Raw genomic sequence first — 66,872 nt, 5'->3', positions numbered from 1 at the left:
AAACTTTGTTTGATTTCGTCAAAAATTGAATAATTGGGTTTTTTAATATGCCGAATCTTAACTGTGAATGTAGATTCTTCATTTTTTGGTCCCGTTTTCAAATTGGTCTACATTAAGGTCCAAAGGGTCCAAAATTAAACTTAGTTTGATTTTAACAAAAACTGAATTCTTGGGGGTTCTTTGATATGCTGAATCTAATCATGTATTTAGATTTTGGATATTGGACCATAATAGGTAAATGTCCAATTTTTAAGTTTTTGAGTTCTAGTTCTCATACCACATTTATTCTGGGTCAGAAAACTATGTTTTGTCAACTATTTAATCGCAATCCAAATTCAGAGCTGTATCAAGCTTGAATGTTGTGTCCATACTTGCCCCAACTGTTCAGGGTTTGAACTCTGCGGTCGTATAAAGCTGTGCCCTGTGGAGCATTTGGTTTAAGGTTGACAGATGATGAACTTCATGGGATTGCAATAGCTGGGTCAACCTGGCTTATGGAAAGACGAGAGATATATGGCCCTAACAAATGTAAAAAAAATCTTAATTTCTTATGGCAGATGAGATGTTATTCCACCAGCATAAATCACAAAATTGATCCGTAACATAATATTAACAAACCATTAATAGAATCATTTGGTCAAAACATTTCTAAACTGAAACTGAAGTGTGATGGACGGGTGGATATAGACGGACAGGCAAATTGAACACATTTTACGTTAGTGGTGATTTTAAAAATAATAATACGCAATGGGTGATAGCTAATATCGGAAGTCCAGTATAATGGAATCCTCTCAATATATACATGTAGCTATTCACATTTCATCAATAACTGCTTTCCTGAAATTGAAATTCAGGATCTCTGAGATAGACAAATAGAATACATCTGCTAAGTTGGAATTGTGTTAATCCCGGTAGAATAATTATGCTATTACCGGCAAAAGTACCAAATCAGAATTATAAAGCAATATAATTGTATCAATAAGGAATCATTCCTTACTATGGGTCGTTCTACATATATCTCACAAGTTCTAGATTCCGATAACATTATATCTTGTTGTGTGTGTGTGTTTTAGGGAGGGGGTTCAGCTGAAGCACACTTCTTATCCTTCTGAAATCCCCATCCTCTCTTTTAAGATAGTAAACCAGTAAATAGAGGTATCATTTTTTTAGGATGAATCTTCAAAAAAAATGCTTTGCTACTCTCAACGTTTTTTTTTAACCTTTACATGAATTACGCCCTTATTTTCTGTATCTGTCTCTTTAACCTTTACAAAAGACTGCATTAATCCCGAGATTTGGAATGAAACCACTAAGCTGAGAATGTCTGCATAAATACAAGATTAATAACAGTAATAATTTGAATACACATTCCATACATTCAATTAACTGCAACACCAGAAACAGCGCAGTACATACCAATCTTATTTTTGGCTCACCTGGCCCAAAGGGCCAAGTGAGCTTTTCTCATCACTTTGCGTCCGTCGTCGTCCGGCGTTAGCTTTTACAAAAATCTTCTCCTCTGAAACTACTGGGACAAATCAAACCAAACTTGGCCACAATCATCATTTATTTCAGTTTAAAAAATGTGTGGCGTGACCCAGTCAACCAACCAAGATGGCCGCCACGGCTAAAATAGAACATAGGGGTAAAATGCAGTTTTTGGCTTATAACTCAAAAACCAAAGCATTTAGAGCAAATCTGACATGGGGGTGAAAATGTTAATCAGGTCAAGATCCATCTGCCCTGAAATTTTCAGATGAATCAGTCAATCGGTTGTTGGGTTGCTGCCCCTGAATTGGTAATTTTGAGGAAATTTTGCTGTTTTTGGTTGTTATCTTGAATATTATTATAGATAGAGATAAAATGTAAACAGCAATAATGTTCAACAAAGTAAGATCTACAAATAAATCAACGTGACGAAAATGGTCAGTTGATCCGTTTAGGAGTTATTGCCCTTTATAGTCAATTTTTAACCATTTTTCGTAAATTAAAATTATCTTTTACAAAAATCTACTCCTCTGAAACTACTGGGCCAAATTAATCCAAACTTGGCCACAATCATCTTTGTTGTATCTAGTTTAAAAAATGTGTGGCGTGACCTGGTCAACCAACCAAGATGGCCGCCACGGCTAAAAATAGAACATAGAGGTAAAATGCAGTTTTTGGCTTATAACTAAAAAACCAAAGCATTTTGAAGAAATATGACAATGGATACAAATGTTAATCAGCTCAAGATCTATCTGCCCTGAAATTTTCAAATGAATCAGTCAATCGGTTGTTGGGTCTACAAAATCTACACGAAAGTCGAAAAATATAGTAGTGTATGTATGACGAAAAGAGGGCTCCAGAAAGGTTCTCCTAAGATCAAATGGTAACTTTTAGAAATTTCTTTAGTTAACTGGCCCATATAGGTTACATGCTATTATTCCGACAGCCCATTGGTCCGACAGTCCATTAGCCCAATAGCCATTTAGTCCGTCAGCCCTTTGGTCGGACAACCCATTAGTCCGAAAACCTATAGGTCCGACAGCCCAATACTCCGACAATCCACAATTTCAACACTTATGAAGTCAAGCATAAGGGTAACAGGATAAAACAAAAATGTCTGTCTGTATTATTACGTTTAGATATAAAAACATGTTTTTAAAGAAATAGTTCTGTATATATAACATCAGGCTTAGGTAGTTTGAATACTTTCTATATACTCAATTCGAAATTTGTATATAAATTAAAACAGAACAGAAATTTCATTTTTCCAAATTAAAGGGTCTATAAAGAGCATATAAACAACCAGTGATGGTGCAAACTACTTTTTTTTAACTTGGCTGTCATGTGAAAAATGTTCGGTAAACAGGAAGTGGTTTAGTGATGAATCTGAAAGCTTATCACACGATATAGCCGACTTCAATAAACCTTTGAGGAATCCTTGAAAAGCAGTTCAAAAAATTCAACGAAAATATCCATGGGACGGAGGGATGAACTGGACGGTTGGAAGGACGGACAGACAGACAGAGGCAAAACAGTATACCCCACTTTTTTGAAGCGGCGGTATAATGATTGGAACAACATAAAGACTTTATAACAATAATAATATGATGCAATTATCTTTACAACACCATAAGCCTCAGTCACAATCGGAGCCAAAACAAAATAGAAGAAAAAAAAATATATTTCTCAAATAACAGTCAGTATCAAGACATGTACTACATAATTCAAAAAAACTATTTTTTAACAGTACAATCGTCAGTATTCCCCATAAAAGTCAATTTTTCTTGTGTTAACATCGAGATGTGCTAGAAATGTGCTGAAAGAGTTCCTCCCTCAAATTGTTATGAAGTGAGCATTCGATTGAAAAATGACACTCATCCTCAACTCTATCAGCTGTACATTTAGATTTTTCAATTCTTAATGTAATGGGTGAGCACTGATTCTTAACTAACATATGCACTACCTTTCTTAAAATCTACGGAAGCGTATTAGTGCCACATATTTTTTTCAAATTTTTCTTCCAATGTTTGAGTTACAACGCAAACCTTTACGAAATACTGCAAACCTTTGTTTTATCTTATTTTTTATTTAAGATTCAAAGGAAACAGTTGTTATTAATAGAAGAGGCTGTATATATTAAAATGTATCACTATTGTAGTCATTGTAAAGTAAAATCCTTGAATAATTAGATCATATCATTGACTTCAATAATGAGCAGAATAATATAAGAAAATGTGGAATGAATGCCAATAAGAAAACTCTTAATCTAAGTCACTATTCCGAAAAGTAAACCATCATTGGCCAAAATACGGTTTTCAACACGGAGCGTTAGCTTACACTGCATGAACAGCAAACTACAAAGGCCCCACAGAAACGATATCCTTGTTACTACTAGTATATATATATTATGGCGTTCATTATCACTGAACTAGTATATGTTGTTTAGGGGCCAGCTGAAGGACGCCTTTGACTGCGGGAATTTCTCGCTACATTGAAGACCTGTTGGTGACCTTCTGCTGTTGTTTTTATTTGGTCGGGTTGTTGTCTCTTTGACACATTCCCCATTTCCATTCTCAATTTTACAAAGAAAATTGAGTAAATTGCGGTTATACGGGAAAACAAAATTCAACCCTGCTAATATAGCTATAACCGAATATAAATATACTACCAAAGTAAGCTCTCGTTTGTGTAAAGTAGGTTGGCAAGAAATCTATATAGAATGAAGATGTGTTATTAATAAAATTATGTTCTCTCTATTTAAATTGCTATCCAAGTTTCTTAAAAAATACTTCATTATATCGAAATGAAAATTCAATGACTTTCTATCAAAGAATCTTGATCATATTCTGACATTTAAAAAAAAATGTTTGCTTATTAAAAATTCATTTTAAAGCAGAAAGATAAATTTGTCCATTTGACTTGGAGTTTCACAATTGTATGACATTATTTTCAATCTTTCAATTTAAATATTAGTGGATATCGATAGGGGATTAATAAAGGAATCAAAAGAGTAAAAAAATATACAGATCAATGTGCTTGATTTCGAGATATTAGCCATTGAAATATTGGCGGGAAAATAGTCTCTCTTGACTTTTCTTAGCTATTTCATTGACAAGTTTACATTCTCAAAACTATCAAAAAATAATTTGAATTTTATAAAACTTTAACAGATTGCTTATCATTATACATGTAAAAGATTTATAAAAAGATAAATGGGGGTCAATACCATTTTATTAAGGCATTCAAATGAATAAAACCTGAGGTTTCCGAAAACCTGACAAAAAAATCAATAACATGGCTAAAGAACTGCAATGTACCTTAACTAACCTCTGAAGCTAAACCCAAGCTATAAATTATCGATCTTATATATATAAAATTTCTGAAAAAAAATGATTCTATTTATAATCAGGCTCTCGGACCAAACATAATCTTTTCAAGAATCTACATGTATGATATATTTAAAAAATAAACGTACCCCCCCCCCCCCCCTTCCCCCCTTTTCTAACCTTCCAACCATAATATTACATTATATATTACATTTGTTGAAACTTATGAAATAAACAGAATAGACCGTAAGTGAAGCAAAGCAGTAATATTCCAATTTGAAAATAAACACCCTATATTTATGTATTTTTTACATAAGTTTCTATTTATGCAATTTCAGAGTGGATGTTGCTAAGGATAATATGTGTTTCCGTGGTAAAAATTGAAGTCAACAACACTTGACGATTGCAATTCAAAGTTTGCGTTAGCTTTTATGTATTTTTCTAATCGGCTATGGAAAATCCAGGACATTTTAGCTCTTAAACTGCAATATTCTGCAAAAAAAAATCCGTTTCCAAGGAAAAAATCGGTTGCTATGGTGATAAAACTAAAAAAAATCCCACACATTTTTCTATTAAATTTGGTAAAGTAGTATCCAAACTTCATAACTACAGTGCTAACTATTCTGTACACATTTGCACTTTTCTGAAAAACACCAGAGAAAATGGAGTAATTCAACAAAAATCCCATTTTCAGAAAAGTTGAAAAAATGCATTTTTTCACAAAATGTTACAAAAAAATTACAAATTTGATTCACATGCAATCTTCACTAAAATGAAGCTTAAACCAAGTTCTATCAATGTTACATATGAAAATTAAAGAAAAATTCACGATTTGATTCATAATCAGGCTCTGAATTGAGGTGATTTAGCTGATTTTTGAAAGATTTTACCATGCTTAACGACCACAAAATAGAGTGTCCGTTACCATGGCAACCACTCATATTTTCCTACTCAAAATTATTTTTTGAGCATTTTTCATATATTGCTTCTACTAGACCAATTATAGAAAAAATCTGAAACCTTCATGTATCACACTCTGTCTGGTTCTTACAAAGAGCTGTAAGCCTTATGAGGTTTGAAAACAACCTATAAAGGTACTTGCAGCTGCTCAAATGTAGTTCAAAGTCGAATTTAATCAAATAAACGAATTGATTCAACGGATAATAAATTCTTAATAAACATACTTACGACATATCGTGTTCAACGTCAAAATTTATGTTGCACCAGAAAGTTGGATACTTTAGAAAATACCTTAATGCAAATATTTAGCTATTTACGAAAATGTAACATTCAAAATTTTCTTCCATTGACATTAAAAGTTAACAATGGACGTCTTTGTTCATTAACTTATGTTCAACGTATATATAACCAGAAAAACTATGATTCGCCAATGGGATGTTGTTACTCTTTTTTTTACTGTGACCTTATTGTATCTTTTTAATACCAATCACATTTCAGTTACATCTCTCTCTCTCTCTCTCTCTCTCTCTCTCTCTCTCTCTCTCTTGTGCAGCACTATTTTTGGAGGTCATGCAATTCCCTCTCGATTTGTTTGTATATTCTTAATCAATTGATTAGATTTTATCATCGGCTGACTATTGTTGCTTTTATTTAGGAAAGTGTTTGTATTTATTCCTAATTTCCAGAAATCAATCTTGCATAATTGTCTTTGTTTGGTTTATGAAAATTATTTTTCGCAATACAATTCAAGTTTATACCATTTACATTTAGGTCAATATGTGTCACGATAATTAATGTTTTATCATACACCTGTTGACTATTGTGAAAAACAATTAGATATAACAGTTTTCTCAAATAAAAGACAGATGAATTACGTCAATTTCTGAATGAAACTAGAAAAGGAAATATTTTATCTTTTTTAAAATCTGTTAGAATTGTGATATTTTATACCCTTATGTTGATAATATTATATGTTATTCAGGTCTCAGACAGTGTATATACTGTGACATTCCCGGCTTAGAGCTTATATCCCCTTCGGTTATATACTGTGACATTCCCGGCTTAGAGTTTATATCCCCTTGGCCGACGGCTAAGGGGATATAAGCCCTAAACCGGGAATGTCACAGTATATACCCTTTCTGAGACCTGAATTGCACATATATTACGGATTACCCCTGATTTAAAGTTATTTTCCAGTGCAAGTACTTGTTGACACTGACATATATATAAGTTGAAAACCCAACCGGATATGTTTGGCATACGTGAAGGATTTTCTCATTTGCTGTGAATATAATTTTATCGTGTATGTTATAGTTCATAATAACCCTTTCAACATTAAATTTAAGTATATAAAGTGTTAATTGCGTGATTTTGTATCAAAAATGTATTATTGACTGAAGCACGTCATAATTTTTCCTCTGTGAGCCTCTGACAGTCTGATAGCTTTTGACTACGTCACTTAGTAACCAGTGTAATGATGACGTTTTTGAGGTTCCAATTGGGGATAAAAACGTCGTATATACCCCGGCAGTTTCCTATATATATACTGACATACACTGTGTTGTTATCCAATCAAAAACCTCGACACAAGTGTAATCCGTAATATAATATGTTATTGTTACCTTTGAAAAACCTTTGTTAAAACTATGTCCAATGTCCCACATCAACACTTATTGTTTACATAAACATTATTATTTTTTTCATAAAACATGTGTTAACTAAACCATCGTAATATTGTTTGCTCAAAACAAATATCTAATATAAGTTTTTGAATACTAAATAAACTCATCATAGATTAGGACTAAATTTTGTATATACGCCAGACGCGCGTTTCGTCTACAAAAGACTTATCAGTAACGCTTGAATCCTAAAATGCTAAAAAAGCCAAATAAAGTACGATGTTGAAGAGCATTGACGACTAAAATTCCTAAAAGTTTTGCCAAATTCAGCAAAGGTAATCTATGACTGAGGTAGAAAAACCTTAGTATTTCAAAAGTTCTTAATTTTGTAAACATATAATTTATGAATATAACCATATCAATGATAATTCATGTCAGCACAAAAAGTGCTGACTACTGGGCTGGTGATACATGATTTAGCAAGCCACTTGGAAATACATAAAAGAAGAGACGAACACATGCATACTTTTCCAAATCATATGGCTAGGAGTTAGTTTATACACATCAGAATACGAAAACATATGAGAATTTAAACATACTTTATTCAAAGACAAAGTGATGTTCAATGCTCTTCAAATTTGTACTTGTTTGGCTCTATAACTATTTTGATATTAGCGTCACTGATAAGTCCTATGTAGACGAAACGCGCGTCTGGCGTACTAAATTATAATCCTCGTACTTTTGATAACTATTAATATTTTCCCTATCATGACCTATTTATTTAGAACGAATAATGATTCGCAACATTGTTCCTATGAAAACAAATACTCTCACATTTTCAAGAAGAATCCACCAAAACGTTATCGTAAATTTTTGTATATAGTATTTTTTTTTTTAATTAATGGATAACTGATAAAGTTACTAGTATAATACTTTAGTTAAAAACAAAATAAACAAACCTTCCGCAGACGCTTAATATAACTCTATATACATTTAGCAACAATTAGAAGTAAGGTATATGCTGCTGTCGTATTGCATTTACGGATATACGATGTTTATATCAACGAGAAAGCAAATCTGTACTGTTAGTCTTGTATTATTTTAATTTTAGTTTCTTGTGTACAATTTGGAAATTAGTATTGCGTTCATTATCACTGAACTAGTATATATTTAGGGGCCAGCTGAAGGATGCCTCCGGGTGAGGGAATTTCTCGCTACATTGAAGACCTGTTGGTGACCTTCTGCTGTTTTTTTTTTATTTAGTCGGGTTGTTGTCTCTTTGACACATTCCCCATTTCCATTCTCAATTTTATTATCTAAAGATCAACATATAAACTTTCTACATACAATCTGTCAAACGCACCTCGTTAAGAAAAGACTAGCTGGAACATCACAGTTCTGGAATCGACACAAATGCTTGTTCAATTACTTCACTTTTTTCATCCACGAGAAGCAATCATTTCCAAGATTTATCCAGATGCTGATTTCGTCAATATCGGCAATGTCGACACGATATGGAATCGATATCGATGTTGGCTTTAAACCTCAAGGACACACCAAGGCATACACAGATGTCGATATCGTCGATATAAAAAATGTCGACATGATTTCGAATCGATATCGACTTTTGCTTAAAACATTAAAACCCAGACATAATATGTTTTAAACATAATTTCATGGTTCAAATTGTTATACATTTGTTATTTCTAGGTTTGAAAGTCCACTATGCGTTATGAGTTAGTTTAAACATATTTATTTATAGTGGATTGGGAAACAAGTTTTGCAACTTATATTAATCCCTTTCCACTTTGCGGGTGCGAGTGCTGCCTTGTAGCGGCATTAGCTTACTCTTTTTCTAAATCTACAAGGGTGTCTTTAACGTACAAGAGATGTGGCTCTCTCTTAACACGGGCCAACCATTTATCGTCCCCGTCCGACGGACTATCATCGTTTCCTCAAGACCATACTCGCAAATGGTGTCAAAGGGAGAGCCGAAAATGGTGTTCTTGAAATTTTAATCCCAAACGGGAATCGAACCAGGAACCTTTGTGTTAGTAGTCCGATGCACTAACCACTGCACCACGGCTCTCTACTTAACTACGTTATGAGTTCTTCTCAGTGTTAAATCATTACGATGACCTATATAAATTATAAACTTCTACGTCATTTGGTAGAATCGTGTTGACCGATTTTATTCAAATTCTCATATTTGAATTATAACAGTGTGAAACCTTTATCCTAACTATTAAAAGTCTAAAACAATCAATTAACACGCCACGGGCAGGAAAATAGGTAGCTTAGTTTCGTGTTTATTTTAGTCTAGAGGCTATCTAATTAACTATCGAGTTGACATCTAAAGTCATCCGATGATTATATAAGCGATGTAAACATAAATATAGATATAAATAGATAACTGGTGTTGTTGGATTTATCTAGGGTTATTTAATTCCATAGTTTAGATGAAAAGTAAACGTTAATCATCGTTTGTACCTGTATAAGAAAGATTTTTTGTGGATCGAATAAGTCTATCATATGATTTAACTTTGTTTCTCTTTCAGTGTTGACATTCTTTTCACATACAATTCACGTGTTGTCAATCGTAAGCTAAGGGGTAAAATTGAAGTTCACATGAATACGGATTCAATAAGGTCGAATTATTTACTTGCAAGTGAATAATTAATAATCAATACTTTTTAGCTTATTTTAACAAAATTAAACCATACTGGCTGCTAAAAGCGAATATTAATTTCATTATTTCTATTTCATTAATGATTGAACAAAAAAAAATAATGTATCTGAATTTTTATATATCTCGTAGCTAGTGCCTCTTTGATATATAAAAATAACTGAAAACGACGAATATACCAAAATTTGTAAAAAGGTAAACTGGTAAAACATTTGTCAAATCTTTAACTGATGATTTGTGCATCTGAAACAAATACGTGGATATTGAATGTAAAAGGAAAGTTTGGCCTTAATATGAAGAATATCTTCATGAGTATTCTGTTAATTTTCGTCGTCAACTTCTTAAGCGTAATATAATAATAACTTTAAACCATCGCTATCACAATGAATAAGATGTTTCAGCTTTAAAGTTTGATATTGACAGAAACAAATTCAATTTAAGGTGGTTGCATTTTTGTTTTTAAACTTACATATAGGTTCGCGAGCCAAGAACTACTTTTATTCTTCTTATGTTTTTATTGAAAAGGCTCTTGCAAAGTAAGCATATTAAGAGGAAAATATATTGAACAAAGCGAAACAAACATAATGTTTTTGAATTAATATTTGAACAAATTGAAACTTGTTTGAAAAGAATACAAAGTTTTGAATCGAAACAACATATTACAAAGGAAATATAGACTCTAGTTTAAGGCAAAATCGATACAAAGTAAAAAAATGAATTCTACACGTTACGCATGCGACAAGGGAAATTTAAATGTTGATATCGAATCGACACCGTTGATATCGTTGATATCGATACCTACATATAAAGCGGGACAACTTACTGTTATTCATGAAGTAGATAAATGGGGATTTGTAGTAGTTACCTGAAAATCGAATCGATACGATATCGTCGATACCCACTCAAACAGATGAACCAGGGCAATTGATAAAGTATATGAATGGGTATAGTGAAAAAGCTAATATCGATATCAATACGATATAGTTACTTCTTCGTGTCTTGGACAAATTAAAACATTTTCGTTTTATTTAATAACAGCTACTAGCTCGTGAAAGACATTGCATAACATTGGATGCTATGCATCGTATATATAAGTTTTATACTTACTTTACAGTATGGAACTTCGTAATCTTTCTGAGTTTTTAAATCATTGGCAAATTATATGTTTGTATACTAACTTTAAAACGCACAGAACCAAGAATAGAATATATGGGTCATTGGAAACTTCAGAATAAAGAATAGGCCATAATGCGAATTTACAGACAAATTGACTTAACTGGTATCTCGTGTATTCGAGAAAAAAAGAAGAACTAATAAACCTACTCCGAGAAAATTTTCAACGAAAATTCTCTACGCAAAATGGCAAAAAGCTCCAACAAATCAAACTAATTGTAATAATCTATAAGTATACAGAAAAGTATTCATTTGCTTCGCAATACGATTCATCAAATCATAACCTAAAAACATGTTGCGTTTGAAATTCGTACATGTTGGTGCAAATCATACTTAATAAAATATCATAATTGACAATGCTAATACATACACTTGTTGACTGGTATGACACATATTGGTTTAACAAACTATCTTTCTTCAATAAAAGACTAGTTAGCGAGATATCATAACTGTTAGCACCTTTAAGACCTCTACGATATTAGTTTTCTATTAAGAGCAGGTGATATTATTTTTTAAGTGCAGCAAATATAACCAGTTATTGCAACAATAAGACAACTTTGGTCCATGAACATGTTCAGCGATTTAATGCAGCTGACCTTGATATCACTGATGCCTTAATTATTTGCTATTGTTTTTCGAGACACGTGCTCGCTAAACGTTCGACGCGTCAATGACTTTACACATGAATTACACATCGTACTTCTAAATACCAAAGAAAGCACTTGTTGAATAAAAATGTCGTATTAAGTCTGTTTCTAGTAGAGTAAAGGATGATTAATATTTATTTACACAATAAAGCGGTATTGTAACCGACAAACACACAAGTGATAAAAAAAGCTCCTAATACTCAGTCTGACAAATTTCTCCACGTCACTTTATCAAAATCAATCCACAATTTTCTACATTTAAAAAGGCATGTACCAAGTCAGGAATATGACAGCTGTTGTCCGTTCGTTTTATGTATTTTGTCATTTGATTTTGCCCTCTGATTAAGGACGGTCAGTTTTGAATTTCCCTCGGAGTTTTGTGAATTTACTATTGACGTGGAATTTATATTTGAGTGTGAATTCACATTACTATAAGACGTGTCACGGTACTTTTCTATACCAAATATATTTATTTTGTTTTGATGTTATATTTGTTATTCTCGTCGGATTTTGTCTAATGCTTAGTCCGTTTCTGTGTGTGTTACATTTTAATGTTGTGTCGTTGTTCTCCTCTTATATTTAATGCGTTTCCTCTTAGTTTAAGTTTGTTACCCCTATTTTGTTTTTTTGCCATTGATGTTCGTTTTTTGAACAGCGGTTTACTACTGTTGCCTTTATTCGTCAGTGTGTTATTGTTCTATGATAATTTTTTCCATGTTTTCATAACTGTTAGTACCTTCAAGATCCTTAAGATATTAGTTTTCTTTAAGAGCAGTGATGATATTTGTTTTTAGGTGCAGCAAATATAACAAGTTATTGCTTCAATAAGACAACTTTGGTTTATGAACATGTTCAGCGATGAAAAGCAGTTGACCTTGGTATCACTATTGCCCTAAGTATTTGATATTGTTTCCATAGACACGTGTTCGCTAAACATTCGACACATCAAAGGCACGACACAAGAAAGCACTCGTTAAATAGAAAAGTCGTATTTAGTCGGGTTCTAGTAGTGTAAAGGATGATAACGCTTTATATTGAATATATATGTACATAATAAAGCGGTGTCGTAACCGACAAACACACTATAGCTAGTGATAAAAATTAAAGCTCCAAATATTCGGTCTGATAAATTTCTCCACGTCACTTTTCATTCATTTTTGGATGAATACAAATAAGAACGGTTTGATAACTATCTACTATAATATAAAGTGGATGCCATTAATTGCTAAGACATATGTAAAATATTTGGTCACCAGAATGGTCGGTTTAGCAGACTAGAGCGATTCTGTTCTATTTTGCCCTTGTGTTTCTGAATATATGCGTATTTGCATACTAGATGATGTATGTTATCATCGTTTTTTTTATATTTAGCTAGAAATATGCATATTCTATGGATATTTAAATGCAACAGTAGTATACCGCTGTTCGAAAGTCATAAATCGTTTGAGAAAAACAAATCCGGGTTAAAAACTAAAACTGAGGGAAATGCATCAAATACAAGAGGAGAACAAAATCACAACAAAAACACAACATTAAAATAGAACACACACAGAAACGAACTATAATATAACAATGGCCATTTTCCTGACTTGGTACAAGACATTTTAAGAATAAAATGGTTGATTGAAGCTGGTTTTGTAGCATGCCAAACCGTTCCCACTCCATTGAAGATCTTGCATCTCACCCTAGGTGTGTTTGTAACCTTCATTTGTCTTATTAATCTATTTATGAGATTTCAAATTTTGTAATTTAAAACGTCATGTTGGATAATTATGTCCAAAGTTGTTGTTTGGGTGGACACACTTTCCCTGTGTTTTGGTTTGTGACCCGGATTTTTTTTTTCAATCGATTCATGAGTTTTTAACATCGGTATCCTAATGTTGCCTTTATTTATGCGTGATTTTTGTTGGATTTATTTTCATTTTCATTTTAATTATGGAATAAATTATGCATACCTGGCCTTGAATGCACAATAAATAAATAAATAAACCAGGTGGACCTTAGATTTTAATAAATGAATTTGTGTGATATATTGAATTAGTAAATTTATCCGTGAACTGGACCATCATCGTTACATAGCATCCAGATGTTGATCATTGTGTTTTATATTGAAAGTTGAAAACTTGCAAAAAATGCACAAAAGTTTGTTCAGTGCTCTTAGCACAAAAATCATGCTCGAAACATGAAATCCAGCAATTTGATTGGTTGATTTTCAAGTCTGAGTACACAAATCATGCTCGAAAGTTTTATGACTGTGACGCCAGGTTCCAAAATGCAAAGGTCAATCTAACTGTGCATTACATTTTCAATCGAAACGTGAATAGATGTTTAAAAAAAATATAAATTTAATAAAGGATTAATTAATTACATTTTGATTTGTAGGAGACCATCACCGAAAAGACATTTTTATTTTTATCAAATCCGCACCTAGTGCAGTCAACTTGGAGCAAAGCCAATGGCTACATATAACAATGTGTTAATTCGAATTCTTGTGAATTAAAGTTTTATATAAGGTAAATTTGTAAATGTATGGCCAACCTCAACACCTATTTGAAAATAAGAACATGTTTTTCGACGCCCATTTTCTCACAGTTTTTTTTGTAGTAATTAAAAGTGGGTGTCTGTCAACTATAAACATTGCTTATTGTTTCATTAAACATTCAGTATATTGAGTCCTTTGAAACACAGTGCCAGTCCAAAGAAACTCGTTCACTCACGAAAAGAATATAGAAGGTATGTTATTCAATAAAGAACTTTTGAAAGAAATTTCAAAAATGTTGTTTTGATATTTATCAGCAGTTACACTTTCTATGGTATTCTTAGTGTTGTTTGTAGCATGTTACCATTAGATTCAAATCGAAATAATGACTTTAATTGACCAATAGTTTTCTTATTGAGATTCGATCCTCAATTCTTACGTTATGTCTGTTGATTTAAATTAAATGTCTCTTTCAAAACTAAACCAAAACAGAAAACAATTTAAATTAACCAAAAAAAAAAACCGAATTCTTATAGTGCATGTATAACGACCAACGCATGTTCAACATCTTATCGCTCTTAATTTTTATATTTTTCTCTTTCTATTACAGAATATTTTGATTTTGAAAAAGTCAACAACAACAGCAATACCATTCGTTCTTGCTTAAAAATGCAACAACCAGAGGAAGCAGCCAACAATACCCTTGAAGGTAATGTTCTATACATTTATCCTAAATGCAATTTTAAGATCTTAAAAAATATAAGAAGTAATTCTGACTTGATTTTTACTGAAAGAGATATTAAAACGATGTATTCGTCTAACATAAGATTGCACACTGATACAGTCGTACGCATGGTTATATGAAACGATTTTATAATTTCAGTAATTGCTAAAAGGTGTTTTGAGCTAGAGACTATTTTTTCATGAAATTAATTCAATTCATAGGGTTAAATAAAAACAAGATAGTCGCACAAAATTTCTTGGAAAACTTATTCTATCTATATTTACTCGAACATCTGACAAATAAATACGACAATAGCAAGTCTTTCATGTTGATACTGAAAATTACAATCAAAACTAGTCAGCATTTTTTTCAGCCATAATATTTCAGTGGTGGCATTTTTAAGCGCGTCGCACATACATTTTCTTTAATATATTTTCATTTAAAGCCATTTAACAATACATTTAAAAACATTATTATAGTATATGCTAAGGCAAACGTCACCAAATTATATTCAAACTCATAAGCCGAAAACAAACTGACTATGCCAAGAAAACAAACAAAAACAGAAACAAAGAAACTACAAACAACAAAAGTATGTATAACATTAAAACTGCAGTGTTTGTATCCATTGATTGATTGAACGCTTATTATTATATAATTTAATTTTGAATGTAACGCGTCTTCTGATTGGCCCACGTCATTTTGTTATGAGCCCATAGACATTATTTAGTCATGTGACCGTGACGTCATCAACGTTTTTTCATAGTTTTATGCGGTTTAAAATGGAATTTAGAATTTAATTATTAGAAATGACTGTAATATTTTTTCTGTCCATTCGAAATAACATAAAAAAATTGGTGCACACTGAATAACGTGCGTAGCGGGTTATTTAACAGTGTGCACCAATTTTTTTATGTTATTTCTTCATAAACAGAAAAAATATTACAGTCATTCCTTAAATAAATTGAATGGCCCTGGTGAGGTTCGAATTATTCGTTATAGTTGTCTGCTTAGTTTTAAAAATGTAAATCTTAATGGATTCCTAATTCTGAAACTTTCTAAACATTCTAATTTATCATTGTAGTGAAATGTTTTGATACTAGTAGTCGATTATGCTACGGTTAAACAAGAGAAAATAATAAGTAATTGTGAATATAAATAACACTGAATGTATTTTTGTTTTAAATCTTGTTTTTATTTCAGTTACATTTTATACAGACGATGTTAGAACCTTTAATTCAACACAGAATGAAGATTTATTTGACATTATAACTTTTGAAAACAACCCGATATTTGTTGGTATCTTTTGTGGGTGTGTGTTTTTGATTGGTTTCAGCATATTCCTATGGTTTTTCTTTCGAACGAATCCATCAGAAAGATTTGACCTTAGCTTCTCATTATCGGTAAGTACAACCATTCAACTTAGAGGTATTGACGTTGTTAATAGGGACCGAAGAAAGGTGGTTTGGTACGCTTTCATAATATATCTGTATTGAAGGTTTATCTATAAAGGCGCTAATGAATAGAACTTACTGCCAACAACAGATTAACACCACACATTTACGTACCCACGGACACAAATTTGGGATCTAGAAATGTTCACCTGTTTCTATCATCAATTTCACAGAGTACTCTAGACGACATAATTTGAAAAAAAATTAATAAAATAAAAAAAAATGCTCAGGTTGAAAAAAAAGACTTTGACAGATGTTTGGGCCGTTAAATGAGTTTATTTATCTAGACTGGGGTAATTATCCTTACCGCTCAAAATTTGAACTGTTAACAAATTAAGCACATGTTTAATTTGTTATGTTTTATTTTACAGGTTTCACACAATAACTCAACTGCAAAACAAACCAACTATAAGGATGGACAACATGGTAGAGAGAGTGCTTTTAAACTTTTAAATGAAACAATCATAGAAGTGTCTGAAAGAGAATGAAACAATCATAGAAGTGTCTGAAAGAGAATGAAACAATCATAGAAGTGTCTGAAAGAGAATGAAACAATCATAGAAGTGTCTGAAAGAGAATGAAACAATCATAGAAGTGTCTGAAAGAGAATGAAACAATCATAGAAGTGTCTGAAAGAGCTGAAACAATCATAGAAGTGTCTGAAAGAGAATGAAACAATCATAGAAGTGTCTGAAAGAGAATGAAACAATCATAGAAGTTTCTGAAAGAGAATGAAGCAATAAAATTATCAGATTTCGATCTTCTGAAATGAAAGCATGGAAATCCACAGCGTTTTAAAATACATGTTCGAATGTTTATCATTCAAATACATGTTGACGCATGCAGGTATTTGCGCAGGCGTACAAAAAGACGGGTCTCAACTGTCCCCTTATTATAAAATGCCCTCATGCGCCAATATGTGTGGATAGAGACATGTAAACGAATTATCTTATTACCAAAAACTGTAAATAAATCAAAATAACCATGTATGCAGCTTAGTGTTACAATTGTTTTGTATTTGTATGTCGTCATTTAATTGATTTTGAATAAAGTACAAGAACTTCAATTCGTTAACAATTTTATTAAAAATCCTTAAGGCCTACAATCCTAACTGAAATGATTTTACAATATCAAAGCACTTAAGTACCAATCTGAGTGAGACAGTTGACAAAAATATACCTGTGTTGCGAAACCCATTCCCCTAAAAAATCGCTCAAACACCATCAAATAAAATAATCAATCAGTTAAACCTCATGCACAAATATTAACAAATTAAACCTCTTAACCATCGAAAATTAAAAAAATCCGAATAAATCGGGGGTGGAACTGGAAGAAAGCAGAACATTAAAACAAAAAATCTATTGCATCATATCACTCTTATGACTATTAAAGAGTCATTGGAAGGTTTCTTGAATGGTCAAATCGTGAGGCACACATGTCATCATATTTCAAGTCTGCATTCCGACCAGGCAAGGTTTCGTACCCAAAATATCAACATAGTCAAACGACGCTCTTTATTAAACCAGTTATACATTCGAGTCTGTTTTCAACTGATAAATGTACAATTTAAGCTGTACAGGTTGTACATGTATTATCACATCTACTTATATTTACATTATTTACGTTTAACTAGTTTCATTAAAATGAATGATGATTGACGTATATACACATGCATCTGGCTTATTTGTCTCCCCATGATGCATCTGGCTTATTTGTCTCCCCATGATGCATCTGGCTTATTTGTCTCCCCATGATAGTAATGCCAGAGATACCGATTTTAATTCCGTTAGTCCATTCCTATCATGGATTGCGTTTCTTCACAAATGTTATGAAAACAAGGAAGCTATTGGTGAATTGAAGATAATACTTCCAACAAATTTTGTAGGCCATCATGATTTGGTTGATCGTAATTTAATATCTATGCCACATATTACCCCGAATATATTTCAAATGTCGTGACCACAATTACGTCGTATATTTATAGATTGTAACATAACAGATATCAATGAAATTGTTCTAAATTGTTCTTGTATGCAAAACGAATGGTGTCACTTGTGGAGCAGGAACTATATATTCTTTTTGAATCACACATGGTTTGTGGATGTGTAAGTGTTGTTTAAACTTTAGTTTTCTAAGTAAGAAATATGACAGTTGTTGTCAATTCGTGTGATGTGTTTGAGCTTTTGATTTTTCCATTTTTAGTTTTCCTTGGAGTTCAGTATTTTTGGGATTTTACTTTTTTTTCTATATTCAATGTCTTGCGGACTTGTTTTCTGTTAGTTGTGGGTTTTTGTATTTGCCATATCTCTGTAAGTATTATTTTGCTTGATAAAGGAACTATGTCCCTTTGGTAAACTTTGCTTCATTTTAACATATACATGTAGTTGCATATAAATTGTGTATTCGTCCATTCCACAAACCTTTGAATATTTAAAAATTATTTGAGATAACTTAAATTCGTACTAGAGACGTTACGACTATGTTTTGCCGTTGTGTTATTCTTCAAGTTTTATCTTCCCAGATCATTTTGAGTCCTGGAAACAAATAATAGCTGTAAAAGCATTCATATAGAATTCCAAATAGCTGTCATATATAAAAAAGAAGATGTGGTATGATTGCCAATGAGACAACTATCCACAAAAGACCAAAATGACACAAACATAAACAACTATAGGTCATCGTACGGCCTTCAACAATGAGCAAAGCCCACACCGCATAGTCAGCTATAAAAGGCCCCGATAAGACAATGTAAAACAATTCAAACGAGAAAACTAACGGCCTTATGTATGTAAAAAACTGAACGAAAAACAAATATGTAACACATAAACAAACGACAACCACTGAATTACAGGCTCCTGCCTTGGGACAGGCACATACATACGTAATGTGGCGGGGTTAAATATGTTAGCGGGATCCCAACCCTCCCCCTAACCTGGGACAGTGGTATACCAGTACAATATAAGAACGAACTATAAAAATCAGTTGAAAAAGGCTTAACTCATCAGATAGACAAAATACAAGTAGACGTGGCCGGGTACTTATAAATCCCGACACAAAAAGACAAAATGAACAGATCTGTGAGTACTCGCAGTTATCTGACAGCCAGTTCAAAGCCACTAACAACTAATAAAAAGATCATGCCTCTAAGTCTAAACAACTAATCCGTACATATCCAACATACAATGGATTTAGTGTAAAGACGTCATAAACAGCCAGAGAAAAACATGACCTTGTGCAATGCCAGGTTACAGGTATCGACAGATTGTAGATCCATGAAAATGTATATGTATATAACATACTAGTAATATTTAGTTAGCTTTTAATCTACTGATAACAAAATCAATATTTATACAAATAAAAACAATATATAATGATCTTATTACAGTGTTGAATAGGTAACCTTTTAGAATAAGTTTATTTAAAGGAGTAACAAGCTTACATGGATCAATTCTAAATTTCCGGACACGGTTAACAACATTTCCGTAAAATTGAAGATGTGCTAACCCGTTTGAAATAAGTTTTCTATAGGTACAACCAAACTGCAAAACCAAATCTTATATCCATGGAAAAATTTAGTAAAGGTTTTAAGTAATTTATGGTAACGATATCCCTGGTTTAATAATTTACCAGTAAAACATAGGTTGCGTTCGTTAAAATCAAAAACGTCACAACAGACACGGCATAGCGAACAAGTTGTGAAATATAAATACCTTAAGATGGTGCAAAAGGAACATCATGGTCATTTAATGTGATAGATATTTTCTTTCACACTAAAATAAAAAAGTTGTTTTAAGCACATGCTTTAAATAATCGTTGTTTTCATTTTTAGAGTTCAGATGTTTCATGAGTGTTAAAATTATCAGTTTTGTTTGTTATTTTGTTTTCGATTGCATTCAATTTTGTATTCATCACACACTATCTTTTTCACTGCATTTTATTTTGTATCCAGGTCAAATATTTCAACTGATTTAAAACGTTTTACAGGTTGAAAAACATTGCACAACAATGATACACATATAACAGCAAAACGTCTATATAACATAGAGGAGACTACTATAGTTTGAGGTCCATGATCACTGAAATAGTATACATATTTGGTTTGATGCCAGCTGAAGGACGCTTCCGGTTGCGTGAATATATCGCTTCATTGAAGAGCCTTTGGTGGCCCTCGGCTGTTGTCTGCTCTATGATTGGGTTGATGTCGTTTTTTTTGACACATTCCACATTTCCACATCTCAATTTTATAGATTGAATAGCGTAACTTGAGTTCAGTTTTTTACGGTAAAACATAGTCATCTACTTTGATAAAAAGCAAACTATTCTTTATCAATAACATACAGTGACAAGATTGTTTTTATTGAACTATATGCCTACTTTTAATATTTTCCTAACTTTCAATGGAAGCAATATGTTTTCTTTGTTCATTTCTTTTCGGGATATTTTTTTTAACAAATTGGAATCAAATAATATATATATTTCCCCTTCCTCTTAATACATGAGATAAATAAATCGTCAGTGCCTAAAACAACGTCCCGTCCTCTTATTTAAACATCTGTACCAAGCCAGGAATATAGCATTTGATACCCTTTAGTTCGTTTCTATGGATTCCAAGCCAGGAATAGAGCATATGATACCCTATAGTTCGTTTCTATGGATGCCAAGCCAGGAATATAGCATTTGATATCCTATAGTTCGTTTCTATGGATGCCAAGCCAGGAATATAGCATTTGATACCCTTTAGTTCGTTTCTATGGATGCCAAGCCAGGAATATAGCATTTGATACCCTATAGTTCGTTTCTATGGATGCCAAGCCAGGAATAGAGCATATGATACCCTATAGTTCGTTTCTATGGATGCCAAGCCAGGAATATAGCATTTGATATCCTATAGTTCGTTTCTATGGATGCCAAGCCAGGAATATAGCATTTGATACCCTATAGTTCGTTTCTATGGATGCCAAGTCAGGAATATAGCATTTGATACCCTATAGTTCGTTTCTATGGATGCCAAGCAAGGAATATAGCATTTGATATTCTATAGTTCGTTTCTATGAATGCCAAGCCAGGAATGTAGCATTTGATACCCTATAGTTCGTTTCTATGGATGCCAAACCAGGAATATAGTTCGTTTCTATGGATGTTGCGTTGACGTTTGTTTTTTTTTTCATTTCAGTGTTTTTGTTTTTCCTTTGTTTTTCCCTTAACACATATAAACGTTTTATTCCAAAACATTTCCTGTATATAATTACCTAAGTTGTCCAGGTAACAGACTAAAGGTTAATGAAGTGTACATATGTTATGTTTATAATTTGCAGTTGGCAGGCTTCTATAGTATACAGGTCGTACATTGTACTTTTCGGTATTCATATGCAAGATTAGTCTTTACGATTTTATGTTGTCGTAAATGATATCAAATATTATATATAGAGTTCAACTCTCCTCAGAATATATAAAATTAATGTGCGTAAAGCGGGATTACTCTGATACATTATTTAGATTTAATTGTTTGGAGTTTAAATAAATTGTGTAAAATTGTTGTGATTTAGTTTGGCGGCCAGTAAAATGATTATTTTTAAGAGGACTATGAAGTAACAACACCCTATTCGACTTGATTCACTCATATGGCCTTAAAAAACTTTCTTGAATGCAAAAACGTTTGTGAAAAAAATCAAAACTGATGTCGAAATGTCCAAGTGTTTAAGTTTCAAAAGACATTTCACCAAAGACGCGATTAATGATATATTTACTGACATGATAAATGTAGGCGAATATTCAAAAGACTGTTTTGGGGAAAAATTTTGGGAAATTTATATTTGTTTTCATGACAAACGTGATAGCAGGAAATGCACCTCTTTTAAAACAAGGTTCAACCCAAATTGTTTTTAAATGTCCTCTGACAAGTTAGAATTAGGGTATTTATGTTTCTAAATATGTTGTCGTTTGTTTTTTTAAGCAGTTTAATGTTCTGTTATTCCGTCGTTTTCCACTAATAGTTGCTGTGTTTTCCTCGATTTTGCTTTATAACTTGCATTTTTTTTTATCGTTTCGCCATTCTAACCGTTAATGTTGACCTTTTTGTTATATAAAAGTTGTTTTGAATTTATTATTTCCTGACATTCATTTATAGTAATCAAAATACCTTTACTGTTGATTAGATAATTTCTTTTTGGATTAACTCTGTTTTTAAAAGCATCAACATAAAATTTTAGGAGTCATTCCTAAATTGGATAACCACTAATCTATTACCATACAAAGTGACAAACGATACGGCAGGTACAGTTTTACTTGATTTATTTCACTTGACTGGACGGGATTTTACCGGTTTGATTATTTAAAAGCAGTCCATCTATAGACAGGTATTCCAGGATGAACTCATCAATGAAGTGTTCAGTTATTCGTCCCATTTAATACACTCAATGCTCTTCAACTTCGTAATTTATTTGACCTTTTTAGTTTTGGGATTCCAGCGTCACTGATGCATCTTTTGTAGACGAAACGCGCGTCTGACGTATATACAAAATTAGTCCTGGTATCTATGATGAGTTTATATTCAATGGTATATCCTTTTGGTGACACTGCTAGGTAATTGAAAATTAATGATAATCATAACGGATAACATCCTTAACATCTTCGAATAGACTATCCTTATGCAAATTAAAACGTAAGCTCCGCCCGATCAGTAGTGTCATCAGTATTAATATTCAAATATCAAATTATTCAAAACTTCAGATCACAATGACATCAATAAAAAAAGTCTGCTACATCGTGGGTGCTTTTACTTTTAAAGGTGTTAATATTATCAAGTTTTGTCAGAAATCAAGTTATATAAAACTTCAACACACAAACATATTAATTATTTTTTTTGTACATCTGTTTTACCAATTCAATTCAATTCAAAGCTTTATTTATAGTCGGCATGTCACATAACAAATAAACATAAGCTCTCTGAGATTTTATAATCGACAAATGCATACATTTACATAACAATCATACACAATACAAATATTAAAACATAAAAGACATAGAACATACATTTCATGCACATTTAGGCTGCACTATTTAAATACTATATTATACACATGCATAAACACTAAAAGCAAACATGAAAACTAAAGCACAGCATTCACAAATTATAAAAAGCTAAGCAAACATTTACAAGAAGCAGCACTATTATATTTCAAGCTGTAATATAAAATAAATAAAACTAAGCACATGCATTGCAATGGCATGAGTTGCCATTCCATGAGTTTATTAGACTCTTGAATTGGATAAAACATGTTTCAGTTTTAAAGTGGTTTGGCAACTCATTCCATAGTTTGGCAGCAGAATACCTGAAAGATTTCAAGCCATACCTTGTTGTTCTTACGTCAGGTATTTCAGCTAAATTTTGGTATCTGAAAGAATATTTTTTTTTTTAAATATTTATAAGGTCATGGAGGTACACTGGATTTTCATGATTAACTGTTCTAAAGACCTCTATTGCCATGGTTCTTAGGCGTCTTAATTTAAGTGATGGCATTTTTGATTTTAAAAGTAAGTCTTCATATGTGCTATTGTGATCCTGGTAAATGAAGCGAAGTGCTCTTTCTTGTACTTTTTCAATTTTTGTAGTGTTGGCCTTGCTGCAGAAATGCCAGGACAATGAGCAGAAATTAAAGTTTGACATGATAAAGGAGTGATATATTGTTCATTTTCCAAGTTTGTTTAAGTATTTGGCAAGTCTTTTTAATATCACCAGCCCAGTAGTCAACACTTCGGTGTTGACATGAATATCAATAATGTGGTCATTTTTATAAATTTCCTGTATACAAAACTTTGAACTTTTTGAAAAACTAAGGATTTTCTTATCCCAGGCATAGATTACCTTAGCCGTATTTGGCACAACTTTTTTGGAATTTTGGATCCTCAATGCTCTTCAACTTTGTATTTGTTTGGCTTTATAACAATTTTGATATGAGCGTCACTGATGAGTCTTATGTAGACGAAACGCGCGTCTGGCGTACTAAATTATAATCCTGGTACCTTTTGATAACTATTTACACCACTGGGTCGATGCCACTGCTGGTGGACGTTTCGTCCCCGAGGGTATCACCAGCCCAGTAGTCAACACTTCGGTGTTGACATGAATATCAATAATGTGGTCATTTTTATAAATTTCCTGTATACAAAACTTTGAACTTTTTGAAAAACTAAGGATTTTCTTATCTCAGGCATAGATTACCATAGCCGTATTTGGCACAACTTTTTTGGAATTTTGGATCCTCAATGCTCTTCAACTTTGTATTTGTTTGGCTTTATAACTATTTTGATATGAGCGTCACTGATGAGTCTTATGTAGACGAAACGCGCGTCTGGCGTACTAAATTATAATCCTGGTACCTTTTGATAACTATTTAATACATTTAGTTGTCTGGATGCTTTTTTGCAGATGTTTGATATATGCGTGTTGAAATTTAGTTCAAAGTCAATGGTGATGCCTAATAGTTTGACCTCTTTTTCACATTTTATTTTGTTACCTGCTAGATCAAATGTAATGTTTTTGTCCATTGTTTTTTTGACAATTGCCAAAGCTTGAAATTCTTCAGGGTTTGCCTTCATTTGATTGAAAGAAAACCATTCTATCAGAGCCAAACTGTCTTTTTCGAGTGTGGAGATAACGGTGTCTATATCTCTATTTGCATAAGATAATGTGTTGTCATCAGCATACATTGTAATTGTAGAGTGAACTGTTTGTGGTGAAGTGAAATATGTCATTAATGAAAATGTTAAACAGTATAGGACCTAGAATAGAACCTTGTGGTACTCCTTTGTATATGTTTTGCCAATTGCTCAGACTAGAGCCAACTCGAACACATTGTTTCCTGTTAGATAAGTTATTTTTAATGAGTATTAATGAGGAAGTTGAAAGACCATATGCTTCAAGCTTAAGCAGTAGAAGATCGTGAGGGAAACAATCGAAAGCCTTAGATAGATCCATTAGAATTGAACCAATAAACTTATTTTGATCAAGTGCCATTTTTCAGTCCTCTATAATCCCGAGTAGAGCAGTTTGACATCCATATTTTGGTCGAAAAGCAGACAAGTATGGATGAAAACGTGTATTGAAGTATTCAACTAGCTGTTTGTAAATTGCTCGTTCAAACATTTTTGAAATTGCTTGAACTATACTTACTGGTCTATAGTCGCCCACATCAAGTACATTGTTCTTTTTATGCAATGGTACAACTTGTGCCTCTTTGAATTTGTCTGGAAAAGTGGCTGATTTTATAGTCTTGTTTATCAATTCAAATATTGGTTTTGTGATAACTGGTTGTGCTAGTTTTAGAACTTTAACTGATATGCCATCTATTCCTGTTGCCTTTTTTATGTCTAAATTTTTAAGTTTTTTATCTACAAATTCATTTGAGATGGCACTAAATTCTAGTTGTTGTTGGGCAGTTTTGTTTTCATGCATTTTTTTAACACTTGGATGGTTATTTATTAGCAGGTGTGTTGTTGCCAATATCTTTAGCCACATTTATAAAAAAGTCATTGAAGTTTTCTGCTTATTTCTTTTAGTCACTTATTATGTTTTCTTAATCACATAGAATGGTATTTTTTGTGAAGTTGCTACCTTTGTTTGTAATAAAAGGTTTAATAGTAGGCCAGAAATCAGATGTTTTTGTTCCGCATATGCAAAAGTATGTTTTAATGGATTTTTTCTTTATTTTATTGACTAGATTTCTCTGTTGTCTATAGAGTTCCCAGTTATTACCTGATTTTTGTTTGTTATACCTATTGTACAGTTTATTTTACACTGCTTTTCGTAGCTCCTGGTTCATAAATGGTGCTGGTTGTTTACATTGTTTTCTTTTTTTCAAAGGAGCATGTTGGTCTAAAACATTTACCACAGCCTTTTCAAAATCTGAATATGCTTGATTTATATCATCTTGATCTATTATTTTAGAAAATTCTATTTTTTCTAAGTCTGAAATAAAATTATCTTGATCTAATTTTTTAAAGCTTCTATATAACGGTTCATAGTTACTGTATATTTCTGGAAGTAATGCCGCTGTGTGTGGTAGATATAAAAATTGTTTTTAATCATACCAAACATAACATCATTCGTGTCATGTGTTTTATCTTTTCATTTTGCTATTTGATTAGGGACTTTCCGATTTGAATTTTCCTCGGAGTTCACTATTTTGGCGATTTTACTGACGGTAAATTGCAAATTGTTGAAAATAGTTACTGTTTACCTAATAATCGAACTATCTTTATTAAATACTTATAGATAAATTACTTTCGTTAAATTTAGAAAAATCTAAAACAGTGTAATCATTCCCATTTATTAGTAAAGTCATCAAAAAAAGGAAATAGAAATAACAAACCATCGTCGTTTTTAAAATTATTCAGCAGTGACTAGTTTGATCAACAAATTAAGAAAAATAAAATCACAAAAATACTGAGTTCCGGAGAAAATTCAAAGGAAAAGTCCCTAAGCAAATGGCAAAACGAAAGCTCAAACTCATCAACAAAATGAACAACAACAGTTATTGTCATATTTTTATATTTGGTAAAGGCATTTACGTAGAAAATGATGAGTTTAATCTGATTTTATACCTAGCTAGACCTCTCAATTGTATGCGTTACCCTTTCTTACATTGTTTTTTTTAAGTTTGGACTTCTATGTAAGGAAATTTGTTGTTAAGTTTCAAATTGTCAATGAAAACAGTGTTTTGTCGGTTCTGTTTCGTGTATTTTGCATAGTGATGTTTTCGCTGTCAAATCCACAATGGCAAAAAGAACGGTTCATTTAAACATTCGGTGCTGCACAAAATATTATTAGGACAATTGGAGATGATACTTTATCATGATAACAAGGTCTTTGTAAATCATTAGATCAAGCAAAAAACCAAAAACCATGGATATTAAAAAACGATTGGTTTCGATATAAAATAAGTTGAACCTATCACATGTTTACATGTACGATAGAAATCAGATACCACGCAGAGTGCTGTCTTAATTTATCTCTCTATGTTTTGTTTCTTTTCATGGCATATGTGTTCTCGTAAGATCATGAAAGTCAACAAAATTGAAACGTGTTTTCTTTTTGCAGTTCGTATGTTAACCTATTTATTTCTATAGTTCTTTTAATTGTTGTTGTTTGGTCGCTGTATCCATGACGTAAATGTTCACCTTTAACCTTCGTATTCTTACTTACCGGAACAGTGTTCACTAATACAATGTCTTCGTAAAATCTCCGTTTCATTATCTACACATTGAACATTCTGTGGACATATACTGGTTCTGATCCCTTCCTGTACACCAATACCACATGTCTTGGAACACGATCCCCATTGCCAGTTTCCAAATCTTATTTTTATGCCATCAATATCTTTGAATGAATCAGCTAAAAAAAGTGTGATTGCTTGAAAGATATTTTTTTCTATATTCTCAATTAAACATTTAGTTAATATTATTGTGTGTCCCTAAAAAAAATACATATCAGTTTCCTGAAACATACACATCTTTGTTTGTTTGTGTTTGATGAATAGTTAGATCCTGCGTTTTGCATTTTCGACTGTCAGCTTTCTTTTAATCTATCTGTCCTATATATATTTACCTATTCTTATCATTATTGGTTTTTTTTGTGTTTGCCAAAATATGGTTCTGCATAATACATGTTCGAATGGAACAAAATAGTAGATTAAAAAAGTTCCTGAGAACTTCAATGACATGATATGTATTCTTTCTCCATAAATTAATTTACAGGAACACAAGACACCATACAATGTGTTTCTATAATGACTGGAAAGTACACATAGAGTAATTATCAACGGTCATGTATATCATGCTATTGTTTACACCTAAGAGCATTTTAAAAAGTAAGCACGTGTAGTTTCTACAAAATTTAACATACATTCTGTGGAATGTATGAAGATAGAAAACAGGTTGTTAATCTTTCGCATATAACTATTGACGAGTATTTGGTTTTATCCAGAGGTTTGTAATTCGTTCCTTCACCGTCAGTCAAAAGGGCAAAGCAGAACTTATTACATGATTTTGATGAATTAGCCATAAAAAAGAGATTTCGTTACTTATGTCATGGTAACTTGGATGAAATTCCTCCCTTCCGAGTTAAATCTGGACATACGCCACCTTTAACCTGCAACACCCTTGCAAATTACCTATTTAATACAAAGCACTAACTATCTTCAATGCAAATTCGAAAATTTCGAAACAATCTCAGTCTTTCACAGAGGTTCGGCTTATATTCTTTGGTGAATGATGAATCATTAGTCATTAAGAAAGCCGATAAAAGTAACAATGTTGTTGTTTTTGATAAGGTCAATTACCTTCTTGAAGGCGATCGCCAATTAAATACTCAACATTACACCAAATTTGAAAACTTTGACCTAAAAGCACTTAGATGTAATATCAATACATATGTCAAAGGCATGTACACCAAAAGTGTTATAGATTACTCCATATTTAATTACCTTAATAATGGTAATCAAATTGATTATGGGCCTGGGTATATGCCTATCTTTGCTAAAATACACCGATTAAATGAATCAGAATTAGTAACAATCAATAAATATGGGTTTAACATTGACAACATAATGCCGCCACGTCGGCCAATCATATCTCAGATTGGTACTGTCACAGAATTTATTGGACGCTACATCGATTATTTTTTAGTACCTACAATGTATGGTACAAAAACAACACACATATATAAAGTATACGTCTGATCTAATATACAAGTTTGAAAGAATTAAGCCTATTGCAGATTGCTGGCTGTGTAGTTTTGATGTAGTATCAATGTACACTAATTGTCCGATTGATGAATTATTATCGGCAATTAGAATTTCGTATGATCAGTTTGATAAATCAGATTACAAAATCAAATGCCCACCGACGAATGATTTAATCTATCTCCTCAGATCAATTTTAAAGATCAACAGTTTTGATTTTAATGGACAGCTATATAAGCAAACTATAGGAGCCGCGATAGGAGCAGTGCCAAGCCCGGAAATCTGTGATATACTCAAGTATAAAATTATGAAAGAAATTCATTATAAGTTTGAACAAAGAAAAAATATATTGTTCTATGGAAGGAATCGTGATGATATTATATTAATATATCACGGCGATTCGAAGGAAAGAAAGGATTTGCTAGAGTTATCAAATAATCATCATCCGTTCCTGAAATTCACACAAGAACTCTATGTTTCCTATGTTTTATTAAAACATTCAGGTTTTTTTTCTTTTTTGGAAAGAGGTAAAAAAAACAATAATACGAAAATCCGAGGAAAATTCAAAACGCTAAAATTAAAACAAATCAATCGACAGGACAACAACTGTCATATTCCTGACTTCGGATTTTGTCTTATGCTTAATCCGTTTCTGTGTGTGTTACATTTAAGTCGTTGTTCTCCTCTTATATTTAATGCGTTTCCCTCAGTTTTAGTTTGTTACCCCGATTTGTTTTTTGTCCATGTATTTATGAGTTTTGAACAGCGGCATACTACTGTTGCCTTTATTTATAGCACTTCTTATTCAAGCACGTTTTAATGGAAAGACGTTCTTAAAAACATGAATTGATCTTATAAAGGAAACAAAACAAACATGTAGGTTTACTTCCAACATAAGTTTGGTTTTTGTTAAGAAAGTTTGACACTCCCTAGCCATTTAATTTTAGATTTGGGCGTCTTTTAATAATTCAAAATAATATTGGCTTATCATCATTTTGCATTTAAGAATCTTCCATATTGTGCATTCAAGTTAAAGGGATGATTGGAAATTCGTTTTGAGATCACTTCCAGTTTTTGGTGGGGTTCTTGTAGCTTCCTCTTTAGTTTTCTATATGTATGTAGTGTCTTGTGTACTTTAATCTGTGTCTCTCTATTTGTCTTTTTCTTGATAGCCATGACTTTGTCAGTTTATTTTCTACCTATGAGATTGATTTTCCCTCTGATATCTTTTAAACCTCTTTTTCGACATGACACTAATAATACAGCAATTCAAACGTTATTGGACCTAGTTATTTACAAATTTTATGTCGATTGACAGGTATTTGAATTGACATCCGTAGACCATCAATCCATTGTTGATTACTATATTGGCATGAATTAACAAACTTTTCTAAAATTTTCTGTTTATAAATTTATAAATTATTTAGAAACTAAGGTTACAACTCTCTCAGGCAAAGTTGAATTTAGATGAACTTGGCTATTTTTTTTAGGTATTTTGGACATATAGCTCTTGAACGGTTTCTTCGGATTTCAAATGTTTGACTTTGAGCATTCCTGATGAATGTAAACCCAGAAAAGTGCTTCGAACACATAGAAATATTAAACGTGTTGTTTTCAATCTTTGTGACAAGGTCACATTAACTAATGTTAAATATCGTCGTTGTTACATATATTTTATTTACTAAATTATGGTGAAAGGTTGTTATTTTGATATCCATTTTTACTTAACAAAATTTAGGTTCATCTCATACCTTGCTACAAAAAACAAAACAAAACACATTTTTCCCTGACACCTGTCATATAAAAGAGGCACATAATGGGTTGGTTACCATTTCTCTAGTATAGCGTTATCACTGAACTTGTTTAGGGACCAGCTGAAGGACGCATTTGGGTGCGGGAATTTCTCGCTGCATTAAAGACCTGATGATGACCTTCTGCTGTTGTCTGTTCTATGGTCGTGTTGTTGTCTCTTTGACACATTCCCCATTTCCATTCTCAATTTTATTTATTGTTTTTTGTCATTTACTGTATTCTTTATTTATCTTGTCTCTTATTCTCTATATTTATATTTTATTGCCCCATTATTCTCTTTTGTTTTCTTTATTTGGTGGATCTATTTTTTTCCATGTTTTTTTTCTTTCTCTTTATTTTGCACTTTTTGCCCATCATGCTCTATTTTGTCAATCCATTATACCCCCTCAGGAAATCGTACAGATAAATAATTATATTCAAGTTTAAAGTGCAGTTAACCCAACATATTAAAGTGTATATTTTAATTAATTATGTTTATCTACATGTGTATTGTAAATACAGGTAAATACATTTGTATCCCATTTTCAAAAGCCTATTTTTCTATGATTTAAAAAAAAGGAAATCGTACAAGATATATCATTATAATCAAGTTTTAAATGCAGTTAAACCATAACAGTAACGTGCATATCTTAACTAATTATGGTTATACACATGTGTTTTGTAAATACAGGTAAATAAAATATATACCATTTTCAACAGCTTATTTTTGTATCATTAAAAAGCAGTGTAAAATTCCCAAATATGCAATTAAATGTTTACCAAAGATGGGAATCACTTACCTAATGGACTTTCCGCTTCTGGTTTGTCGTTCAAGTATGGTGCAATGATCAAAAATAAAGATAAACTTAGCAGTACAGATAACGAACTGCCAACAATTATACCAGACACAAACGATCTCCAGTTAACTTGTAGCAAAAACTGATATAGTCTTTGTCTCTTGACTGAAGCAGAATTAGAGCTGTTAAAAAGAATATCATTGTCCATTTCAATTTGATATCAAAGATAACAATGTTGTGCACATACATGTAGGCGTAAGAGACGCCTTTCATTTGACGTAAACAACATGAAAAGTGGTGCACTTGTAACTATTTAAATAATAAATCGGTACTCTCGTCTGATGTAATTAATACTTACAAATAAGATCCTACATCCTTTTTTACTTATATTTCACACTTACTAGCTTGTTTTTTTTTATTAGGTCTTTCCACTATTCTGTATAAAGACCCATGATATTTTTTCTAATTTTTTTTTTTAATTTTCTTCTTCCGCAAAATTTGTAACATATAAAAAAGAAGATGTGGTATGATTGCCAATGAGACAACTATCACAAATGCCCTGTTTTGTGGTTTTGCAAGATGTCGCTTAGATTATTTTCTTATGTTATCGAACAATTATTGCGCTTTTGAGACTGATCCTGTTTAGTCTAAGACTATTTATTGTAAGAGTTATCTCCCGAAACACTGTTTCTTTGTGGTAAGCTCTTCTTCCTAAAATAAGTAAAATTTATTTTACCAAACTGTTCGCTATAACCATTTGTTTTTCTTCTATTTAGACGGAAGCGATACGAAGACTTCATAGGATAATTTTTTGCCCTAATGCATTTGAAATTAGTGATATGCAATTCTAACTGGTAAACAGTTAGTGATAGAGACCTAGGGTCTGATGATTTTAGGTCCATTGGGTCAAAGAATAGAAAACGTTGTCAATGTCAAAAGTCAAGGTCAAATTCTAATTTCTGACTTTCCCTTGTTTTTGACTTACTCTATCACTTTTAAAGATATATATAAAAAGAACTTGTGAAAAGTGTTCGCCTTATTGTGATGCAGATATGATACATTTGGTCTGAAACAATTCAATGAATTTCTATAAGAGTTATTGGATCTGATACGATTCAATTTAGGGTTAATTGATTATTACTCCAACGTGGTACATGATAATGCCATAGGGTCTTTTGCAAACTATTGTTTATCCGTGAACTCGGCAAATACCAACCGGAAGTGACCTTGAGTAAACCGAAAGTAATTATTTTCGAACTTCTCTCATAGAAAAAGAGGGACGAAAGATACCAAAGGGACAGTCAAACGCATAAATCTAAAACAAACTGACAACGCCATGGCTAAAAATGAAAAAGACATACAGAAAAACAATAGTACACATGACACAACATAGAAAACTAAAGAATAAACAACACGAACCCCACCAAAAACTAGGGTGATCTCAGGTGCTCCGAAAGGGTAAGCAGATCCTGCTCCACATGCGGCACCCGTCGTGTTGCTTATGTGATTACAAATCCGGTAAATAGTCTAATTCGGTAGGTCAAATTCATGAAAGGGAAGGGGATTGTAGTTACGACGTAAGGAACATATCCGATATCATATGTGAAATGGTTATTCCATAACGGTCAACCAACTCGTGATGGCGTCCGTAAAATTTACGAAGGGATGACTTCAACTTCACCATTTGGAACTCTTGATTTAATAGCTTCCTTGTGAGCAGTAACCCTCTATCAAGAAAATCATGATAGGAAATGCAAGCACGGGAATATCGTATCAATTGAGAGATATATACCCCGTATGCAGGTGCTGCTGGAATGTTGCTACTAAGAAATGGAAAGTTCACAATTGGAAAATTAGAAATTAGAAAAGTACATAAAAACTTAATATTTTTTTATATATCTCCTATATTTCGGCAGAAGTATATAGTAACCCTATTTATTTGGAATCAGTTGAAAAAAGCTATCATGTGAGACCAGAAGTTGACAATTACCTCCATTATATCAGGCACAAATGCATTGAATCATTAATTTATTAAATCAGTTAAAGAACTGGATGCTCTAGAGAGCCTGTGTCGCTCACCTTTGTATATGTGAATTAAACAAAGGAGGCAGACAGTTCATGACAAAATTGTGTTGATGTGATTGTGATGTGTTTGTACATCTTACTTTACTGAACATTCTTGCTGCTTACAATTATCTCTATCTATAATTAACTTGTCCGTGTAGTTTCAGTGGAAAATGTTAGTAAAAATTTACAAATTTTATGAAAATTGTTAAAGATTGATTATAAAGGACAATAACTTCTTAGGGGGTCAATTGACCATTTTGGTCATTTAACTTATTTTTGAGTCTTAAATTGCTGTAAACTATTGCGGTTTACAGTTTATCTCTATCTATAATAATATTCAAGATAATAACCCAAAACAGCAAAATTTCCTTAAAATTACCAATTTAGGGACAGCAACCCAACAATGGGTTGTCCGATTCATCTGAAAATTTCAGGGCAGGTAGATCTTGACGTGATAAACAATTTAACCCCATGTCAGATTTGCTCTAAATGCTTTGGTTTTTGAGTTATAAGCCAAAAACTGCATTTTACCCCTATGTTCTATTTTTAGCCATGGCGGCCATCTTGGTTGGTTTGCCTGGTCACAAAACACAATTTTTAAAAAAGATACCCTAATGGTGATTGTGGCCAAGTTTGGTTAAATTTGGCCCAGTAGTTTCAGAGAAGATTTTTGTAAAAGTTAACGACGACAGACGACAGACGATGGACGATGGACGACGAGGTGAAATAAAAACGTTGCTTGGATACCAAAAGTAAAACCGAATAAACTGAAAGTAGCTTCTCAGCAATAACTTATAAAATTGATGTAGAAAGACTTTCAGAGAACAATAGGCTTTTAATTATTATCAAAGTTTTTTATCGATTTTGACAATTGTATTTGAAAATTATTTAACAAGATGATAGGAATTATTCCATGAAACTTCATTTTAGTTCAACAAATCTTCGAAAATTTAAAATTTACATTAGGAAATGTGCCTGTATGACTTAATTGTGTTATTGTGATACGACTTTGACGATTTTTTTCTTCAAGTTTGTATCACATCTAAAAAAAGTTAAACTCCGTACTATCACAAGCCTGTATTTATCGAAGACGTGAGTTTTAAAATTACAACGACTACAATAAATTGATAAAAGACTTATATCAGTTACTGACATGCTGGCTTCATACAGTTTTATCGAAATATTATGTCTCCATCATATGAAATGTTAAAGCACAATCTCTCCTATTATGTATAAAGTATCTTGTGATCATAAATTATACCAGAAGAATAAAACTAGCATTTGTTTTAGTTCTTTTACCAAATGTGTCCGAATCCTGATTATGCCTACACATTTACCACTGCTTGTTTTATAGGCTGTTCGATTTCTCGGTTTATTAATGTTATCTGTTTTTCATGTCGGGACCGACCGTTGCACTGTTTTTTTAAAGACGTTAGATGACCTATATTTGCTTATATAATACGGCATTTGGGCTCTGGTGAATAGTTAGTTCAAATGATCGAAGTTTTCGGGGTAAACGGTACACAATTTATCTTCTGTTTTCTTTTCTCCATGAAGACTTTGGAAATAGATAGATACTGAAGGATGCCTCCGGGTGCGGGAATTTCTCGCTACATTGAAGACCTGTTGGTGACCTTCTGCTGTTGTTTTTTTATTTGGTCGGGTTGTTGTCTCTTTGACACATTCCCCATTTCCATTCTCAATTTTACTTATACAATTGATAGGACAACCGAAACCTAATGGCATGTTAGTTGGTAGACCTTCTGTTTATGATGATCTGATAATATGATAGTCGTTCTGGGATAAACAGAATACAAAATAATTGGCAAAAACCCAAATCTAGACCCTTTGTTATATATACCTGACGATTGAGATTTGAAATAAATTTATTGTATCATTCATTTTCATACATTTTGTCAATTGTTTCATTTAAAAAATTAACCGCACTTTCTCTTCCATGATGTCCGTCTTTGTGACTGGTTTGTTGTGATGTAGAAATATTGTTTGAAACCTGTAAAATAAGAAAAACATAAGGGCACTTAATTTCTATTGCAAATATATTTTTTCTAAATATTAAGAAGTGTTATTCTGATTTTTCATGAATTATTTATTCAACGTTACGGGTCATACATTTAGAAATCGACACTTTACTTCAGATTCATTTTCTAGATTTCGCCGATTATAATTTAAAAAATCATTGATCAAACAACAAATGTTCTTTCACACAATTTTTAAATAATTTGAACTGACATCTTCTTTATCCAGGTAAACTTTTTCAAATTTTCAAATTCTACATTGTTTGTCTGTGTTCGCTGGAAAATAAGCTTGGGAATTAATAATCGATGTTAAATTCTATGACTGTTGAAGAGTGTACTTCAGTGGTATTTCAAAACAAAATATGCTTTAAGGTGGTAGACCTAGGTTAAGGGAAACAACTCTTAAAATCATCAGTACGTTTGTGTCAGCCATTTTCATAAATACCATCTAAGCTTCTAGGATACATAGATTTTTTTCAATCTGTTTCAGGTAAATGCTTAAAATACATTAATAAAACTCGACTATTACAAACGCATCACTGAATTAAAGAGTTATCTCCTTGGACCAAGGTCTACCCCCTTAAGTCGAAATAGCATGAGTTAAGAAATAAAATAAGCTTAAAATAATGATAGATTATAGAGCTCCTTTTCGAGATGTTTGGGTTGTTTAAATGGTGGGAAAAGGCTGACTCGGACTTTTACATTATGTTTGAATTAGTATTAATCAATTAGAGGAAAATCAATTCGGAAAGTTCATAATCACATGGCAGAATCAAATAACAAAACACATAAAAAACGAATGGACAAGAATCCTCATATTTAATGAACTTTTGGTAAAAAAAACCTTTCATGAGCCATTGAAGACTAATATGTTAAGATAATGTATTATGGTGCATCATATTTTACCCTTTATCGTTTGAAATAAACCTAACAGAATGATTCAATAAACGGTTATTACTTCAAACTTTAAACAACGACCTTTCTCTTAGTTACGACTGTAATACTTACTGACGTGGTTAAGGTTAAATTAAATCTTTCTGATGGATTTGTTCGTAAATAACACCACAAGAATGCACAGATAGTCACCAAGAACACACACCCACAGAAGATACCGATAAAAATAGGGTTGTTTCTAACAATTATAATATCTATGAAATCATCAGTCTGTGTTGAATTTGATATTATGTTAACAGCGTCAAGTGTAACTACAATAAAAATAATACAATGTTAAAAACGGTCATGCTTCGTTTACTATAGTTTACAGCTTTTACATTAATGCTAGAAAGACAAATTTTTGTTTGGCTTGTTTGCTATGTTTGTATAATTTTTTTCTCAACCATTGTTATTAAGATTGTTATTAATATATGCATATATGCACCTTATATCTTATTCAAAACAAAGTGCTTTTAAACCTAAATCTGTTGAACAATTACGAACAATAAAGATTCGTTAAATAATATTGTGTTTATGACTGTCTAGCCATTTATTTACATAAATAAGGCCGTTATCTTTCTCGTTTGAATTGTTTTACATTGTCCTATCGGGGCCTTTTTATAGCTGACTATGCGGTATGAGATTTACTCATTGTTGAAGGCCGTACGGTGACCTGTAGTTGTTAATGTCTGTGCCATTTTGGTCTTTTTTGGATAGTTGTCTCATTGACAATCATACCACATCTTCTTTTTTATAAGAGCGATATTATAACCTCTAAACTGGTTTCGGTTCCGTTCGATTTTTCATACCTTTCATTTGATCATTAAATCCAGTGCCTAACTTGTTCGTTTATTAAACTGGGTTTTCAGTGTTTTTAACATTCCCATAAACGCGGAAATTGGTTTTATAGAAACAAGTGTACATTTGAAATGTACATGTAAAATAAGAGCAACATTAGTTTACCGCTTTTCAGTATTCATGAATCGATAGATAAAGCAAAAGAAAAATCTGGATTACAAACAAAAACCGGGGGAGACACATCAACTATGAGTTGAAAACAACAGAAACACAGAAATACAACCACAAGAAAACCGCAAACATACATAGAATGTTATTTTTTCATAACGTCTACCATATTTGACTAGGTACAGGATATTTCAATAAAGGAATGGTAGGTTGAACCTGGATGTATTGCTAGCACAACCTTCCGCTTATTTGGAAAAAAATGTCTTATTAAATAAAATTATAAAAAAAATAAGTCAGTCTTTATTAAATTCCTTAAACATATAAAGAAACTTACCTGGCACAGTTCCATTGACAACTACATCTCTCTGTTGCATTTTGCTGCAAATATCAATAAGGTTATATATATATATAAATATCTTAAGATAGCAAATTAGAAATGAAAAGAAATTTAAACAAGTACATGCTGTTAAAAGTAAAATTACAAAAATATTGAACTCCGAGGAAAATTTAAAATTGAAAGTCCCTTATCAAATAACAAAATCAAAGGATACAACACATCAAACGAACGGACAACAACTGTCATATTCCTTACATGGTAGAAGCATTTTCAAAAGGTAGTAACAATTTATTAACCTACAACATATTTATTAAATTTATATATGTAATTTGTTTGGTTTTTGTTTTCGCTATATTTCATGTTTTGAAACTCGTTTGGTGTTATCACTTTTTAGAAAAAGAGGGAGTCGAGTTTTCTGTTTGTCTGTTTTGATCACATCTACAAACAATCTCCTGCGCAAAGTTCATACCCATTCCATATATGCTCCGCAATACTGCACTTCATATTGAACGGAATGGATATAATCTCTGCGCCGGAGATTGATCTACGAATGTAAAATGTGCTTTTTTATGAAAACGAGGCTTTGTCTAGCAATTCTATCCCGTTTCGACCCGGGTACACGTGAAATCTATGTTTTCTACTACTGTGACTCTTTAAACGGTTATTTATGTGATATTATAAGACTTTAATAAGAAGAATAAAATCAAAATTGTGGACGTAAAATAAATTCCACGATTACGAACTCTTCAATCACCCCAGTAACCATATGAAGCCAATGTAAAGCTCAACGTATAGTCAAGTTGCAATTTACTGTATAATCTTCACTCATTGTCAAAACAAAGACTCAATGCTTTCCCTATTTTCCAGTAGCGAGACAATTTGAAACGCAACAATTGACAATAGAAACATCTGAAAAGGAACAATTTGCTGTCATTGCAACAACACACATAGATTTGTATCCCAAAATAATTTTGATGAAATACTGTAAATGAATATTGCATAAGAAATACAGGATAGGACAAAACCTGTTGAAAAGTTGCTAAAAGTTTGTTATTTATTCCATAACTACATCTATAATAATCAACATACCTTTGTTATATATTTTAAATCTTGAATGAAGAATTTCGTCTTGGATTGGCACTATTTTGAAAAGCCTTAAATTGCTGATACTTTATATAAAATTTTACCATTTTTATTTATCGGTTAACCGCCTTTATTTAACACCGTCACTTCACACAAGAGAAGGCAGATGCGGTCTACATATTCTAACCTTTCGAAAGTGTTGATTATTAAAATATCAAGTATATATGTCTTCCGGTCCCGATGACATCAATGGAAATAGTTTGGTTCAATTTTGGTGTTTTTATCGTAAACCTTACATTTAGTATCCATCTACTATTACACAATACCGAAAGTTAATCAACAAAAAAAGAGAAAATGCATTACGTCCTTTTCGAATGAATATGTTTTTGGATGTAGACATGTTGCTTAATGTAGTGGTTCATTGCATCTGAAACTATTTTTTGTTAATGATTATTCATAACGTGTTTCTTGATTTCATTTAAATATTTTTGGCTGCAAGTGTAAATATTTGAGAATAAGAAATGATCTGATAAACCCTTTGTATATGGCAATGTTATTGGTTTCCTTGTAAATAACAGTAACTATAATATATTAAAAGAAAAATAGTAGATACTAAAAAATATAGAAAAGTAGAACATATTACACCAGTCAGAAACACACAACTCCCCTAAAATAGGTGGGTTAAAAAGTCAAAGAAAAAAACCCACATCTAGACAAATGTTGAATAGTAATGCACGCAATAACAAAAAGCCTGTCTTGTTCTGCATGATGACCGCACAATTGAACAAGGAAAGTCGTATCGTTTACACCAACCACAAACACACCTCCACAAATTGTGGTTGACTGGCACGCACTATGTTGGTGTTAAACTCTTTGTATGTGCCTATCTACACAAAATATCGTCAGAGCAAGACCCACAGTGAAAAAAGCATGCACACTCCTGCATAATGACACCAAACCTTAACATGAAAAGTAAAACAGTCATACCAAACAAGAACAGCCAACTCCACCAGATATAGGCTGGTTAAAAAAACTGAAAAAGAACAAAGAGGCAGTCTGGCACAAAATATGGTAGGGTTAAACCAATTACACGAGTACAAAAACAACTTACCCTATGCCAATCTAGACCACATGTCTTAAGTACCGCATAAAAAAGACAAGCATAGTCCTGCATGATGACTGCAAAGCTAAACAAGAACATTAAAGATGCTTCAGATGGAAAAACCGGTCAAAACGATTGATTGATTAATTGTTGGTTGCTTTACGTCGCATTAGCACAAAAAGGCTATATCGCGGCGATCTGTCAAAATGAGCTTGCTTCCACAAACAGTAACCATGGTAAATTATTAACATATGTGAGTCAATACAGTTTGGTTGTATTTTTCCATATGAACCGACAAAGAACCTTTCTGACTAGTGTAAGTCCTACACAAGTATAAGTATTCTTTTGTTTTTGAATCAGCAAATTTAGAAAGAGTATAGACAATAACTGGTGAGTGTCTTTAAATATCAGCTGTGAAACAGGAGAAATAGTTCACTCACTACTGGGTTAATCCTCGTATAAATACAGATCTTAATAACAATGGTTGAGAAAAAAATTATACAAACATAGCAAACAAGCCAAACAAAAATTTGTCTTTCTAGCATAGATGTAAAAGCTGTAAACTATAGTTGACGAAGCATGACCGTTTTTAACATTGTATTTATTTTTATTGTTAAAAAATAGATAACAACTTAAATATTCCTGAATAGGTACAGGCATTATCTTTTGTATGAAATGGTGGATGAACCTGGTGTTATAGTTAGCTAAATATATCACTTATATGACAGTCGCATTCAATTACATAATATTAACATTGATGCGTGAACAAAACAAACAGACATAAAAGGTCAAAATGTCAAAAATACAGCACTCAATATTTTGCTACAATCCTAATCACAGTAAAATCTGACTAAACCGAACCCTTCGGGACAAGATTTTGTTCGGTTTTGGCAGGTATTCGGTTTAATCAGGTTCACAACGCATATATTGTACAATGTGATATGATTGGTCTGCAGAACAAGTTTTGATTAGACAGGTTTCAGGTTTATTCAGGGTTGGGTTTAATCAGGTTTCACTGTATTACTAGAAAAGTATACAAAGTATGTCCGAACTTGACCACTGGCTATAAAACTTGCGAAAGTCATGACATCCAACCATTACTATAAACTGGAAAAAACACTTTATAAATTTGGTCCGAAACGTTAAACGTCTATCAGATATTACTTGTGTGAAAAAGGAACTAGAAAATGCACGTTAATTTGTTGTTTGAATTTTTGAAGATCTTTTAGACAGAGATTTCAGCAATTTGGAAACGATTTTAAAGAAGTAGTTGTGGTTTGGTCAATGAGGAAAATATCAATTCGAAACGAAATGAAATAAATATTTAAAGATCCTATACCAGTTTTAAAATCATAACATTAAAAAAGAATTTATAGGATTATTACTTGTGCGTGCATCGTTTCTATAGGGTTATCAAAGTTAGCAGGATTATAATTTTATACGCCATACGCGTGTTTCGTCTACATACGACTCATCATTGACGCTCAGATCAAAATAGTTATAAAGCTTAACAAGTACAAAATTGAAGAGCATTGAGGATTCAAAATTCCAAAAAGGTGAGCCAAATACAGCTAAGGTAATCTATTCCTGAGAAAAGAAAATTCTAAATTAAATCTGCTCTATAAGCAAAAACGCCAAACATTTTATAATGTAATATACCGTCTGCTGGGGAAATATCATCATATAATTTGAAATTTAAAACTGTTAAATTGTTACCATGAATGAGGAAATCAGAAGAATACATGTCTGTGTTCCAATTATGTCAGAACCGTTGCCAGTAGACTATTAGTAGAGTGGTATTATTCACGAACTAACCAGTTCTGTTGTCTCGGTATGAATCAAATCATACATTTTCCTTCTCTTAATTTCGATAGGATAAATTTTGTAAATAAACTTTTTCTACAACGTAATGTTTACTTGAGGCAGTTTTGTTCTTTGGTGTTAGCCCTTTTGATATTTCATATTTTAACAATGAGACGGGTAATATAGCTATCAAAGGATTTTCTCCTACTTTTCCATGTTCATGTAATCTTGAAAACTAAGAAGAAGATGACCGTTTCATGCTTTGCCTAGCCGGATATTCACTACACCCTTTCTTCTCCAATGTTGTTGTAATCATGAATAGAACGTGTTTGTTGTTTACAATATTTTTGATTTTAAACACTATGTGTGAATTTTTAATTAACACTTTATAAGTGAGTGCATGCGTACTGACTCTCTATATGTATCTTCATCATAAACGCTTACACCCAAAATATTGAACCTTATTTTTCCTTCGGTTTAAGTTTGTAACCCGTTTTTTTTCTCTCAATCGATTGATGACTTTTAAACAACGGTTTACTACTGTTGCCTGTGTTTCTTTATTACTACCCAAACATGTGGAAAGCTATATGATCAAAAGGGGTATAAAAGATAAACTTCAACTATGCCTAAGTAAAGTTGAACTTTCCTATTTCGTTTTATTTTTTTTTCAATCTATCAACAAATAATTCATCTTCAAAACTCTACCTTTTTTTTTTATTATGTACTACTGGAAATTTACTTTTAATATTTAGTACTATTGCCTTACTCTAAAATTATTGTAATATTTAGGGACTTGTCTTTTACAGTACTTGATTTGTACTTAATATTTTGGTACAGAAATAATACAATATTCCATTTTTGAAAATCATAATTATAAGAGATTTGAAATAGAAAAACTTTCAAAATGCTGAAAATGTAACGGTAGTAACCAAAGATTTGTAGTACCTACATTTCAAGTTCAAATGAAGTACTGGAAAATACAGGTACCTAAATATTACAATAATTTTAAAGAAACAAAATAGTACTGAATACCAAAAGTAAATTTCCAGTACTACAGATTTTTAGTACAGAAATAGTACCTAGTATGTAAAAGTAGCTGTGAACTACTGTTGCCTGTATTTTTGTATCACCACATAAACACGTAGAGAGCTATATGATCAAAGGGGAAAAAAGATGACCTTCAACTATGCCTAAGTAAAGCTGAACTTTCCTTTTTTTTCAAATCTATCAACAAATAAATTCAAAACCTTGCCTTTTTTATTACAATGTATAGTATAGCTTTTATAGTATTATATGATCTAGGCTTTACGCTATTGATATTTGAAAATTTTAATCCTTTTCGCTAAGACCAAAATGACACAGAACTTAAAAACTATTAGTCAGTATACGACCGTCAACAATGAGCAAATACTGCAACAGGATGCAAAGTTTTGTGAATACTTGTTCAAGTGTTTATCATATTTTGTTCAAGAATTACCTGTGCACTATTCCATGACAAACGTTGTTTACTAAAACAAAAGCATGCACCAAAGTCGTCACGTCGCATCCAACCTCCGGTGCAGTTCATAAGGGTATCATCTGTCAATCCTATTAACAATAAACAATGATTATGCAAATATATATAATTTGTTAGTTTGTACAAAATAACATTCATACATGCAGAATCATTGTTCTGGTAATTGATTTTTTGCTAACTAAACAAATAAGAAAAGTCGTATCCTGTTAGCCTGTCACATGTACATACGTTTATGCATTGCAGATATATACATTAAACTGATTTTTTTATGACATTAGAAAATTATTTCAGAATAAATATAATTGTTAAATTTAAATAAAATCTTTACTTATATTATGAACTCACTATCAAATTGATCCAAAATCTTTACCAATATTATGAACTCACTATCAAATTGATTCCTAATCTTTGCCAATATTATGAACTCACTGTCAAATTGATTCCAAATCTTTACCAATATTATGAACTCACTATCATTTTTTTTCCCAATCTTTACCAATATTATGAACTCACTATCAAATTGATTTCAAATCTTTATCAATATGATCAAACTCACTATCAGATTGATTCCAAATCTTTACCAATAGTATGAACTCACTATCAAATTGATTCCAAATCCTTACCAATATTATGAACTCACTATCAAATTGATTCCAAATATTTATCAATATTATGAACTCACTATCAAATTGATTCCAAATCTTTATCAACATGATGAACTCACTATCAAATTGCATAAAATATTTACCAATATTATGAACTCACTATCAAATTGGTTCCTACCACGAAAGTGCAAAATATAAGATTGAAGGTTTTTATTTATGTTTTTTTTTTGTAATTAATTATTTTAATACTTGAAAGATTAATGAAGTCATCAGGATATAATTAGTTATGAATATAAATATCAGATGATATAAAAAAAAAAATTTATAAATTATTCCTACAAATGTGCTTAGATAGACCATTTTAAATCCGGAATTTTACAGCACTCGCACCACAAATAAAAACGCATTGGCCTCGGGAAAATGTCTTGCAAGATTGTCCAATGTCGAATTTCGCCGCTTTTTACAAAAACACTGTCAGTTTCAACGTCATTTTATTAAATATTCAATTTGTAGCATATAAAACAGTGCTTTTTCGTAATTGTGCTTTCACCCCACAATACGATAACATACTTTTTGATAAGCTGTTAAGTTGAAATGACTTCGTCTTTTAACAATTCAAATGTCTTGCAAGTTTGTCCACTGAGCAATTGTCTTACTTTTTAAACGTTTTCGATTCGGGACGCTATACATATATGTATTTTCAAAATTTCTAAAAGTTTGTTTTTTGTTTTGGTGTTAAACACCACATCAAGTATAAGCGACATTTGTTGTATTTTATTGACCTGTCATCAAAGGTAGGAGAAGCCGGACATCAGGCGACCTTAAGTTAAAATAGTTGCAAAAACTGTCGATTAGCATCGGAGTCGAACAAATCTCGTCACGAGCGTATCTTAAAATTACCATGCTTTTTATCACTTTATATGAACTAATTAGGCCAATCATCCTCCTAGGCCATCGGACTTGAAAGCAATTCGTATCATCATATGATATGTGAACGATATTTCATTGGTTTTAAATAACAAGTACGGTTCGATTGTATGTTTTAAGATCAGAGGACAAAACAAAATAACCAAATTAAAAATTTCGAAAATAGATAGAATCATAGAAACCACGATAAGAACTGCAATATATAAAAGTAGTTATAATCAAATAGAAAGTGAATAATTATCTAAAATGAAAAAAAAAAACCATATGGTAATTTGTCAATAAATAGGTAAAATATTAATTACAGAACAAAAGAATTTCATATCCGAGACAGAGAGAATAAAATATTGTAAAGAGATAAACAAACTAAAAAGAAAAGAGCAAAAAAATAAAAGTTACAATAAATATAAAGAAAAATACACAACACAAGCCGAAATCTTATTTGTATGCCATCAATATCTTTTAATGAATCAGCTGAAAAATATGAATGCTTGAAAGATATTTATTGATTTATTCTGAATTAAACCTTCAATTCAGGTGGCTCGGCCTATTCGAAGTTTCTATCAGAAGTGCTGTATTTTTTGTTATTTTATTCTTTACAGAAAGTGAATCAAATTTGTCGGTAAAAAATAGGGGGTAACGGACCATTTCAGCCCAACATTTTACTTTTAAACAGGTATGTTTGTCTCTAATATTTAATTAACTGTGCATTTGTATTCAGATATCGCAGATCAAATTTATTCGTTCATTGTGTAATCATACGTTTTTTGATTGAGTTAAGTCTGCCAATTGATATGTTATCGTGTGTTTTTCTATGTTGTGATGTTATGCTATTGTTTCAGAAAAAGCGAGAAGGTTTGGATCCATTAAAACGTTTAATCCCGCTGCAAATGTTTGCACCTGTCCTAAGTCAGGAATCTGATGTCCAGAAGTTGTCGTTTGTTTATGTTATATATACGTGTTTCTCGTTTTGTTTATATAGATTAGACCGTTGGTTTTCCCGTTTGAATGGTTTTACAATTATAGTAATTTTGGGGCCCTTTATAGCTTGTTGTTCGGTGTGAGCCAAGGCTCTGTGTTGAAGGCCGTACTCTAACCTATAATGGTTTACTTTTTAAATTGTTACTTGGATGGAGAGTTGTCTCATTGGCACTCACACCACATCTTCCTATATCTATGTAAAAGGGAACATTTTTCAATGAAATGATAGCGAAAAAAGAGGTGTTGACATACTTTTATCGGAATATCAAAAAAATGTTCTATGACATTTTGTCCAAATCTGTAATATAAAAAGTTGAAATATTGCATCAAAGAATGAGCAAAAAAAAACATATGTCACCGATAAAGAAATTTTTTTTTGCCTTAAAGTCATAAGAACCTCGAATTAAAACAAAATTTATATGATATATTTGCGAAAATAATGATAAAATCGTTCACAGAGGACTAAGTTTATGTTATATACATGCATTGGTTTAAGAATTGGATAAACATTATTTGTCACCACTCGCTCATTTCATATGACTTTAAAACCCAAATTTTGGCGTGAAAATGGTGAAAATGGGTGAAATGTCATTTTGACCCTTTAACAAATACGGATAATAACGAAAATATTCTATAAGTCACATGACTTCAATGATTTAACATTTCTTATCAATCAAAATATCTAAAAAAAATCATATCGAATTTACGACAAATACTTTTGTAATTCATGAGTGAAATTATGCGCAGTCGAATAGTCCCGAGCCACCTTAATATTATGTTGTGTCATAAAAAAAATACATATCAGTTTCCTGAAACATACACATCTTTGTTCGTTTGTGTTTGATGAATAGTTAGATCCTGCGTTTTGCATTTTCGACTGTCAGCTTTCTTTTAATCTATCTGTCCAATACATATTTACCTATTCTTATCATAATTTTTTTTTGTGTTTGCCAAATATGGTTCTGCATACTACATGTTCGAATGGAACAAAATAGTAGAATAAAAAAGTTCCTGAGAACTTCAATTACATGATATGTATTCCTTCTCCATTAATTAACTTACAGCAACACAAAACACCATACAATATGTTTCTATAATGACTCGAAAGTACACATAGAGTAATTATCAAAGGTCATGTATATCATGCTATTGTTTACACCTAAGATCATTTTAAAAAGAAGGCACGTGTAGTTTCTACAAAAGTTGACATACATTCTGTGGAATGTATGAAGATAGAAAACAGGTTGTTAATCTTTCGCATATAACTATTGACGAGTATTTGGTTTTATCCAGAGGTTTGAAATTCGTTCCTTCACCATCAGTCAAAAGGGCAAACCAGAACTTATTACATGATTTTGATGAATTAGCCAGAAAAAAGAGATTTCGTTACTTATGTCATGGTAACTTGGATGAAATTCCTCCCTTCCGAGTTAAATCTGGACATACGCCACCTTTAACCTGCAACACCCTTGTAAATTACCTGTTTAAAACAAAGCACTAACTATCTTCAATGCAAATTCGAAAATTTCGAAACAATCTCAGACTTTCACAGAGGTTCGGCATATATTCTTTGGTGAATGATGAATCATAAGTCATTAAGAAAGCCGATAAAAGTAACAATGTTGTTGTTTTAGATAAGGTCAATTACCTTCTTGAAGGCGATCGCCAATTAAATACTCAACATTACACCAAATTGGAAAACTTTGACCTAAAAGCACATAGATGTAATATCAATACATATGTCAAAGGCATGTACACCAAAGGTGTTATAGATTACTCCATATTTAATTACCTTAATAATGGTAATCAAATTGATTATGGGCCTGGGTATATGCGTATCTTTCATAAAATACACCGATTAAATGAATCAGAATTAGTAAAAATCAATAAATATGGGTTAAACATTGACAACATAATGCCGCCATGTCGGCCAATGATATCTCAGATTGGTACTGTCACAGAATTTATTGGATGCTACATCGATTATTTGTTAATACCTATGGTACAAAAACAAAACACATATATAAAGGATACGTCTGATCTAATATACAAGTTGGAAAGAATTAAGCCTATTGCAGATTGCTGGCTGTGTAGTTTTAATGTAGTATCAATGTACACGAATTGCCCGATTGATGAATTATTATCGGCAGCTAGAATTTCGTATGATCAGTTTGAAAAATCGGATTACAAAATCAAATGCCCACCGACGGATGATTTAATCTATCTCCTCAGACCAATTTTAGAGAACAACATTTTTGATTTTAATGGACAGCTATATAAGCAAACAATAGGAGCCGCGATAGGAGCAGTGCCAAGCCCGTAAATTTGTGATATACTCATGTATAAAATTATGACAGAAAGTTTGAACATAGAAAAAATATATTTTTCTATGGAAGGTTTCGTGATGATATTATATTAATATATCACGGCGATTCGAAGGAAATAAAGGATTTGCTAGAGTTAGAAAATAATCATCATCCGTTCCTGAAATTCACACTAGAATTCTATGTTTCCTATGTTTAATTAAAACATTCAGGTTTTTTTTCTCTTTTTCTGAAAGAACGGTAAAATCAAAACAAATCAATCGACAGGACAACAACTGTCATATTCCTGACTTCGTACATGCATTTTCGTTTGTAAAAAATGTTTATTAAACCTGGTTTTATAGCTACCATAACCTCTTACTGTTATTGCAGTCGCATCAACCTCCAATATTTACAACGATGTGTGAATAAATAAAAAAGACATAATATATAAAAATGTAATAAAATATAAGTACAGCAGTTAACATTGTGTTATAATCCTAATCAGTATAAAACACAATATAAACATGAACTAGTGTTTATTTTTTCTACATTGGTTAGAGGTATAGGGGAAGGGTTGAGATCTCACAAACATGTTTAACCCCGCCGCATTTTTTCGCCTGTCTCAAGTCAGGAGCCTCTGGCCTTTGTTAGTCTTGTATTATTTTTATATTAGTTTCTTGTGTACAATTTGGAAATTAGTATGGCGTTCATTATCACTGAACGAGTATATGTTTGTTTAGGGGCCATCTGAAGGACGCCTCCGGTGCGGGAATTTCTTGCTACATTGAAGACCTGTTGGTGACCTTCTGATGTTGTTTTTTATTTGGTCGGGTTGTTGTCTCTTTGACACATTCCCCATTTCCATTCTCAATTTTATTTCCTTAGAGAGTGCTTACAGAGAGCCGTGGTGAAGTGGTTAGTGCATCGGAATACTAACAAAAAGGTTCCTGGTTCGATTCCCGTTTGGGATGAAAATTTCAGGAACTAAATTTTCGTCTCTCCCTCGACACCATTTGCGAGTATGGTCTTGAGAAAACAATGATAGTCCGTCGGAAGGGGACGATAAATGGATGACCCGTGTTAAGAGAGAGAGTCATATCTCTTGCACGTTAAGGACACCCTTGTAGATTTCGAAAAAGAGTAGGCTAATGCCGCTACAAGGCAGAACTCGCACCCTCAAAGTGGAAAGAGGTTAATATTAGTTGCAAAACTTGTTTCCTAATCCACTATAAATAAATATGTTTAAACTAGGTGTTTACATATTAAATGATTTATCTTGATTATCCATTAAAATAAGTATTCCTTGCATTTCTGCTAAATTATAATTATACAAGGAAATTGTCTAACGCAATTGTATTTATGGAAATTCTGTCACATAATTATCATTCAAGGAATTTAGCCTACATGAAATAGTTATCAAAAGTACCAGGATTATAATTTCATACGCCGGACGCGCGTTTCGTCTACATAAGACTCATCAGTGACGCTCAGATCAAAATGTTTCCTGGAATTTCTATTGCATAGTTTTTATTCCAGGAACTTCTCTTACATGTATATCATCCCTGGAGTTTTTATTACATACTTTTTATTATTCAAAGAACTTCTCTTATATAGTTTTTATTCCAGGAACTTCTACTGTAAATATATCATTTCTGGAATTTTTTTAACATAATTAATATTATTATTCACAGAAATTATCTTTCATGTATATCATTCCAGGAATTTTTATAACATAGTTATTATCATTCCAGGAACATCTCTAAAACAAAACTTACTGCTGGTTCTGAAATTCCTTTTGCTATAATATAAGACTTACAACTACTAATATTTAAAGACTGCAATCGTTTATACTATTTTCTTTGCTGTTTATTTATGCACCAAAAGAGGTTGCAGATACATGTATAAAAAAAAGACATAAAAAAACCTGACCAGTTCACAGAATGTTGAAAGGTAAACTGAAGACTGAGCAAGAGGAATCCCACCAAAAACTAGAGGTGATCTCATGTGCATTGATAGGATATTGCAAACATACTGTTATAGAACACATTATTCATTGTGCATCTTATAATTCTAATTTGTATTTTAATTATTCTTAAAAAATAAAAAAAATAGTTGGTTCTCTACAAATTATCACATGTAACAATAGTTACACTTTTGAATGACATATACTTAGAAATAGCTTGTGCGGTAGAATTTATATTTGTTTACAGTGCTTGTACTAATATGTTACTCGAGAGATCTACTTAAATTATAGTTCAGTACTTTAATTCCCTAAGTTCAGATAAGAGTTTATAGTTTTTGCAATGTTTTACGCAAGTATATAGGTTATGTACTGTTATAAATTGATGATACATTTAAACGCATCAATTTTATCAAAATAGTTTAGGTCTTTTCTTCAATTGATTTTTTTTTCACGTGAGGTAAAAATTTGATTTTTAGAATACGAATATTGAAGAGTCGAAATACTGCGTATGATTCGGATATTGCAAAGTTTACAATACTTTCAATTCAAACACGTTTTAATGGAAAAACGTTCTTAAAAACATGAGTTGATCTTATAAAAGAAACAAAACAAACATGTATGGTTTACTTCGAACATAAATTGGATTTTTTTAGAAAAGTTCGACACTTCCTAGCCATTTTGTTTTTAGACTTGGGTGTCTGTTAAATAATCTAAAATAATCTTGGCTTAACATCAGTTTGCCTTTTAGAAACTGACATATTGAAATCACCCCCAGTTTTTGGTGGGGATCATTTTGCTTAGTCTTTAGTTTTCTTTATGTATGATGTGTCTTGCGTACTTTGATTTCTTCCTTTATAGTCATGGCTTTGTCAGTTTATGTTCTACCTATGAGTTTGATTGTCCCTCTGGGATATTTTAAACCTTTTTTTCGACATGACACTGATAATAAAGCAATTCAAACGGTTTTGAACCTAATTGTTTACAAATTTATGTCGATTGACAGGTATTTGAATAGACATTCGTAGACCATCAATCCAATGTTGATTACTTTATTAGCATGACTTAAAAAACTTTTTTATAATTGTCCGTTTATAAATGTATAATGTATTTAGAAACAAAGGTTATAACTCCCTCAGACAAAGTTGAATTTAGATAAAATTCAAAGGACTTGTGCCTTATATTGTCATGAGCCTATGTTAACATTATACCCATATATAACAAGTTGTAAACAGTGACAAGGACACATTAACTAATGTTAAATATCGTCGTTTGTTACATATATTTTATCTACTAAATCATGGTGAAAGGTTGGTATTTTGATATACATTTTTACTTTTCGGTTCATCTCATACCTTGCTACAAAAAAAAAAAAATAAAAAAAAAATCCTGACACCTGTCATATAAAAGAGGCTGATAATGGGTTGGTTACCATTTCTCTAGTATGGCGTTCATTATCACTGAACATGTTTAGGGGCCATCTGATGGACGTATTTGAGTGTTGGAATTTCTCACTGCATTGCAGACCTGTTGGTGACCTTCTGCTGCTGTCTGCTCTATGGTCGGGTTGTTGACTTTTTGACACATTCCCTATTTCCATTCTCAATTTTATTTATTTTTTTTTGTCATTTACTCTATTCTTATTTATCTTGTCTCTTATTCTCTATATTTATATTTTATTGCCCCATTGTTCTCTTTTGTTTTCTTTATTTGGTGGATCTACTTTTTTCTATGCTTTTTTTCTTTCTCTTTATTCTGCACGTTTTGCCCATCATGCTCTATTTAGTCAATCCCTTATACCCCCTCAGGAAATCTTACCAGATAAATAATTATATTCAAGTTTTAAGTGCAGTTAAACCAACATATTAAAGTGTATATTTTAATTAATTATGTTTATATACATCTGTATTGTAAATACAGGTAAATACATTTTTATCCCATTTTCAAAAGCCTATTTTTCTATCATTTAAAAAAAAGGAAATCGTACAAGATATATCATTATAATCAAGTTTTAAATGCAGTTAAACCATAACAGTAACGTGCATATCTTAACTAATTATGGTTATACACATGTGTTTTGTAAATACAGGTAAATAAAATATATACCATTTTCAAAAGCTTATTTTTGTATCATTAAAAAGCAGTGTAAAATTCCCAAATATGCAATTAAATGTTAATGTTAATGATAATGTTAACCGCTTCTGGTTTGTGGTTCAAGTATGGTGCAATAATCAAAAATAAAGATAAACTTAGCAGTACAGATAAAGAACTGCCAACAATTATACCAGACACACACGATCGCCAGTTAATTTGTAGCAAAAATTGAAATAGTCTTTGTCCCTTGACTGAAGCAGAATTAGAGCTATTGAAAAGAATATCATTGTCCATTTTAATTTGATTTCACAGATAACAATTTTGTGCACATACATGTAGGCGAAAGAGACGCCTTTCATTTGACGTAAACAACATGAAAAGTGGTACACTTCTAACTATTTAAAATAATTCGGTACTCTCGTGTGATGTAATTAATACTAACAATTAAGATCCTACATCCTTTTTTACTTATATTTCACACTTACTAGCTTGTTTATTTTATTATGTCTTTCCACTATTCTGTATAACGACCCATGATATTTTTTTCTAATTTTTTTTTTATTTTCTTCTTTCGCAAAATTTGTAACATATAAAAAAGAAGATGCGGTATGATTGCCAATGAGACAACTATCACAAATGCCCTGTTTCTGGTGTTTTTGCAAGATGTCGCTTAGATTATTTTCTTATGTTATCGAACAGTTATTGCGTTTTTGAGACTGACCCTGTTTAGTCGAAGACTATTTATTGTAAGAGTTATCTCCCGAAACACTGTTTCTTTGTGGTAAGATCTTCTCCCTAAAAAACCTAAAATTTATTTTACCAAATTGTTCGCTATAACCATTGGTTTTTTGTTCTATTTAGACGGAAGCGATACGAAGACTTCATAGGATAGTTTTTTGCCCTAATGCATTTAAAATTAGTGATATGCGATTCTAACTGGTAAACAGTTAGTAATAGAGACCTAGGGTCTGATGATTTTAGGTCCATTGGGTCAAAGAATAGAAAACTTTGTCAAGGTCAAAAGTCAAGGTCAAATTATAATTTCTTACTTTCCCTTGTTCCTTGACTTACTCTATCACTTTTAAAGATATATATAAAAAAAAAACTTGTGGAAAGTGTTCGCCTTATTGTGATGCAGATATGATACATTTGGTCTAAAACAATTCAATGAATTTCTATAAGAGTAATTGGATCTGATACGATTCAATTTAAGGTTAATTGATTATTACTCCAACGTGGTACATGATAATGTCATAGGGTCTTTTGCAAACTATTGCTTATCCGTGAACTTGGCAAAGACCAACCGTAAGTGACCTTGAGTAAACCGGAAGTAATTATTTTCGAACTTCTCTCATAGAAAAGTACATAAAAACTTAATATTTTTTTGAATATGCATACATAAACCTATCACTTTAGACCGGGAGTGAATTTTACTGAACCGTAAGTACCTTATATCTCCTATATTTCGGCAGAAGAATAAAGTAACCCTATTTATTTGGAATCAGTTGAAAAACAACTATCATGTGAGACCAGAAGTTGACAATTACCTCCCTTATATCAGGCACAAATGCATAGAATCATTAATTTATTAAATCAAGAAAAGAAAAACGTTGCTTGGATACCGAAAGTAAAACCGAATAAACCGAAAGTAGCTTCTCAGCAATAACTTATAAAATTGATGTAGAAAGACTTTCAGAGAACAATAGGCTTTTAATTATTATCAAAGTTTTTTTTACCGATTTTGACAATTGTATTTGAAAATTATTTAACGAGATGATAGGAATTGTTCCATAAAACTTCATTTGAGTTCAACAAATCTGAGAAAATTTAAAATGTAAATTAGGAAATGTGCCTGTATAACTTAATTTTGTTATTGTGATACTACGTTGACGATTTTTACTTCAAGTTTGTATCACATTTTTAGAAGTTGACGCGAACTTCATGTTTAATTGGGTATACTGTGACCGAGTTGTCTTAAGAGTTCAACTCCGTATCACAAGCCTGTATTTCTTGAGGACGTGAGTTTAAAATTACATCGACTACAATAACTTGATAAAAGACTTATATTAGTTACTGACATGCTGGCTTCATACAGTTTTATCGAAATATTATGTCTCCATCATATGAAATGTTAAAGCACAATCTCTCCTATTATGTATAAAGTATCTTGTGATCATAAATTATACGAAAAGAACAAAACTAGCATTTGTTTTAGTTCTTTTACCAAATGTGTCCATATCCTGATTATGCCTACACATTTACCACTGCTTGTTTTATAGGCTGTTCGATTTCTCGGTTTATTAATGTTAACTGTTTTTCATGTCGGGACCGACCGTTGCACTGTTTTTTTAAAGACGTTAGATGACATATATTTGCTTATATAATACGACATTTGGCTCTGGTGAATAGTTAGTTCAAATGATCAAAGTTTTCGGGGTAAACGGTACACAATTTATCTTTTGTTTTCTTTGCTCCATGGAGACTTTGGAAATAGATACTTATACAATTGATAGGACAACCGAAACCTAATGGCATGTTAGTTGGTAGACCTTCTGTTTATGATGATCTGATAATATGATGGTCGTTCTCGGATAAACAGAATACAAAATAATTGGCAAAAACCCAAATCTAGACCCTTTGTTATATATACCTGACGATTGAGATTTGAAATAAATTTATTGTATCATTCATTTTCATACATTTCGTCAATTGTTTCATTTAAAAGATTTAACACACTTTCTCTTCCATGATGTCCGTCTTTATGACTGGTTTGTTGTGATGTAGAAATATTGTTTGAAACCTGTAAAATAAGAAAAACATATGGACATTTAATTTCTATTACAAATATATTTTTTCTAAATATAAAGAAGTGTTATTCTAATTTTTCATGAATTATTTATTCAACGTTACGGGTCATACATTTAGAAATCGACACTTTACTTCAGATTCATTTTCTAGATTTCGCCGATTATAATTTAAAAAATCATTGATCAAACAACAAATGTTCTTTCACACAATTTTTAAATGATTTGAACTTTAAACAACGACCTTTCTCTTAGTTACGACTGTAATACTTACTGACATGGTTAAGGTTAAATCAAACCTTTCTGATGGATTTGTCCGTAAGTAAGACCACAGGAAAGCACAGATAGTCACCAAGAACAAACACCCACAGAAGATACCAATAAAAAAGGGGTTGTTTTTAACAGTTATTATATCTATGAAATCTTCAGTCTGTGTTGAATTTGATTGTTATTAACGTCAAGTGTGGCTAAAATAAAAATAATAAAATGTTAAAAACGGTCATGCTTCGTTAACTATAGAATGCAGCTTTTACGTTAATGCTATAAAGACAAATCTTTGTTTGGCTTGCTTGCTTTGTATGTATAAATAAATGTAAAAGCTGTAAACATATATAAAAAAATACCGTATTATATACATTTGACAGTTAACTAGCTATTTAAGATATTCAAGTTTAAAGGATAAAGTAATATTCAGACAATGCATGTGAAAATTACAGCTTCGATGTGACTTGTGTTATCAAGTTTTGAGGCAGAGAAGACCGTTATATGATTACAAATTTGTATTTGATCACTGGGTGTATAGCATGTTATCAATAATGTACACAAATTTTGAAATGTTTAGAGAATATATGCATATATGTACTTTATGTCCTATTCAAAACAAAGTGCTTTCAAACCTAAATCTGTTGAACAATTACGAACAATAAATATTCGTTTAATAACATTGTGTTTATGACTGTCTAAGAGCGTAATTATTTCCTCTAAACTAGTTTCGGTTCTTTTCCATTTTTCAAACCTTCCATTTGATCATTCAAACCGGTGCCTAACTTGTCAATCCGGTGACTAACTTGTCAATCCGGTGTCTAACTTGACAATCCGGTGTCTAACTTGTCAATCCGGTGCCTAACTTGTTCGTTTATGAAACTGGACTTTCGGTATTCTAAACATTCCCATAAACGCGGAAATTGGTTTTATGGAAACAGATGTACATTTGAAATGTACATTTAAATTAAGAGCAACAGTAGTTTACCGCTTGTCAGTATTCATGAAATGACAGATAAAGTAAAAAAAAATATGGGTAACAAACTAAAACCGGGGGAGACACATCAACTATGAGTTGAAAACAACGAAAACACAGAAATACAACAAAAAAAACCGCCAACATACATAGAATGTTATTTTGTTGATAACGACTGCACTATTTTGATTAGGTACTGGATATTTCAATAAAGACATGGTAGGTTGATCCTGAATGTATTGCACAACCTTCCGCTTATATGGAAAAAAGTCTTACTTAATAAAAATCATAAAAAACATAAGTCAGTCTCTATTACATTCCTTAAACATATAAAGAAACTTACCTGGCACAGTTCCATTGACAACTACATCTCTCTGTTGCATTTTGCTGCAAATATCAATAAGGTTATATATATATATAAATATCTTAATATAGTAAATTAGAAATTAAGAGAAATTAAAAACAAGCACACGCTGTTAAAAGTAAAATCACAAAAATACTGAACTCCGAGGAAAATTTAAAATGGAAAGTCCCTAATCAAATGGCAAAATCAAAGGATACAACACATCAAACGAACGGACAACAACTGTCATATTCCTTACATGGTAGAGGCATTTTCAAAAGGTAGTAAAAATTTATTAACCATTACATATTTATTAGTTTTATATATGTAATTTGTTTGGTTTTTGTTTTGCTATATTTTTGTGTTTAAAAACTTGTTTGGTTTTATCTTTTTTTAGGAAAAGAGGGAGTCGAGTTTTCTGGGTTTTTTTTATCACATCTACGAACCATCTCCGGCGCAGAGTTTATATCCGTTCCATACATGCTCTACAATACTGCACTTTATATTGAGTGTAATGTTACGAAGTATTGAACGGAATTAATATGATCTCTGCGCCGGAGGTTGATCTTCGAAAGTAAAATGTGCTATTTTATGAAAACGAGGCTTTGTCTAGCAATTCTATCCTGTTTCGACCTGGGTACACGTGAAATCTATGTTTTCTACTACTGTGACTCTTAAAACGGTTATTTATGTGATATTATAAGACTTTAATAAGAATTATAAAATCTGAAGTGTTGACGTAAAATAAATTCCACGATTACGCACTCTTCAACAACCCCAGTAACCATATGAAGCCAATGTTTAGCTCAACTTATAGTAAAGTTGCAATATACTGTAATTTCTTCACTAATTGTCCAAACAAAGACTCAATGCTTTCCATATTTTCCAGTAGCGAGACAATTTGAAACGCAATAATTGACAATAGAAACGTCTGAAAAGAATACACATAGATGAAAATGAATATTGCATAAGAAATACAGTATAGGATAAAATCTATTGAAAAGTTGCTATAAGTTTGTTATTTATTCCATAACTACATCTATATTAATCAACATACCTTTATTATATTTTTTCTAATCTTGAATGAAGAATTTCGTCTTGGATTGGCACTATTTTGAAAAGCCTTAAATTGCTGATACTTTATATAAAATTTTACCATTTTTTTTTATCGATTAACCGCCTTTATTTAGCACCGTCACTTCACACAAGAGAAGGCAGATGCAGTCTACATGTTCTAACCTTTCGAAAGGGTTAATTATTCAAATATCAAGTATATATATATATATATATATATATATATATATATAAAATGACTGAATAAATAGTCAACGATCAATCTTACAAGGCGATGGATCATGTAATATGATTCTGTACACTACAAAATATAATATATAACAAGTCAAAAAGGGTACAACATCACCATAAAATAACTATAAAATATACAAATATTAGATATTTCGGATAACAGATATCCTTCTTCAATAATAGCACGATGTCAAATGAATCATGTCAATTCAAATTGAGACTATCAAAATCTTGATTTATACAATTTAAGCGAACGCTGGAACAATTTTAAAATTTCCAAACACACCGCAAAGACTACAGAAATATGCCAAAAATAAAAATAGTTATTTACGATGTGAAATGGCACAACTTTAGATTTCCAAAGGATGTGACAGTTGAGACGTAATAACTGCATTAAGGGCAGTCCTCAAACAAAAAAATCAAAATAATCAAAAATGTCCTTACCGATCCAGGATGGTATAAATTAGACAACGGTAGGGCAATTACAACGGAAACTACATATTAAAGCCTTCCAAACGAATAGCAGTCTAATAGTGATTGAAAAAATAAGTTTTGTATATTGAGCTTAAATAATTGAACGTGGCAATGTACTTATACATCATCCCGAATCAATGAAAACCTGTAATTTAAACGGTAATTTTAAAAATAATTTCGAACTGTAAAGCCAGGACTAAATCCGGCGTTGTTTAAAACAGGTGGTCACAGGAAAATGAGGGACTCGTTCTATGTTTTTTCATTTATGCCCTCTGGGGAGACTGTCCGTAACTTTCTTATCCAAAATCTTTCCCGAGCGACTCTGTCGACCTTCGACCAACACTCGTTGTGGTCTATGATCGTGATGGTAAGGTTTTTGAGATCAGCTTGTGTGTGTCCAGGTGATCTCAAATGACGACTTACGGGTAGGTCGGGCTTGCAAGTGTAGTCACTTCGATGACCATTCATGCGTTTGTTAAATGGCTGCTCTGTCTCGCCAACATACTGCATGCCACATCGACACTGAAGGAGGTATACAACATTCTGGGTTTTGCAAGTTACATTGCAATATATAGTGTACACAGACCCAGTCGAGTGGCAAGTGAATGTTTGAGTATTCAGTATTTGTTGACAAGTCAGGCAACGTCTGTTACCACATGACTTGCACCATCCTGCAGTTGAACAGCTTTTATTTGAGGAAACGTCAGCTCTAACAAATAAGTCTTTATATATATATATCTTCCGGTCCCGATGACAGCAATGGAAATAGTTTGGTTCAATATTGGTGTTTTTATCATAAACCTTACATTTAGAATCCATTTACTATAACACAATACTGAAAGTTAATCAACAAAAAAAGAGAAAAATGCATTACGTCCTTTTCGAATGAATATGTTTTTGGATGTAGACATGTTGCTTAATGTAGTGGTTCATTGCATCTGAAACTATTTTTTATTTATGATTATTCATAACGTGTTTCTTGATTTCATTTAAATATTTTTGGCTGTAAGTGTAAATATTTGAGAATTAGTAAAGATCTGATAAACCCTTTGTGTATGGCAATTTTATTGGTTTCCTTGTAAATAACAGTATCTATAATATATTAAAAGGATAATAGTAGATACGACAAAATATCGAAAAGTAGAATAGATCACACCAGTCAGAAACACACAACTCCCATAAAATAGTTGGGTTAAAAAGAAGAAGAAAACAACACATCTAGACAAATGTTGAATAGAATTGCACGCAATAACAAAAAGCATGTTTTTCTGCATTATGACCCCGCAATTGAACAAGGAAAGTCGTATCGTTTACACCAACCACAAACCTACCTCCACAAATTGTGGTTGACTGGCACGCACTATGTTGGTGTTAAACTCTTTGTATGTGCCTATCTTCACAATATATCGTAAGAGCAAGACGCACAGTGAAAAAAGCATGCACACTCCAGCATAATGACACCAAACCTTAACATGAAAAGTAAAACAGTCACATCAACCAAGAACAGCCAACTCCACCAGAAATAGGCTGGTTAAAAAAACTGAAAAAGAACAAAGAGGCAGTCTGGCACAAAATATGGTAGGATTAAACCAATTACACGAGTACAAACACAACTTACCCTATGCCAATCTAGACCATATGTCTTAAGTACCGCATAAAAAAGACAAGCATAGTCCTGCATGATGACTGCAAAGCTAAACAAGTACATTAAAGATGCTTCAGATGGAAAAACCGGTCAAAATGATTGATTGATTGATTGTTGGTTGCTTTACGCCGCATTAGCACAAAAAGGCTATATCGCGGCGATCTGTCAAAATGAGCTTGCTTCCACAAACAGTAACTATGGCCTAGGTAAATTATTAACATATGTGATCCAATACAGTTTGGTTGTATTTTTCCATATTAATCGACAAAGAACCTTTCTGACTAGTGTAAGTCCTACAAAAGTATAAGTATTCTGTTGCTTTTGAATCAGCAAATTTAGAAAAAGTATAGACAATAACTGGTGAGTGTCTTTAAATATCAGCTGTGAAACAAGAAAAATAGTTCACTCAAGCTCGCATTACAACTGGGTTAAGCCTCGTATAAATACAGATGACATTTTTTTAAGGAACTCAATAGTTATTGTCGTTATCTTGTTATTGATTTTGTACATTGTTTTGTTGTTTATTTTGAAAAGAAACATTCGTATTTATTGCATTTTTTTTTTCGATTTAAAATATAGTAGTTTATGTTTTTTACCTTTGAGGCATAGTTATATTTATAAATACAGATGATATGTTAAAGAACTCAATAGCGATTGATTTTGCACATAGTTTTTGTTTTGAATGACAGAAAAAGTCAAATATATTGCATTTATTTTCGTTGCAAATATAGTAGTTATTGTTTTTTTTACCTCTGAGGCATAGTAATATATAAAAAAAAACAGCTCATGACCGGTATGCCGACACGAATCTCCCATGGTAACAATAATACTTTACCGAAGGTAAATAATTATTTCTAATAACATAGCAGCATAAAGTTAATCTTCATAAACCCTATCCACATACACAATTTGGGGTGTAAAAGCGTTGACCGAAATACATTTTGTATGACGCGCTTTTACAACCCTATGAACTCCTTACAGCGTTATCGTTCGGGTCATACTTCCCTTTCTCTGTAAAGAAGCGTAGTCAGATGTCATCACTGTTTCGGAGTTTACCCTATGAAGTTACAAAAAGAAGCATTCAATACTTATAATTACATTTTTTTAGCAATGATTATGAAAACACAAATTTTATAATTTTTTTTATTTAATTCACCTGTGCACTTTATTGTGGGACCACCTGTTATCGTGAATGGTAAGTTTTATTGAGTAATGCAATTGTTTAAGGAATTACAAGTGATGTGCAGTTAGCCGATCAGAATAAAGTATTATAATGAAACATACATCTAATGTAATTATATAAAAATAAAAAGACGATATGAATATATGTCAGAGGCCAAAATGAGGTAGATGTTAGCAACTATAGTTAACAGTATGAACTTCAACAGTAAGCACAACTAATAAATTTGGGATATGAAATAAAAAGCCCAAAAATGACAGAATGTTAAACAGTTAAAACGGGAAAAGCATTGTTCTTATTTATGTACTAAATAATAATTGAAAAACAAAAACAGTCCGACGATAAAGTAGTTATAAAAGAGTGCATAGTTATTGGAAGCAGACTGGTAATCAATTAAACTATGGATAATTCCTTACACGATTAAAATGTAAAAGTTCTCGACAGATACCAAAGGGGCATTCAATCTCATATGTTTAAAATATTCTCAGTCGCCTTGACAAAAACTAGACCAAATGATAAACAAAAGTAAACAAAACACAACATAGTTATAAATGAATGTCATTGCTAACATACCCCTCCTTGGTCAATTATTTTTAATTTCTAATTTCTATATTCAGTTGTCAATGCATAGTTAATTGTCTTAACTTGAAACCTGTAAGAAAGCAGTGATAATAAGACTATCGCATACATGGCAGAAATCAATGAAATGTTATAGGGGTAACGATTCGAATGACTTACAAATGACATCATTTGTGCATTTCCCTTTTTGTTTTAATTTTGTATTTATTTCTTTACGTATGAGTAGAGATGATGAACATTGTTGTCCTTTTATGTTTTTTTATTTTGTTTTTTGGTGTTTTAACGCCACTTTTAAGCACTGCATTTAGGCTTTTTCGTAGCTGCCAGTGTTTATTAGTGGAGGAAGCCGGAGTGCCCAGAGAAAACCACCGACCTTTGATAGGACAATCCTAGTCAATTAAGATTGAATTCGAGTACACCTGCAAGATCGGTGTTCAAACTCACAGCCTCAGTTGACTGGCTAGTGATTACAGTAGTAACTACTAAGACCACTCGGCCACCGAGGCCCCTCTCCTTTTATGTCTATAGAGTCGTATAAAACAATTTTCACTCCTTTAAATATATTAATTCTGATTTTTTTCCGCCTTTGTTTGACTATTTTATAATTATTTACATTTTTATTTTGTATGGCTAAAAACTTTTTTCAAAAATATTTTGAAGAACTTAACAACGAGTGTAATAAAGTTCATCAAAACAACCTTTTCTACTTTTTAGCATTACATGGTTCAAATAATAGACGGTGACCATCGACATCAACTTAGTAAAAGGCTTCTGATATCAGACAGGCTCGTACAGAATGTGGCGGAATTAAATGTGTCTGTGAGTGTTCAACACTTCTCTTTACTTGGGGCAGTAATGGAATAGCACAATGTACAAACTGACTAAAGAACTTTTTAAAAAGACAAAATGAGATGTGGCTAAAGGATATCATCGTCAAAAAAGTAAGAGTGACCATAAAGAATGAAAAATCGTTCCATTAGTGATAAAGTTTTGAAAAGAGTTTCTCGTATGAAATTGAAATAGATAAATTCAAAAAATGCCATTTTTGTCTGTTTGATTTAAATAAAGTAAGTTCATTTTGAAAAATGTGTTATTCTCGTGTAAACTCGTTTTGTTACTTAGGCAATAAATGTGCATACCATTTGGAAATATTAGGAATGCAGTCTACAAATTCTTTAATTTCATAGAAAATAGCTTTGTTGTGCGTTATAACATTAGGTCACAATAATATTCCTAAATAAGGGAAATAATTCATCATGTTTTTAAACATCCAAACTTCTTTTCCCTTTCATCAACTGGAAATCTACCGATGCAGAGAAAACAAACTTATCCAAAGCTGTATTTAGCACAAATTGTAGGAATTTGGGTACTCAATGCTCTTCAACTTCTTACTTTATTTGGCCTTTTAAACATTTTTTTATTCGAGCGTCACTGATGAGTTTTGTGTAGACGATACGCGCGTTTGGTGTAAATATAAATTTGCGATCCTAATATCTATGAAAAGTTTAATTATATATGTTTTTGTGAAAAATAAAATAAGAAGTGTTATGAAAAAGGTATAATCACAAAAAAATTAAATGTCTGATGCAATGTTTTTTCAATTTTGCTTGTTCCCATAAATGATGTTTCAGTGAACTGGAAAAACGGTGTCAAGATAGAAAAATAGATTATAACATTGCATTGTTTTACACAAGTGTTAAAGCTGTAATTATCACACATTAGAGCGAATTGACCCTTTGAAGAATAATTATATATATAAAATGTATATGTATATAAATTTACTGTGTGACTCATTCTGATTTTGTTTTGAATATTTTTCAAAGCTTTCGAATATCAAACAAACATTTTTGGTAGTATTGCACTGTTTGTAGAAGGTATATAATATGGAAGATCATTTTACCTAAAACTATAGTGTTTCATAGTATTTATATTTTATGTAAGATCTTGCTTAAAATTCTATGCACTGTTTGTAGAAGGTATATAATATGGAAGATCATTTTACCTAAAACTATAGTGTTTCATAGTATTTATATTTTATGTAAGATCTTGCTTAAAATTCTTTGTGCTGATTTGGATGTGCAGATTTTCGAATAAGGAAATGGTCTTCAAATAGACACTGATAAAGTGCTCACATTTTTTAAGGTGTAATTTCAGATATATTTCAAAACAATGTAACCGAATCGCCTATTTTTCGTCAATGCTTTAAAAAATAAAAAGATGTGGTTTGAGTGCCACAGACACATCGCCCCATGAATGTAAAAGTAGACCATTTTAAGTAAAAAGTACAGCCTTAAACACGGAGCCTTGGCTCATATCGAACAGGAATCTATAAAAGGCCATGGATCGAACCATTACTCCCAAGCGTTCGAGGCGAATTTCAAAAATGTGCTACATTTAGGTAACAATATTCTTTTTTGGTTGTTTTTTTTTCGTTAAGTTTTACAATTTTTGGGATTTTTTTTTATCTTCAATGCTCTTCAACTGTATACTTGATTGGCTTTATAAATATTTTGATATGAGCGTCACTGATGAGTCTTATGTAGACGAAACGCGCGTCTGGCATACTTAATTATAATCCTGGTACCTCCGATAACTAATTACAACGGTATATTGTTGGCGTCAAATAAAAGTTATAAAAATAATATCACTGTTAATTGAAAACAATTAAAATCGTATTAGTACTATAATGATTGATGCTGTATCAGAATAACAAAACATATTATTCAAAAGAGAAACAAACTTCCCAAGGACTTGTCTTATATCTATACGGTTTCTCTTTTACAGATTTGAAGTCACTTTGTGTTTGAAAGTTCATCTGTTTCTTTCCTGTCAGGTAATATTGTCATTTAAGTGTTATATTCAACATTATCATAAAAGCTCAATGTTTGGATAGCCACAAAACAAGGTTCAACCCACCAATGTTTTCTTCTTAAAATGTCTCGTACCAAGTCAGGAAAATGTCATTTATTATATTATAGCTCGTTTCTCTGTGTGTTGCATTGTCTTCTGTTTTTTTGTTGCACTTCAGTTGTTTCCTTGTTTTCCTATTTTTTCCTCGGTTTTAGTTTGTAACCCGTTTTTTTCTTTCTCAATCGATTTATGACTTTCGAACAGCGGAACACTACTGCTGCCTTTATCTGGAGGTTTTTTCTTTGACTTACATTTTTTTTATTCTTTTCTTTCATATTTTCTTATTTGTGTCGTGTCAACATTCCGTTTTGTGTATTTTTTCTTTTTTACTTTTTTTTTAACCATTTTATGTTTCGTAGAAGACACAGTTGATTGTTTTTATAGTGATTAAGATGATAACACAATGCTAACGGCTGTTCCCAAATTTTGAACCTTTTTACCTATGAAGGTGTTTGTTTTGCTCACAAATTGAAGTCAATTAAGTAGAACTATTCACAGCTGTCATACAAGTGGATGGATCAGCTAGCTTTAGTTTATTCCACACCATTTCTACATAAAGAAACGTCTGTCCTAAATCAGGAATATAACAGTTGTCTTCCATTTGTTTGATGTTTATTGAACTTTTGACATTGTCATTTGGTAAGGAACTTTTTTCGTTTCTAATTTTCATATGAGTTTGGTATTTTATTTTTTAATGCATACTTACTGGAACAATGGTCACGAATTCTGTGTCTGTATATGCTTACAGTTGCATCATTCGGTCTTGTACAATACATACCACATAACTACACTCACATTAGATACCAGGATTAAATTTAGAATTTACGCTAGTCGCGCGATTCGTCTTCAAAAGACTCATAAATAAAGGCAACAGTAGTATACCGTTGATCGAAATTCATAAATCGTTGAGAAAAAAAAAACCAAATTCGGGTTACAAACTAAAATTAAAACAAGAAGAGAACTACGACACAACAGAAACACACAGAAAGGAACTATAACAGAACAATTGCCATTCTCTGACTTAGTACAGGACATTTCAGAAAAAAAATGGTGTGTTTGAGAATATATAGGACAGGAATAACACACGAAAAATAACTAATAAAAGGAACAAGGTTCAAAATTTGAAACGTCAGACATGCGTTTCGTAGTCACGTGCCTAATCAGTGACACTCAGATGAAAAAGAAAAAAGTTCGAAAGCCAAAGCATGCACAGAGTTGAAGAGCACCGAGACCAAAAGTTCCATAAAGTTTTGACCAACACGGCTAGGTTAATTAAGAAATAATTCATGGGGGCTTGAATATATCGTTAATTTACCACGGGTTGGCCCTTTAATATTTTACCCTGAGCGATAGGGGTAAAATATCGGCATAAAGGGACAACCCATGGTAAAATCTAGATATATTCAAGCCCCCATGAATTATTTCAATTCTAATAGGACAAATACGGCAATTGTTTTGGATCGAAGCGCTCTAGGTGATGGCCATTATTTGCCGTTCCCATAAATTAACGCACTTTTAGATTGGCGTAAAAGAACGGAGCAAATAGAATACGTGACATGCTAAAACTATTCACAAAACTTAATTAGACAGATTTGGATGAATTTCAATGATAATTTACTTATATGTCTCTTATGTTTATAAAAAGTGGGCTTATACCACATTTTAGCATCGTTTGTTTACGTTTCCTTGTTGTCATGATTTTCGGTATCAAAAGAGTGTATTTTCCCGTAAAATGCTTAAATTTTAACGTCATCATTCTATGACTTCCGGTATTTCATTCATAAAAAAACATATTACG

At 31.9% G+C, this 66,872-nt stretch overlaps 4 protein-coding genes across 4 annotated transcripts; 1 reads left to right on the top strand and 3 right to left on the bottom strand.

The window, feature by feature from the left end:
• Positions 1-14,517: 14,517 nt before the first annotated feature.
• Positions 14,518-17,171, top strand: LOC134692179 (uncharacterized). Its single transcript, XM_063552628.1, has 4 exons — positions 14,518-14,632; positions 14,989-15,087; positions 16,306-16,505; positions 16,928-17,171. Exons 2-4 carry the CDS (start codon positions 15,048-15,050, stop codon positions 17,042-17,044), a joined length of 357 nt encoding a protein of 118 aa, XP_063408698.1. The 5' UTR covers positions 14,518-14,632; positions 14,989-15,047; the 3' UTR covers positions 17,045-17,171.
• Positions 17,172-25,575: 8,404 nt separating this feature from the next.
• On the bottom strand, positions 25,576-26,010 carry LOC134692484 (uncharacterized). Its single transcript, XM_063552938.1, has one exon. It carries the CDS (start codon positions 26,008-26,010, stop codon positions 25,576-25,578), a length of 435 nt encoding a protein of 144 aa, XP_063409008.1.
• Positions 26,011-26,347: 337 nt separating this feature from the next.
• Positions 26,348-32,112, bottom strand: LOC134692483 (uncharacterized). Its single transcript, XM_063552937.1, has 3 exons — positions 31,888-32,112; positions 27,760-27,948; positions 26,348-26,490 (listed from the first exon to the last, which is right to left on the bottom strand). Exons 1-3 carry the CDS (start codon positions 32,090-32,092, stop codon positions 26,348-26,350), a joined length of 537 nt encoding a protein of 178 aa, XP_063409007.1. The 5' UTR covers positions 32,093-32,112.
• A 2,944-nt stretch (positions 32,113-35,056) lies between these two features.
• LOC134692482 (uncharacterized) lies at positions 35,057-38,296 on the bottom strand. Its single transcript, XM_063552935.1, has 4 exons — positions 38,221-38,296; positions 36,996-37,192; positions 35,894-35,962; positions 35,057-35,065 (listed from the first exon to the last, which is right to left on the bottom strand). The coding sequence occupies exons 1-4, from the start codon at positions 38,258-38,260 to the stop codon at positions 35,057-35,059; spliced, it is 315 nt and encodes a 104-aa protein (XP_063409005.1). The 5' UTR covers positions 38,261-38,296.
• Positions 38,297-66,872: the final 28,576 nt, after the last annotated feature.

Source organism: Mytilus trossulus, chromosome 12, assembly GCF_036588685.1.
Source record: "Mytilus trossulus isolate FHL-02 chromosome 12, PNRI_Mtr1.1.1.hap1, whole genome shotgun sequence".
NCBI classification, from domain to species: Eukaryota; Metazoa; Mollusca; class Bivalvia; order Mytilida; family Mytilidae; genus Mytilus; species Mytilus trossulus.
Note: the sequence above shows the minus strand (reverse complement) of the source record. Positions and strands in the feature narration are given on the sequence as shown.

Bases quoted from the DNA above. Each gene is read 5' to 3' on its own strand.
- LOC134692179 (XM_063552628.1), top strand. From the start codon at position 15,048: ATGCAACAACCAGAGGAAGCAGCCAACAATACCCTTGAAG. The intron at 15,088-16,305 runs GTAATGTTCTAT...TTTTTATTTCAG, and splicing joins AGCCAACAATACCCTTGAAG to TTACATTTTATACAGACGAT. The intron at 16,506-16,927 runs GTAAGTACAACC...TTTATTTTACAG, and splicing joins ACCTTAGCTTCTCATTATCG to GTTTCACACAATAACTCAAC.
- LOC134692484 (XM_063552938.1), bottom strand. From the start codon at position 26,010: ATGCATGAAAACAAAACTGCCCAACAACAACTAGAATTTAGTGCCATC.
- LOC134692483 (XM_063552937.1), bottom strand. From the start codon at position 32,092: ATGGACAATGATATTCTTTTTAACAGCTCTAATTCTGCTTCAGTCAAG. The intron at 27,949-31,887 runs GTAAGTGATTCC...CACTTTTTTTAG, and splicing joins AGAAGCGGAAAGTCCATTAG to CTGATTCATTCAAAGATATT. The intron at 26,491-27,759 runs GTAAGTAAGAAT...CTAAAATAATAG, and splicing joins TATTAGTGAACACTGTTCCG to ATCAAGATGATATAAATCAA.
- LOC134692482 (XM_063552935.1), bottom strand. From the start codon at position 38,260: ATGCAACAGAGAGATGTAGTTGTCAATGGAACTGTGCCAG. The intron at 37,193-38,220 runs GTAAGTTTCTTT...TTTTTATTGTAG, and splicing joins TGTCAATGGAACTGTGCCAG to TTACACTTGACGCTGTTAAC. The intron at 35,963-36,995 runs GTAAGTATTACA...CTTATTTTACAG, and splicing joins ATTTAACCTTAACCACGTCA to GTTTCAAACAATATTTCTAC.